Raw genomic sequence first — 70,540 nt, forward strand, 5'->3', positions numbered from 1 at the left:
GGTCATCTAGTCCAACCCCCCCGGCCCGAGCTGGAGACCCTACCTACACCATTTCTGAGAGATGGCAGCGGTCTGTTCAAAGGGTAGGTTTGACCTGCTGTCAAACTCAAGCAACTCTTCCCTCCCGGGAGAGTCATTATTCAGGTAGACTGCCCCTGAAGCTGGAGGTTTTACCCGACTATCCTTACCCCAAGATTAGATCTAAATAGAGGCGCTCCAATCTCAGTGTTTCTCCACCTTGAAGACGGGTGGACTTCAACTCCCAGAATTCCCCAGTCAGTTTTCATGGGCTATTTTTTTTAAAAAAGCATTGCTGAAGTTAAGGTATATTACATCTACTGCATCCCCGCTTTCTATTAAGCGATTTACCCTATCAAAAAAAAAAGCGATAAAGATGGCCAAGCCGCATATGTTTTTTATCCATTGTTAAACAGAGGCTTAATGTCGAAGGCAAACCAGGCCTTAGGTCTCTAACTGGTAAGGTAAGAGAGTCAGTTTGCCGTACGGCGCTGGGTGTCAAACTCGCCGCGTCATGTTGCCGTCACGCGACGATTCGCGACGTTCTCCCCTTCGCAGAGCTGGGGTGGGCGTGGATTGCGCACCACATATCCGGCCTGCTGGCCGTCAGTTTGACACCCCTGCCGTCAGGGGTAGTATTCACTTACTTTCCCTAGGTATAAGGTAAAGGTTCCCCTCACACATATGCGCTAGACGTTCCCGACTCTAGGGGGCAGTGCTCATCTCCGTTTCAAAGCCGAAGAGCCCGCGCTGTCCGAAGACGTCTCCGTGGTCACGTGGCCGGCATGACTCAACGCCGAAGGCGCGCGGAACGTTGTTAGCTTCCCACCAAAGGGGGTCCCTATTTTTCTCCTTGCATTTTTTACGGGGTTTCGAACAGCTAGGTTGGCAGAAACTGGGACAAGTAACGGGAGCTCACCCCGTTATGCGGCACTAAGGATTCGGACCGCCGAACTGCCGACCTTTCGATCGACAAGCTCAGTGTCTTAGCCACTGCGCCACCGCATCCCTTTACTTTCCCTATCGGTTCGCAAACATCCCCGTCCACGCATGCGGCCAGCCTTCCGCGCATATGTTTTGCTGGCGTGCGCGCCTTCCACACATGTACCCAGCCTCAAAAACATGCCTAAACAGGATGGCATAGAACCGGAGCAGGCCCACTCGCGATTTCTGTTACCGGTATGGGCAAACCGGCTGAATACACCTCTGCCTGCCGTACAGCAAAAGGCCATTAAACCTGTGGACTTCAATTCCCAGAATTCCTCAGTCAGCCACGCTGCCAAGGGAATTCTGGGAGATGAAGTCCACCCAGAGAAAATAAAATTTAAAATAAAATAAAAAACCAGGATATTTAGGGTTATGGAGAAGGAGATTTAAGCCAGCATGGAAAACAAAGCTGTGAAGCAGATGTTGGTTGAACCCCTGACCCGTATTTTTTTCATCCATTTGATATCTGGACGGCTTTGGCCAGGGTCCAAATTTTATCAGGAGTTCCCCCCCCCCCCGCAACCCCTGACCCTGTGAAAGTACAGCTTGTTCTTTCTTCTACTTTCCTATCTCGGCCTTTGGGTGGCCCTTTGGCCTCCTTTCCCTTCTCCGCATCTGTCCACATCTGTCCCGACAGCAGAATTGCTGGGTGGGCTTTGGAGAGGGAGGCCGAGAATCTCCCCTTGGCCCACTGACCCTCGCTCTCCTTTCCCGGAAGCCCCAGCCGACGCTGAGTCAGGGGACAAAGAAAGGGGAAGGGAGACAAAAAGCTTGCACAAGCCCTTTAGGGACTAGAAACTTGGCACGTCGGCGTTGGAGGGAAAGACGGGGTCGAGGCCTGGTCACAAGGCTGAGTGGGTGAAAGCAGAGTCTCAGAACTGTGGCAAAGGGTTTCCACATGTTACGATTTCTTGTATTCGGGGCTTAGAGGCCTACCCGTGCTCGGAAATTCAAATTAAAAAGCGCAGCGGGAAGCAAATTGTGTTTTCTTCACAATTTCTTCACAAAGTATCTGCAGGATGTGCGTGAACATCGGTGACCACCACGGGATGTTTCGAATCCGGATACGCCCGGAAGATTTGGCATCTCACGTTTAACAGTCTTTTCCCAGCCGGTGAGGCCTTTCAAGCCATGTTGGTCCCGATTGTGTCGTAAGTCGAGGACTAGGGTCCTAGTCTTTGACTTACGACACAATCGGGACCAACATTTCCCTTGCGAAGTAAGGCGGTGGTTTAAGTGAGTCATGTTCAATTTTATGACCATTTTTTGGCCACGGTTGCTAAGCAAATCGCTGAAGTTGTTAAGTGAATCAAATGGTTGTTAAGTGAAACCGGCTTCCCCTCTTGATTTGGCTTGTTGGAAGCCGGCGATCATGTGATCCCCCGTCGTAAATACATGCTGGCTGCCCAGCACTCCAATTTGGACTGGGTAACCGTGACGATAATCTAATGGTCGTAAGTGCGAGGACCAGTCGTAAAGTCACTTGTTTTTTTAAGTGCCCTTGTAACTTTCAATGGTCACTGAATGGTTATAAGTTGAGGAGCAGCCTGTACAGGTTGTCCTTGACTTGCGACCACAATTGAGCCCAAAATTTAGGTTGCTAAGTGAAGCATTTGTTAAGTGAGTTGTGCTCCATTTTACGACCTTTCCTGCCACTGTCGTTAAGTGAATCATTGAAGCTGTTAAGTCAGGAACACGGTCATTAAGTGAATCCATCTTCCCCATAGGATTTGCTTTGTAAAAGGTCGCAAAAGGGGATGGCATGACCCCGGGATACGGCGTCCGTCATAAATAGGAACCAATTTGCAAAGCATTCAAATTTTGATCCTACGACCAAGGGGAGGGTGCAATGGTCATAAGGGCGAAACAGGGTCCTAAGTCCCATTTTTTTCAGGGCCGTCGTAACTTGAAACGGTCACTAAATGAATTGTTGTAAGTCGAGGATTGCCTTTACCATGTTAGACCCAACATGGAAAAAAACGTGAGGAAAAAAGAGTCAAAATATTCCCAGAATGTCCCTTACTGCGACGGCTGTAAGTGCGAGGACCAGACGTAAGTCGCTTTGTTTCATCCTAACTTCAAATGGTCGCTAAATGAGCCGTTGTAAGTCAAGGACCACCTGTACCTTTAAGAAAAGTCTTATTTTTTTAAATAAAACTCACCTGGGGAACTTGCCGGAATACTAAACCTGAGGAGAGGAACCCTTTTGCAAGGAGCGTCCCAGCTGGTAAAACTAAAAATATTGCAGAAATAAAAACAAACCTTTATATCTGGGGTTTGGGATTGAACACGGTTTGCGAATTCAACCCATCGTGGTTTAAATGGTGTGAACCTCAATCAATCAAATGGTGGCTGAATGTGATGCAGCTAGCTAGCTTGTCCTTGAATGGTGATGGCTGATTGGCAGGGATACAAGTATTTGTAGAGTCTATCTAGGCTCTTGAAGCTGGCTTGTTTCATAAACCATGATTAAACAGAGGCTTAATGTCCAGGCAAAGTGGGCGTATGTCTCTAATTTAAAGTAAAGACAGTCGGTACGCCATACTACAGTAAGGATCGCTAAACTTGGCTCCTTTAAGGTCTTTGGACTTCAACTCCCAGAATTCCCCACCCAGCCATGTAGGGTAACTTTCTTAATAGATGGTGGGAATGCAGTAAGCGTAATATATCTTGACTTCAGCAAAATGGGGGGGGAAGAACTGTCTGGGGAATTCTGGGAGTTGAAGTCCACACGTCTTAAATCAGGGATCTCTAACCTTGGTCACTTTAAGGCCTGTAGACTTCAACTCCCAGAATTCCTCAGTCAGACATAGAGGATAATTTTCTTCATAGATGGTGGGTATGCAGTAAGCGTAATATATCTTGACTTCAGCAAAATGGGGGGGGAAAAAAGAACTGTCTGGAGAATTCTGGGAGTTGCAGTCCTCACGTCTTAAATCAGGGATCTCTAACCTTGGTCACTTTAAGGCCTGTGGACTTCAACTCCCAGAATTCCTCAGTCAGCCATAGAGGATAATTTTCTTCATAGATGGTGGGTATGCAGGAAGCATAATATATCTTGACTTCAGCAAAATGGGGGGGAAAAAAGAACTGTCTGGAGAATTCTGGGAGTTGCAGTCCTCACGTCTTAAATCAGGGATCTCTAACCTTGGTCACTTTAAGGCCTGTGGACTTCAACTCCCAGAATTCCTCAGTCAGCCATAGAGGATAATTTTCTTCATAGATGGTGGGTATGCAGGAAGCATAATATATCTTGACTTCAGCAAAATGGGGGAAAAAAAAGAACTGTCTGGAGAATTCTGGGAGTTGAAGCCCACACGTCTTAAATCAGGGGTCTCCAACCTTGAAGCCTGTGGACTTCAACTCCCAGAATTCCTCAGTCAGTCATAGAGGATAATTTTCTTCATAGATGGTGGGTATGCAGTAAGCGTAATATATCTTGACTTCAGCAAAATGGGGGGGAAAAAAAGAACTGTCTGGGGAATTCTGGGAGTTGAAGTCCTCACGTCTTAAATCAGGGGTCTCCAACCTTGAAGCCTGTGGACTTCAACTCCCAGAATTCCTCAGTCAGCCATGTAGGGTAACTTTCTTAATAGACGGTGGGTATGCAATAAGCATAATATATCTGGACTTCAGCAAAGTGAAACGAAAGAGCTGGCTGGGGAATTCTGGGAGTCGAAGTCCACAAAGTTGCCAAGGTTGGAGACCCTGGTCTAGTGGTTAAGGCATCAGGCTAGAAAACTAGAGTTGGTGAGTTCTAGTCCTGCCTTAGGTACGAAAGCCAGCTGGGTGCCTTCGGGGTGAGACAGACCGGCCCCACCTCACAGGGTTGTTGTTGTTGTGGGGAACATAGGAGAAAGGAGGAGCGTTGGATATGTTCGCTGCCTTGAGTTATGTGTTAAAGGAAAAAATAATGAATAATAATAATACTTTTTACTAGTATCCTTTTCATGTATTCAGATTATGTTTATACTTTTATCTGTTATTTTATATATGCTTGATAAATAAAATAAAATAATAAAATAAAATAAAATAAAATAAATTAAATTAAATTAAAATAAAATAAAATAAAATAAAATAAAATAAAATAAAATAAAATAAAATAAAATAAAATAAAATAAAATAATAAAGATAATGAAAGGCAGGATACAAATAATAAATAAATAAAATTAGGTAAATATTCTGCCCTGGTGATCATGTCAGCGGCTGCAGATCCTGTCCTTCCAAATTGAGTCCAGAAGTTCTGCTGTTAAGGGAGACGTTTCTTAAGTGAGTTATGCCCCATTTTACGACCTTTCTTGCCTCCGTTGTTAAGTGAATCACTGCGGTTGATAAGTGAGTCCCATGGTTCTTAAGTGAATCTGTCCTCCCTGCTGACTTTGCTTGTCAGAAGGTCGCAGAAGGGGATCAGGTGACCCCGGGAAACTGCACCCGTCATAAATACGAGTCGGTTGTTAAGTGAATCACTGCAGTTGATGCAGTCAGTCCCATGGTTCTTAAGTGAATTTGCTTGTCAGAAGGTCACAAAAGGGGATCAGGTGACCTTGGGACATAGCCACGGTCATCAGTATGAACCAGTTGCCAAATGTTTGAATTTTGATCCCATGAAGCTGCAAAGGTTGTAACTATGAAAAATGGTCATAAGTCACTTTTTTCAGTGCCGTCGTAACTTTGGACGTTCACTAAATGAACTGTTGTAAATCAAGGACTACCTGTATTAAGAAGGGCCTTAAAGAAGAGGGCCCAAGTAATCCTCACCTTATGACCGCATTTGAATCCAGAATATTTGTTGCTAAGCAAGGTGGTTGCTAAGTGAATCGTGCCTGACTTTATGACCTATTTTTGCCATGGCTGTTAAGTAAATCATGCAGCTGTTAGTTGAGTCCGTAAATCATTTGGTCATTAAGCGAATCCAGCTTCCCCCATTGACTTTGCTGGTCGGAAGCCAGCTGGGAAGGTCGCAAATGGCGATCAAGCCCCTCACCCCAATTCTGATCATGTAATTGTGGCGACGCGATAACTGTCGTAAGTGCGAGGACCATCGCAAAGTGATTTTACGACCAGTCTTCGCACTTAGGCCTGTTACAGCATTGCCTTGTGACTTTCAATGGTCACTGAATGAATGGTTGTAACTTTCAAGGGTCACTAAACGAATGGTTGTAAATCAAGGACTTCGTGTAATTAGTCCCAACATGGAAAAAAAGCGTGAGAAAAAACATCAAACTATTCCCGCGTTGATTCTGTTAGGTATAAGAAAATTTGGGTTGGTTTTCCGAAAGTTCTGCTTTATACCCTGAACCAATAAAGTAGCAATCTTGGAATCCTTGGGGCATCTGTTTCTCCACCGGCCTACCTCGCAGGGCTGGTAATCATCTACACCAAAGTTAAATAATAGAGGAACTAGTGTCCAATGGTGCTTGAGTCTCGGGATAGCGGGAGGGACGAGCATTTGACGTACATCAAGGCATTTCCAGGACAGACCCTACCTGGGCTGCCTCGAAGGGCTGTTGTGCCTCCGTCGCAGACCCTCAAAATCCAATCCTTTCGACCACAACCAGCGGATTTTGGTGTGTTAGCACAACAAGCTTTTGGGGGGGGGTCAACCTTGGCCACTGGAAAATGGATGGACTTCAGCTCCCAAAATTCCCCAGCCAGTTTTCATGGCCTATTTTTTTTTAACTTTGCTGACGTCAAGATATATTACATCTACCGCGTTCCCACTATCTATTAAGCAAGTTTACCCTATGGGGAAAAAAAATGCTATAATTTGGTCTAGACGCATTTGTTCTTCATCCATGCTGAATTCTGGTAAACCCTTGCTGGCTGGGGAATTCTGGGAGTTGAAATCTATTCATCTTTCAGTGATTTTAGCAGAGGTGGGCTTCGCATAATTTAACGACTGGTTCGCCCAGAATCGAAAATGTATACGCGACTTATGCACATACACACTGCGTCAAAAACACCACGATTGTATAGGACGGGATAGCTTCGCTCGTGCGCGCGCCTAACACACATGCATGTTGCGTCAAAACCATGGCTATTGTATAAGACGGGATAGCGCCGGGGCGAGGCGGTGGGCCCAGCCGCTCACTGTAACTACCCTTTTGTCCGAATTGGTACGAACCGGCTGAATCCCATCCCTGGATTTTAGAGGAATATTTAATTGTCTGGGAACGATGTAGACAAGCTGAGTTTTCCTGAAATACAATGGCATAGCCAGTAATTGTATCGTACACTCAGCTGCTTTTCACCTGGCACTGCCAGCCTGTCTTTGGGGGGCTCCGATGCCATTCCGGTATCTCTACCTCGTCTTTCTCATCGCCTCTCCATCTTCCTCTCGGGTGCAAACGGGAAACGATGAAACGGATAAAAAAAGTTGGCTCTGTTTTCTAAGCTCGGATTTGGAGACCGTGCGGCTCTAAACGCTGTTCTTCTTTCTCCTCCGCAGACGCCATGCCTGTATCAGATCCGCGGGGGGATGCAGGCCGGTGGGCCAACGTCAGCTACCGGGTACGCCAGCCGAATGCTGTCGAACCGGCACCCAGGAGGAAGAAACAAAGTTGGTTTCACAAATTTTGCCGGTGCTGCGCGGGCCACCGGGATGACAGCGACTGGACACCGGCACCCGGCGAAGTCCCGGGAGCCCGGCGGACGGATCCCGTCATCCGGGGTAAGTCATCCAGGGGGGTCTGAGAGACTATCTGAGAGAGATTTGGGGGGGGTGGAAGATGAGCTCAATCGGGTACAAAAATCCCACCCAATTTCAATCAGAATAGATCTGGAAAGGACTCTGCTTGATTAGTTTCCATCCATTGCTTCTTGGGTGGACTTCAACTCCCAGAATTCTAAACTGTGCTGGGGGATTCTGGGAGTTGAAGTCCAGCCGTCTTAAAAGTAGCCCAGGTTGAGAAATACAGGTAATCCTCGGCTTTACGAGCACAATTGAGCCTCAAATTCCTGTTGCTAAGCGAAACATTTCCTAAGTGAGTTTTGCCCCATTTTATGCCGCCACAGTTGTTAAGTGAATCCCCCCCAGTTATTAAGTCAGTGAAACGGTCGTTAAGTGAATCTGGCTCCCCCCGTTGACTTTGCTTGTCTGAAGTTCGCAAAATGGACTCCGGGACACTGTGACCATCATATCAGAAAGGTGGGCAATTCGGCGGTTCGAATCCCTAGTCCAGGTCTCCTGCGTGAGCAGGGGGTTGGGTTAGATGACCTCCAAGGTCCCTTCCAACCCTGTTACTGTTATAAATGTGAGTCAGTTGTCAAGCATCCAAATGGAAAATCATGAGACCCTAGGGATGCCGCAACGGTCGTAAGTGTGAAAAATGGACGCAAGTCCCTTTGTTCAGTGCCGTTGTCACTTCGAACGGTCACTAAACGAGATGCCGTAAGTCGAGGACTGCCTGTATGGATTGAAAGCTTCAATAGTTGCACCCATCTTCATCTTCTCCTCTCTGAATTGAATTCCAGTTTGGAGGCAGAAATTTTTACCTCAGGTTTTTGCATCTCGCGAACCCTTAAAAAAATAGGCTGAAAATTTAGATTTCGGCAACTTTTCTTTCGTGGTCTTCGGAACCTCAATCTGGGTTAAGATCAGAAGATCTTCATCTTCTTCTCTCTGAATTGAATTCCAGTTTGGAGGAAGAAATTTTTACCTCAGGTTTTTGCATCTCGCGAACCCTTAAAAAAATAGGCTGAAAATTTAGATTTCGGCAACTTTTCTTTCGTGGTCTTCGGAACCTCAATCTGGGTTAGGATCAGAAGTGGGTTTCACTTACTCTTGCTGCCGGTTCGCTTCTGCGCATGCGCAGAACATATTTGATGACGTCCAGGCGCCCAAACAGGGACGAACCTGTAGCAACCCACCCTGATTAGGGACGAACCTGTAGCAACCCACCCTGATTAGGATGCAAAAACGTTCGTGGCTGGAGTGAGTGACCCTCCTTTCCTTTTTCCTCCCGCAGAGGGCATGCTGGTCATCAAAAAGATTGATTTAATGAGCAGCCGCACGGGCACCAACCGATGCGCCCATCACACCGACGAGTACGAGTACAACAACCTGATCATCCGCCGCGGGCAGCCCTTCGAGATGAAGCTTCACTTCCAGCAGCCTTTCGATTACGAGGACCACCGGATCTGCCTCGAGTTCCTGGTCGGTAAGTGTTGGCCGACGAATGGTTCCTCCGGCGGGTTTCTAGTCCTCATGACATCCCCCCGGGATTAATCTTGGAAGGGCCGAAATCAGCAAAGGTCGGAGGTCGGCAATGTGGGAAGTATCTGGTAGTGTTTAGGCGACGTTAGGGATCCGGTGGGGATCTGTTTTGGAGATCATCTTTGAGTCTTGGGAGGGGGACACCTGGCTGATTGCAAACTTGGCAACCGCAATCTTTTATTGATTGACAACTATATTTGACACCTTGGGGGTGGAAAGGAGTGTAGTTTCCTTCTTTCCTTCCTCCCTCTCTTTGACTCCTTCCTTCCGTCCCTCCCTCCCTCTCCTCCTTCCCTTCCTTTCTTCTTTTTCTTTCCTCCCACCCTGTCCTTCCATCCATCCCGCCTTCTCTCCCTCACTCCTTCTTTCTTTCCCTTCTTCTCTTCTTTCTTCCCTCCCTCTCTCCGTCCTTCTTTCCTTCCTTACTTTCTCCTTCCTTCTCACCTTCTTTACTTCCTTCCCTCTCCCCCTCCCTCTCTTCCTGTCCTTCCTTCTCTCCCTCCCTCCTTCCCTCCCTTTCTCTTTTCTTCCCTCCCTCCTTCTTTCTTTCCCTTCTTCTCTCCTTTCTTCCTTCCCTCTCTCCCTCCCTCCCTCCTTCCTCCCTTCCTCCTTTCTTCCTTCCTTCCCTCCCTCCCTCAATCTTTCCCTTTTTCTCCCCTTTCTTCCTTTCCTCACTCCCTCGCTCCATCCTACTTTCTTTCCTCTTTTTCTCCTTCCTTCCCACCCTCCTTCCCTCCTTTACTTCCTCCTTCTCTCCTTTCTTTCCTCCGTCCCTCCCGCCTTCCTTCCTTCCTCTCTCCCTTTATTCCTTTCATCTTTCTTTCCATTCTTCTCCCGTTCCTTCCCTCCCTCTTCCCTCCTTTACTTCCTTCTTCTCTCCTTCCTTCCTCCCTCCCTCTCTTTCTTCTTTCTTCCTTTCCTCCCTCCTTCTTTCTCTTCTTGTCCCCTTTCTTCCTTTCCTCCCTCCCTCTCTCTCTCCTTCTTTCCTTCCTCCCTTTCTCCTTCCTTCCTTCCCTCCCTTCTTCCCTCCTTCCTTCCTTTCCTTCGTAAGGTTACCTAGGGAATTCTGCGAGTTGACATCCACATGCCAGAAACTCTGCTCTAGAATTTTGAGTTTTAAATGCGACCCGCCAATGTGACATTTTTCCATCGGACCCGTTGAAAAACCCGGAATCGTCCGTTCCCAAGCCGAATCCTTTGCAGGAACGGCTGTTCCAGAGTGAACCATCTTCCTAGAGATGGTCCGTTTTGGCTTCCGACAAGCTTACTGACATTTTTTTTCCTTTTTTTTCCTGCTCTACTTGCAACGCGGATTTGTGTGTGTCTTAGCGCTTAGTGTGTGTGTTTAATGCTTATTTTTTAAAAACAACCGTAGTCCTCGGACGATAATTCGGGGTTATTTCTCATCTCAAAAAAACGTGGTGGGAATTTGAGCTGAGTTGTAGGGGAGTCCTCGGAGTCCTCTAGCACAAAAAAAAAAAAAAAAAAACCACCTCTAAAATTACCCAGAAAGATCAACGTACTTCCTCAAATAGGACCCAACCACCACATCAAACAAGCCGCCCTGATAAATGCAAGGTTTTGTCATAACACGATCCCTTGTCATTAAGCGATTCATCATTTGGGGGAGGCTATTTTGAGCTTCAAATGACCGCCGCCCCCCCGGCTACGAAATTAACCAAATTGCCATCCCAATGACTTCTGCCTGCCTGCTTGCCCTGTTTCTTTTAAGCAAGACGGGGGGAGGGGGGGAGGGGAGGGGCCACCAAGGGTCAGATGGAAAACCAACCGGTGCAGCTTTCCCCGTTGTGATGCCAGAGGTGGCGCTCAGAGCTCTCTCTTTGGGCGCTCATGCCATCGCCAGGGGTGGGCCGTTGGGGGTTTGCAGGGGTTCGGGAGAACCTCTAGCTAAGATTCTGTGCAGTTTGGAGAACCCCCATTCCTGGCTGGCCCTGCCCCGCCAATCCCACCGCTCCTAGGAGTCCCCACGTGGCCCGTTTTGGGTGCCGGATGTGCACGGAGGTTCGGGGAGGGCGAAAAATGGGCCTACTGGAAATTTGGCCTGTTTCCAGCCTCCAGAGGACCTCCAGAGTCTGGGGAGGCTGTTTTCACCCTCCCAAAGATGCCTCCCTTCGCTGTGGTGCAAGAGGCCGACTAGGCCATGCCCACCATGGCCACGCCCACCCAGCAATCGGGCAGAGAACCCCTTGCTAAAATTTTGGAAGCCCACCCCAGCCTATCGTGTTTCTCCCACAGGGGAGAGAGAGAGAGGGAGGGAGGGAGGAAAAGAGAGAGGGAGAGAAAGAGAGGGGGAAAGAAAGATGGGGGAAGGGAGAAAGGAGGGGAAGAGAGAGGAGAGAGGGAAAGGGAGAAGGAGAGAAAGACAGGTGGAAAGAGAGGGAGGGGAAGAGAGAGAGGGAGAAGAAGAGAGAGGGGGGAGAAAGAGAAAGAAAGGGGGAAAGCGAGAGGGAGGGAAAGAGGGGGAAAGAGAGGGAGGGGAAGAGACAGAGAGTGGGAGGGGAAGAGGGGGGAGAAAAAGAGAGAGGTGAAAAGAAAGAGGGAGGGGAACAGAGACCAGGGGGAGGGAGAGAGCGAGAAAGAGAGGGGGAAAGAGAGAGAGGGAGGGAAAAAGAAATAATATTACAAAAGTTTTACTTTTTTATTGTTGCTAAATGTAATATTTCAAAAGCGGGGGGGGGGGAAGAAAAATGAAGGGGCACCAAAGTGCATTTATCACGAGGTTGTTGTTTTTTTTCTTTCTTAGAACAATTAGCTGAACGTCAGCCTCGCTTATCATTACCTTTGGTCACAAAACCTCATCCTTCAGCTTAAATTATCGTGTAGGCACTCGGCTCTAAATCAGCGGCTTTGGGGTTGCCGTTTGGGCCCTCCGGTTCGCCATCCCTGATCTGGTGGATGCAAAAAAAAAAAAAAAAAACACCCCCAAAAAGAATTAAACCCAGACGGGGAGGGCAATCGTTCCCTCCCTTTGCTTAAAAACCAGACAGAAGCATCCCCGCACGCTTGCAGGAGACTAAATGCTTCTGTTTTTACTGGTGGAACTGGTCCCCGGCTCACAATACCTTTCGTTTTATTATGATGATTATCCCCGACCTCGCGCCGCTGAACCGGCTGAGGAATTTTGGCCTCCCACAACCCCTGGAGGGTTGTGTGTGCCTTGCATTGCTACATTTCTCTAGGAGAAGTTTGCAAACAGGGCAGGGCGCACAAGACACAACACCGCCTGCCTGCCTGCCTGCCTGCCTGGCTTCCAGCCCGGCCCCAACCTTTTGCTCGTCTTTCCCGTCGGCATCTCTCTTTGCAATTTTTGCAGGGGTTTTATTTTTTTTTTGCCCCATCGCCACCAATTTTGGAGAATTGTGCTGGCAACCGTTGATTATCGCGCAAGGTTGTCATTTTGTAGATTTTGGGGTTTGGGAATCCCGGTTTGTCCTCCTTGATTTGATTTGATTTTTTGGGGCCAGGACTGCCTCCCCGTCCTTATCAACACACAAACACACATACACACCTCTGAGAAGGCCCGAGGCCAGAATTTGGAAAAACCAGACAAGAGCGAGAGTCAAAATTTAAAAAAAAAAAATTGCAAAGGAGGAGAGGGGTTTGCAGGTCTGGGTAGGGGAAGGGTTTAATCTCCGGCCTGCTATCTCCCTGCCCTGAGGGCCCAGACAGAAAAGAAACATATTTGAAGTGGGTAATTTGGTGTTTCCACTGATTTTTAACAGCTTGTTAATTGGATACAGGATTCGGTTGTTACTCAGACTTGGCAATTTGGAGACGGGTGGGCTTCAACCTGCAGAATTCCCCAGAATCCATCCATCCTTCCTTCCTTCTTTCTTTCCTTCCTTCCTCTTCTGTTCCTTTCTTTCTCCCCTCCCGCTCTCCTTCCTTCCTTTCCTTCTTCCTTCCTATTCTCTTCATTTCCATTTTCCCTCCTTCCCTCCCTCTCTCCTTCCTTCCTTTCCTTCTTCCTTCCTATTCTCTTTCTTTATTTCCATTTTCCCTCCCTCTCCTTCCTTCCTTCCTCTCTCCCTTCCTCTCTTCTTCCTTCCTTTCTTCCTTCCTCTCTCCCCCTTCCTCTCTTCCTTCCTTTCTTCCTATTCTGTTCATTTCCTTTCTCCCTTCCTCTCTTCTTCCTTCCTTTCTCTCTCCCCCTTCCTCTCTCCTTCAGTCCTTCCTCTCTGTTCCTTTATTTCCTTCTCTTCTCCCTCTCCTTCCTTCCTTGCTTTCCTTCTTCCTTCCTCTTCTGTTCCTTTCTTTCTCCCCTCCCACTCTCCTTCCTTCCTTTCCTTCTTCCTTCCTATTCTCTTCCTTTATTTCCTTTTCCCTCCCTCCCTCTCTCCTTCCTCCCTTCCTCTCCCCCTTCCTCTCTTCCTTCCTTCCTCTTCTGTTCCTTTATTTCTTTCTTCCCTCCCTCTCTCCTTCTTTTCTTTCCTTCTTCCTTCCTATTCTCTTCCTTTATTTCCATTTTCCCTCCCCTCTCCTTCCTTCCTTTCTCTCTCCCTTCCTTTCTTCTTCCTTCCTTCTGTTCCTTTATTTCTTTCTTCCCTCTCTCCTTCCTTCCTTCCTTTCCTTCTTCCTTCCTATTATGTTCCTTTCTTTCTTTCTTCCCACCCTTTCTCCTTCCTGCCTTCCTCTCCCCCTTCCTCTCTTCTTCCTTCCTTCCTTCCTCTCTCCCCCATCTCTTCCTTCCTTCCTTCCTTCTTTCCTTCCTATTCTGTTCATTTCCTTTTTCCCTTCCTCTTCTTCCTTCCTTCCTTCCTCTCTGTTCCTTTATTTCCTTCTGTTCTCCCTCTCCTTCCTTCCTTCCTTCCTTTCCTTCTTCCTTCCTATTCTGTTCCTTTATTTCCTTTTCCCCTCTCTCTCTCCTTCCTACCTTCCTCCCTCCCTCTCTCCCCCTTCTCTCCTTCCTTCCTTCCTCTCCCCTTCCTCTCTTGTTCCTTCCTTCCTTCCTTCCCTCACTCATTCATCCCCTCCCTCTATTTCCTCCCTCCCTGTCTTTCTCATCCTTTCTTCCTCCTCCTATCTTCTTTCTTGCAGACGTTGCACGACCCAACTAGGTAAGAGCATCAGGGCCCTGCAGTCTTTTCCCAGGCTGGAAAGAAAAAAATGCCCCAGGACAGGTGGCATTTCATGGCCTAAAATTGAGCCATGGACTGGCAGGGTTTGAAACACCAAAGGAGAACGCAGCGCCTGCCTTCACGGGTTCCTTCGGCTAAGACGAGTTCATCGGCCTCTCCGATTCCTCAAACTGACTTCATGTGGCAATATTTATATTTTTTTTTAGGCTCCCGGCCAAAGGAAAAAAAAAAAAAGACAATAATCCACGATCGTCTCAACTTCCTGGCCCTTTGATAAGCAAAACCGGGGCTGGGTGGGGGAAGCCGCGATCTGTTCATGTGCCTCCCGGCGTTTGTTAACCAGTTAGTCGTGCCTTGAATTCGATCCGTCGTCATCTTCTTCTTTTGATCCAAGGTTAAAAAAACAAAAACAAAATGGTCGCCACGATATTAAAAAGACGTTGAGATTCTAGAACCGCGATGGCGAACCTATGGCACACGTGCCACAGGTGGCCCGTGGAGCCATATCAGTGGCCACGCGACCGATGCCCTAGCTCAGTTCTGGCGCACACATCTGATTTTCAGGCCTTCTGGGCCCACCGGAAGTTGGCAAACTGGCCGTTTCTGGCCTCTGGAGGGCCTCTGCGGGGGGGGGGGAGGTCTGTTTTTGCCCTCCCCAGACTCCTAGAAAGGCTCTGGAGCCTGGGGAAGGCGAAAAAACGGGACTTTCGGTCCCACTGGACGTCAGCAAACGGGCCGTTTCTGGCCTCCAGAGCCTTTCTTGGAGCCTGGGGAGGGCGAAAAAACGGGCCCACGTGACAAAAGTGGGGGGAGCATGGGGGGCTGTCACTCGTGCATGCACAGGGGGGGCACATTGAATTATGGGTATGGGCACACACGCACACGACTCCCCCGTGGTCCCCCCCCCGCTTTTGGCACACGCCGGCAAAAAAGTTAGCCATCACTGTTCTAGAAAGAGTGCAGAGAAGAGCAACCAAAATGATGAGGGGAGGCTAAAACATATAAAGAACGGTTGCAGGAATTGGGTCTGTCTGGTTTAATGACGAGAAGGACTAGGGGGAGACAGGATAGCAATATTTCAATATTTTGGGGGGGGGGCTGCCCCAAAGAAGAGGGGATCCCCCTATTCTCCAAAGCCCCTGAAGGCAGAACAAGAAGCAACAAATGGAAACTCATCAAGGAGAGGAGCAACCTGAAATTAAGGGTTTCCTGACAATCGAGGACAATTAACCAGTGGAACAGCTTGCCACCAGAAGTTGGAAATTTTGAAGAAGAGATTGGACAGCCTTTTGTCTGAAACAGTATATAAGGTTTCTTGCCTGGGTTGGACTAGACAACCTCTAAGGCCCCTTCCAATTCTGTTATTTTGCTAAAAGGAAGATTATTATTTTATTTTTTTTGCATTCAACCCGGCCGTCGATCCTGTTGACTTGAAAGTGCAGGTAGTCCTCAACTTACAACCATTTTTGTTTAGTGACCAGGTTGTTGAGTGATTGACGAGCAGTCCTTGCACTTAACGACCGTTGCAGCATCCCCCAGCATCACGTCACCAAATTTGGGGTGCAGGTATTTCCGAAGGTTGCAGCATCTCAGGGTCATGTGACCGCCATTTGCGACCTTGCCGACAGACAATGGAAGGATGATTCGCTTAACGACCCTGTGATTCATTTAACGGCTGCACTGATCTGCTTAACAACCGTGGGGAAAACAGGCGGCCAAATCCAATGTGACTCACTTCAAAACCGTTTGGCTTAGCCGTTGAAATTCTGGACCCAACTGGGGTCGAAAGTCGAGGACTACAGATAGCCCTCGACTTACGACCGCAACGGATCTCAACATTTCTGTTGTTAAGGGAGTCACTTGTTCCGTGTGTTTTGCCCCGTCTTACAACCTTTCTTGCCTCCGTTGTAAAGTGAATCACTGCGGTTCTTCGTTTAGTAACCTGGTTGTTAAGTGAATCCGGCTTCCCTGCTTTCGGAGAAGGTCGCATGAGGAGATCGCGCGACCCCGGGGGCCCTGCCACCGTCATAAATATGAGTCAGTTGCCAAGCGAATTTTAATCACGTGATTTGGGGGCGAGTGCCAGGGATGGGATTCAGAAATTTCAGGTTCTCTGCCTGGTTTCTGGATGGGCGTGGCCATGGTGGGTGTGGCCTACTCGGCCTCCTGCACCACATGGGGGGAGGACGTTTTCGCCCTCCCCAGACTCCAGAGGCTTTCCTCGGGCCTCTGGGAGGGCGAAAACAGCCTCCCCAGGCTCCGGAGGCCCTCCGGAGGCCAGAAATAGGCCGGAAACAGGCCCATTTTTCGCCCACCCAGAGCCTCTGCGCAGGCCCTGCACTTACCTGGCATCCAAAATGGGCTGCGTGGAGACTCCTGGGAGGGACGAGGCAGGTTGGGCGGGCTCAGCCAGTCCTTACAACTACCGGTTCGGCGAACCAGATTAAAATTAACATCCGTTTCGCCTAAACCGGCTGAATCCCACTCCTGGCTACTGCAAAGGTCTTTAAAAGTGTGAAAAACGGTCCTTACGTCCCTTTTTCGAACGGTCGCTAAATTAATTGTTGTAAACCGAGGACTCTCTCTACCAGTAAGAAGCGTGAGTGCACGCTGTTTGTCTTCCCCTCTACCCCGCCAGGAAGTGCTTCTTCTACGGGGGGACCGTCTCCGAGGGGGAACTTGGCGCAGGAAGCCTCTCTCTTTGAGAATAAAACGGATGCCCTAAACTGGGCACACCCCACCGGAGGGAATGTGGCACAATAAAATGATTGCAATAAATTATTGCAGCATAAAAATATTGCTGCATCGGGCACAACGCCCAAATTTAGCAGGGAACAGAGGCATGGTAGATGCAATCGTATAAACGTAGCAACAAAACAAACAAGAGATATCAGATTGTGATGCAAAAAAACTCTGTACAGCAGCTGAGTTTGCGTTTTTTCAGCCGTGGCCCCTTTAAGATGGGTGGACTTCAACTCCCAGAATTCTGGGAGTTGAAATCCACCCATGTTAAGGTTGAGAAACCACAGGATTAGATGAAAAGTATCCGGTGCCTTTCCATCTATCGCTTCACCCGATTTGATTCTGCAAAAAAAATTAAGCTTATCACCGTCGCCTCATCTTGTGGCAGGGAGTTCCATCGGTTACTGAAGGCAGATTTTTTCGTTCATCTTCAATCTCTGCAACTCGGCTTCGTCAATCCTAAATCATCGTATGGTACGGTCACTAAACGTTGTAAGGTGAGGACTGTGGCAATTCCGTGGCAAAAAAAATCAGAGTATCTGAAAAGAGCCACAAGCTTTTTTCACGGACGTCTTCGTTGTATTTCAAATTTTTACGGCGTGCCGAGTTCCAAACTGAAAGCATAATGTGTTATTTTCCTTTTTTTTTCCCCGCCCTTGGGATAATTCTCCATTTTCAACTTTCCCAAACCGGTGGCAGGTTGATCTAAGTCTGACATCACCTCTCCGCTTTCTGCCGAATTAAAACTGCACCGGTTGCATTTCTGCCTGCAAGCAGGCTTGGCGACTTTTAAGACTTGTGGAGTTGAATTCCCCAGCCAGCAAATGATTTCCCAGCATTCAGCATGAATGGGATGAGAATAAATGCAGCTGGATTACTTTATCCCATGTTTGTAACTTTCTTAATAGATGGCGGGAATGCGGTAAACATAATATATCTTGACTTCAGCAAAGTTGAAAAAAAAAAAAAAAGAGCTGGCCTGGGGAATTCTGGGAGTTAAAGTCCCCAGGCCTTAAAATCACCACGTTTATAAACTCCTGGTCTACAAAATAATTTATTCACACCTGCCCTCCAGGTGTGCTGAATCCCAGACCCATGCTCCTGAGCCAGTACAGCCATGCTTATCCAATTATGGGAAACGTAGTCCCACATTGGTGGGACGCGGTGGCTCAGCGGCTAAGACGCTGAGCTTGTCGATCGAAAGGTCGGCAGTTCAGCGGTTCGAATCCCTAGCGCCGCGTAACGGGGCGAGCTCCTGTCACTTGTCCCAGCTTCTGCCAATCTAGCCGTTCGAAACCCCGTAAAAAATGCAAGTGGAAAAAATAGGGACCACCTTTGGTGGGAAGGGAACAGCGTTCTGTGCGCCTTCGGCGTCGAGTCATGCCGGTCGCATGACCACGGAGACGTCTTCGGACAGCGCTGGCTCTTCGGCTTTGAAACGGAGATGAGCACCGCCCCCTAGAGTCGGGAACGACTAGCACATAAATGCGAGGGGAACCTTTACCTTTAGTCCAACATTTCTCAAATTCGTGAGGACAATCTTTCCATCCACAGGTAGAAAACCCAGCCTCCAACCTTCACCCTGGCTGCCCCTGTTACCTGCGAAAAAAAATCACACCTGGAGAACAGGTTTTTTTCCCCTGCTTGCCTTAACCTGCAACTCCAAATAATAGAGAAGGAACAGAACATTAGAGGTTGAAAATAAAAATGTGTTTTTTCATTTTTGTTCTAAGCCTGGTAATCCCCTTCTCAGCAGTGTTGAGCAATTTTTAAGACGGGTAGATTTATGTCGGCTGGGGAATTCTGGGAGTTGAAGTCCACCTGTCTTAAAGAACCAGTATTGGAATTCTGGGAGTTGAAGTCCATCTATCTTAAAGAACCAGCACGAGAATTCTGGGAGTTGAAGTCCACCTGTCTTAAAGAACCAGCACTGGAATTCTGGGAGTTGAAGTCCACCTGTCTTAAAGAACCAGCACGAGAATTCTGGGAGTTGAAGTCCACCCATCTTAAGGAACCAGCACGAGAATTCTGGGAGTTGAAGTCCATCCGTCTTAAAGGATCAGCATGAGAATTCTGTGAGTTGAAGTCCACCTGTCTTAAAGAACCAGTATTGGAATTCTGGGAGTTGAAGTCCACCCATGTTAAAGGATCAGCACGAGAATTCTGGGAGTTGAAGTCCACCTGTCCTAAAGGATCAGCATGAGAATTCTGGGAGTTGAAGTCCACCCGTCTTAAAGAACCAGCATGAGAATTCTGGGAGTTGAAGTCCACCTGTCTTAAAGGACCAGCACGAGAATTCTGGGAGTTGAAGTCCACCCATCTTAAGGAACCAGCACAAGAATTCTGGGAGTTGAAGTCCATCCGTCTTAAAGGATCAGCATGAGAATTCTGTGAGTTGAAGTCCACCTGTCTTAAAGAACCAGTATTGGAATTCTGGGAGTTGAAGTCCATCCATCTTAAAGAACCAGCACGAGAATTCTGGGAGTTGAAGTCAGGCCATCTTAAAGGACCAGCACGAGAATTCTTGGAGTTGAAGTCCACCTGTCTTAGCACGAGAATTCTTGGAGTTGAAGTCCACCTGTCTTAAAGAATCAGCACTGGAATTCTGGGAATTGAAGTCCACCCATCTTAAAGAACCAGCATGAGAATTCTGGGAGTTGAAGTCCAACCATGTTAAAGAACCAGCACTGGAATTCTGGGAGTTGAAGTCCACCTGTCTTAAAGGACCAGCACGAGAATTCTGGGAGTTGAAGTCCACCTGTCTTAAAGGATCAGCACGAGAATTCTGGGAATTGAAGTCCAACCATGTTAAAGAACCAGCATGAGAATTCTGGGAGTTGAAGTCCATCCATCTTAAAGAACCAGCACGAGAATTCTGGGAGTTGAAGTCCACCTGTCTTAAAGGACCAGCACGAGAATTCTGGGAGTTGAAGTCCACCTGTCTTAAAGGATCAGCACGAGAATTCTGGGAATTGAAGTCCACCCGCCTTAAAGAACCAGTATTGGAATTCTGGGAGTTGAAGTCCACCCATCTTAAAGGATCAGCACGAGAATTCTGGGAGTTGAAGTCCAACCATGTTAAAGAACCAGTATTGGAATTCTGGGAGTTGAAGTCCACCTGTCTTAAAGAACCAGCACTGGAATTCTGGGAATTGAAGTCCACCCATCTTAAAAGAACCAGCACGAGAATTCTGGGAGTTGAAGTCCACCTGTCTTAAAGGATCAGCACGAAAATTCTGGGAATTGAAGTCCACCCGTCTTAAAGAACCAGTATTGGAATTCTGGGAGTTGAAGTCCACCTGTCTTAAAGAACCAGCACTGGAATTCTGGGAATTGAAGTCCACCCATCTTAAAGAACCAGCACGAGAATTCTGTGAGTCGAAGTCCACCTGTCTTAAAGTTGTCGAGGTTGGAAGACACTGTCCTAAAGTCAAGAAAATTCTTTGATTGGTTTATTTTTTTTTCCCCCATTGCAATCTTTACAAGTAATGCTCGACTTACACCCATTCGTTTAGTGACCGTTCAAAGTTACAACGGCACTGAAAGAAAAGTGACTTGGGACCATTTTTCACACTTACGACTAATTGAAATGCTTGGCAACTGGCATGTACTTACGACGGTTGCAGTGTGATCCCCTTTTAGGACCTTCTGATGAGCAAAATTGGGGGGGGAGCCAGATTCACTTAACAACCTGCGTGACTCATGTAACAACTGCACCGATTCACTTAATAACCACAACATAAAAATGGACCAAACTCCCTCAACAACCATCACAGCCTCACAAATGTTGAATTCCATTGTAGTTGTACGCAGTGGTGGGATCCTCCCGGTTTAACAGCCGGTTCGGTGATCGCATGATTTGCACGGGACGAACCGGTTCGCTCCCAGCTGATCGTCAGAGCTATCAGTTCGCCCGAACCGGTCTGAACCAGTAGAATCCCACCACTGGTTGTACGTCTGGCTGACGGCCCACTGTCAGCCAGAAAGCGAGGCCTCTGATAGGGACCGGTTACCTCCCCCGAAATAAGGAATGTAAGTTTTGCTCGCGGTTGCAAACCATAAATTGCTGCCTGAGCCACTACTAAACCATGGTTTATCCTGCCGATCGAGTTGCGGTTAAAGGCAGAGGAAGCGAGCTGAGTTGGGCTGGGCTGTTGTAAATTCCCTTGCATTGGTTTTAGATTTTATTCAAGGGAGAGGAAGCAAGTGGTGGAATCTGGAGAATTCACATTATCTCTTGAAACATGAATATTTTGGCAGGCCCCGTTCCCACCATCCGGGCACAGGGTGTTCTCAAGCTCCTTATCTAACCCTCCCTAGCAAACCGAGGCTTAACGCCAAGCCAAATCTCCATGCTCCGCTTGATAAAATGTCTGTTTTGGGGCCGTACAGTTGGGTGTGAGAGTTGGCTTCAGACAACCCGGCTGTTGTTTCACACAACACATGAAACCCAGGTTTATCCAAACAGGATGCTTGTATTTCCAACATGGCCGACGCCCGAACAGATCAGTCCTATTTTAAGGATCGATTAAATTTCATTTTATAGGTCGTTTAGTGACGGTTCAGAGTTACAACGGTACCGAAAAAAAGAGGCTGAGGGACTTTTTTTCACACTTAACGACCGTCGCAACATCCCCATGGTGACGCAATCCAAATTCAAACGCTTCACGACCTATAGTTCAACCACAAGTTCGCGGCAGGGTATGGTCAAAAGAATCAAGATGGCGGCCACCCCTCCACCCTAACTCCCAGCAAAACAAATGCCTCAACCCTTTCAATAGTCAAATAAATGTAATAAATTTGTGTAATTTGTAGATCTAAAAGTACGTACAGCTTTAAATAGACATGTAAGAGATTGTTAGGGTGGGTTGCAGAGTCAGCCAGATGTTCTAGAGACGAGATCTAGAAGTTTGGTCCACCTCTTCAGTCCTTCTCAAGGACCTGAAGATAAGGCAGATGTGGATGTTAAATGGTGTAAAAAAAAAAAAAGATTTTCGGGTAGGATTTAAGCCGTTCCAAATCGAGCTGCCTTTCGCAATTGACCGATGGGGAATTTGTCAATTCCGATGTTGTTCAAATGGCGCTCCGGTTGTTTGGCATCGGCACACCGGGCGTCTATGACTATCGGTACCTCCCTGTCATTAATTCTGTTAATCGCAAAATTACAATTATTAATTTTCCCTCCCGTGTTTTCTCCCTCCGGCAGGCCCCAACCCACAAGCCTCGAAGGGCACCCACATTCTGGTACCCGTCGGCGGTTCCATGCCCGGCATGGGCTGGTCGGCGGAAATGACCAGCTCGGATGATGACACCATGTCTATCCGAGTTTGCCCCTCGCCCAGAGCGGTGATCGGCAAGTACCAGTTCAGCGTGAAGACCCGAAGTAAGGCGGGCGAGTACGCCGCCCCCTTCGACCCCAACAACGAGGTGTACATCCTCTTCAACCCCTGGTGCCCAGGTAAGTTGTGGGGAGGAATAAGCGGGCGAGAGAAACAGAGGGGAGGAGGAGGAAGTCCAGAATTGGCAGTCTGGCTTTGCTCAAGGGGGCATTTTGCAGCTAAGTTGGGAACTCAGCTCCCAGAATTCCCTTGTTAGGATGACCGGGGACTTCTGGGAGGTGAATAGCGTGAGGTCTGGAAGGCTGATGGAGGCAACCTTTGATTGGGGTGTCGTATCTATTATCGATCTGCTTAGATTATCAATTAAAGAGGGGCCCTGTGATTTTATTTTAGAGAGGACAATCACTTGGGAGGGAGGGAGGGAGAAAGGAATGGATGGATGGATTAGAAGGGAGGGAGGGAGGGAGGGAGGGAGGGAGGAGAGAGAGAGATGGATGGATGGATGGATGGGAAGGAAGGAAGGAAGGAAGGAAGGAAGGAAGGAAGGAAGGAAGGAAGGAAGGAAGGAAAGCAGGCAGATGGAAAGAAGGAAGGAAGGAAGGAAAGAGATGGATGGATGGATGGAAGAAAGGAAGGAAGGAACGAAGGAAAGAAAGCAGGCAGATGGAAAGAAGGAAGGAAGGAAAGAGATGGAAGGAAGGAAGGAAGGAAGGAAGGAAGGAAGGAAGGAAGGAAGGAAGGAAGGAAGGAAGGAAGGAAGGAAAGCAGGCAGATGGAAAGAAGGAAGGAAGGAAAGAGAGATGGATGGATTGATGGATGGAAGGAAGGAAGGAAGGAAGGAAGGAAGGAAGGAAGGAAGGAAGGAAGGAAGGAAGGAAAGCAGGCAGATGGAAAGAAGGAAGGAAGGAAAAACAGATGGATGGAAGGAAGGAAGGAAGGAAGGAAGGAAGGAAGGAAGGAAGGAAGGAAGGAGAGATGGATGGATGAAAGGAAGGAAGGGAAGAAAGGAGAGATGGATGGATGAAAGGAAGGAAGGGAAGGAAGGAGAGGGAGGGAAGGAAGGGAGGGAGAGATGAATGGATGAAAGGAAGGAAGGAAGGAGAGATGGATGGATGAAAGGAAGGAAGGGAAGGAAGGAAGATGGATGGATGAAAGGAAGGAAGGGAAGGAAGGAGAGAGAGAGATGGATGGAAGGGAGGGAGGGAGGGAAGGAAGGAAGGAGAGAGAGAGATGGAGGGAAGGAAGGGAAGGAAGGAAGATGGATGGATGGAAGGGAGGAAGGAAGGAAAGGAAGGAAGGAGAGAGAGATGGATGGAAGGGAGGGAGAGAAGGAAGAAAGAAAGGAGATATGGATGGAAGGAAGGAAGGAAGGATGGATGGATGGATGGATGGATGGATGGATGGATGGATGGATGGATGGAAGAAAGAAAGGAGTCATTCATTCACATCTTTGATCTTTTTCTGAATAATAATTTATAGCAGTGCTTCCCAAAGCCGGGTGAATTACCTCAAATTGGTCAAATGTGCTCTTTCTATGAGTAACAACACACAAAGCCAATCACAACAGTCACATTTAAGTTGCCTTAAACGTTTTACATAAATATATTGTATCACAGTCCTTGACGTGCAGCCCTTCGTTTCGTGACCAAAGTTTTCACAGTCCTCACCCTTACAACCGTTGCAAGATCCCCTCAGTTAAAGACATCAAACTCCAGACACTTGGCACCCCTCCTCTATTTACAACGGGTTGCCGCATCGCGCAATCCCCATGTGCGACCTTCCCAGCCGGCTTCCGGCAAGGAAAGGAAGTCAACGGGGCAACCAGCTTCACTTAACAACCGCACTTGGTTTACCCGTCGTAGCAGAAAAAGTTGTCCCATTGGGCATCGCGCAACCCTTGCCTCGCTTAACGACACACACCCTGTCCTCAGTTGTGGTCGTAAGGGCGAGGACCAACTGCCGTTTCCCACGTCGATGGCTGGGTTTTTAACGTCTAAAAATCCGTGAGAAAATGGCCGCCGACCTTTGTCCAATCTCTTGGACATTGGGCCATTGGACATTGGACAATCTCATTGGGCATCGCGCAATCCCTGCCTCGCTTAACGACACACACCCTGTCCTCAGTTGTGGTCGTAAGGGCGAGGACCAACTGCCGTTTCCCACGTCGATGGCTGGGTTTTTAACGTCTAAAAATCCGTGAGAAAATGGCCGCCGACCTTTGTCCAATCTCTTGGACATTGGGCCATTGGGCCATTGGACATTGGACAATCTCATTGGGCATCGCGCAATCCCTGCCTCGCTTAACAACACACACCCTGTCCTCAGTTGTGGTCATAAGGGCGAGGACCAACTGCCGTTTCCCACGTCGATGGCTGGGTTTTTAACGTCTAAAAATCTGTGAGAAAATGGCCGCCGACCTTTGTCCAATCTCTTAGAAGTTGCCACCCTTGGGTTTTTTTTCCCACGATTGTCATGAAAGATGCACAACACACAATCTAAATCTCTAAATCTCCACGCCACAACACACCCTCCTCCTGACCTCGGTGCGAAAGGCGCTGGCTTAATTTTCTGCCCGAGTCAGCAGGGCGTGGGAATGATGGAGCCTTGATTTGCGTAGCCGAGACACTTTGAGAAAGAAGAAGAAGAGAAGAAAGGAAGAACCAAAACGACAAAATAATAAATTCATTATTTGTCCTTTCTGCCCGGTTTCCTCCCCCCCCCCCACTTCCTTTTCGCCACACCCTAAACCGGTTTTTTTATCAAAACTAGAATTTTTTTTGGCTTCCGACAAACCAGCTGTGTTCTCACAACATATTAAACCCGGGTTATCGAAAACGGAGCGATTTTTTTATTTTCGAAATGGATGACGCCCAAACAGATCGGTCCTATTTTTAAGGATTGATTTAAGTTTCGCTTTATAAATCGTCCTTGACTTACGACCGTTCATTTAGTGGCCGTTCGAAGTTACAACGTCACTGAAAAAAGGGACCTAGGACCGTTTTTCACCCTTACGGCCGTTGCAATATTCTCCGCAGTCACGTGATCAGAATTCAGACGCTCGGCAACGGTTTCATATTTATGACGGTCGCAGTGGCTCCAGGTCATGCGATCCCCTCTGGCGACCTTCTGGCAAGCCAAATCAGTGGGGAAGCTGGATTCACTTAATGACCTTTTGACTCGCTTCCCAAAGGCAGTGATTCACTTCACAGCTGCGGCAAGCAAGGTCGTAAAACGGGCAAAACTCCCTTCGCCAATGTCTCGCTTAGGAACAGAAATTTGGGGCTCAAATTGTCATCATAAGTCAACCCCAAATAGATCAGTGCTATTTTAAAGATTGATTTACGTTTCGTTTTATACATCGTCCTTGACTTACGACCGTTCGTTTAGTGACCATTCGAAGTTACAACGGCACCGAAAAAAAGGGGACTTAGGACCGGTTTTTCACCCTTACGACCATCGCAGTATTCCCCGCGATCACGTGTTCAGAATTCAGACGCTCGGCAACGGATTCGTATTTATGACGGTCACAGCGGCTCCAGGTCACGCAATCCCCTCTGGCGACTTTCTGGCAAGCAAAATCAGTGGGGGAGCTGGTTTCGCTTAACGACCGTGTGGCTCGCTTCCCAACAGCACTCTGCAGCTGTGGCAAACAAGGTCGTAAAACGAGCAAAAGCCCCTCCGTCAATGGCTCGCTTAGGAACAGAAATTTGGGGCTCAATTGTCGTAAGTCGAGGACGACTCGTAAATGGGTTTATTTTTGCATTTGAAGATATTTCTTAAGAGATCGGAGTTCAGTTTGACGTGGCTCCTTTCTTAAGAGGAGAGGGGGGGGAGAAAATGGGAATTTCCCCGATTCCCGTCTTTGTCAATATGTCTGACTTTGGAACCTTCTGGAAGGAAACGGGCAGGTGTGGCGTGGTAGTTGTTCTATATGCAAAAATTTAGGAATTGTATCACACCTCCCACACCCCTGTTCCTCTTTCCTTCCTGAACTGCAGGGAAGGCTGAGGAGAGACGGCGAAAAAAAAACATTTCTCCCTGCTATTCGTCGAAGGACAAAGACCAAAGGAAATAAATCTTTAGCTTGGCACACAGAAGGGAACATTTAAAAAAAAAGGAAAAACGAGGACTCACACAAACACAAACACACAAACACACACCCTAAATAGGTTTTGTTTTCTCGGAGCCGTCAGGAAGGAAAAGAAAGATAAAACCTTTTGATCTGTTTTTTATTTTGATCAAACCTCAGGAAATGACCTCCAGGACATTATTTGCTCGTCTATCTCTGAAAAGTTTTTTTTTTTCCTCAAGGAAATACCGAAAGTCCTCAACGTACGACCATAACTGAGCCCAAAATGTGTGTCATTCAGTGAGTTTTGCCCTGCTCGTCTATCTCGGAAAAGTTTTTTTTTTTTCAAGGAAATACCGAAAGTCCTCAATGTACGACCATAACTGAGCCCAAAATGTGTGTCATTCAGTGAGTTTCGTCCCGTTTTACGACTTTTCTTGACACCGTTGTTCAGAGAATCAGCGACCTTCTTAAATTAGTCAGACGGTCGTTAAGCGAATCCTACTTCCCCCATCGACGTTGCTTGTCGGAAGGTCGCAAAAGGGCAGCGTCCGAACCGGCTGAATCCCACCTCTGCAAAAGGGGATCATGTGACCTCTGCAAAAGGGGATCACGTGACACTGCGACCGTCATAAATTCATTGCCCAAGCGTCTGGATTTTGATCATGTGACCCATTTAGTGAGTTTTGCCCCGCTCGTCTATCTCGGAAAAGGTTTTTTTTTTTTTTTTCAAGGAAATACAGAAAGTCCTCAACGTACGACCATAACTGAGCCCAAAATGTGTGTCATTCAGTGAGTTTTGCCCCGTTTTATGACTTTTCTTGACACCGTTGTTCAGAGAATCAGCGACCTTCTTAAATTAGTCAGACGGTCGTTAAGCGAATCCTACTTCCCCCATCGACGTTGCTTGTCGGAAGGTCGCAAAAGGGCAACGTCCGAACTGGCTGAATCCCACCTCTGCAAAAGGGGATCACGTGACACTGCGACCATCATAAATATGAGTCCATTACCCAAGCGTCTGGATTTTGATCATGTGACCCATTTAGTGAGTTTTGCCCTGCTCGTCTATCTCGGAAAAGGTTTTTTTTTTCAAGGAAATACAGAAAGTCCTCAACGTACGACCATAACTGAGCCCAAAATGTGTGTCATTCAGTGAGTTTTGCCCCGTTTTACGACTTTTCTTGACACCGTTGTTCAGAGAATCAGCGACCTTCTTAAATTAGTCAGACGGTCGTTAAGCGAATCCTACTTCCCCCCTACGACCAAGCGTCTGGATTTTGATCATGTGACCCTAGAGATTACGATCGAAAGTGTGAAAAATAAGTCATGAGTCCCTTTTTTTCAGTGCCGTCGTAACTTTGAACGGTCACCGTTGTAAATCGAGAACGATTCGTATTTTTTTAAAAAAATAGTATTTTATTGTAACCATTTTTAGGAAGCTAATTTTTTTTTCAGAGGGATCCCAAAGCGGCCCACGCGAGGGGCAAAAATACACAATAAATAACATTTTTATTTGCAAGAACAGATCAGCAAGAAGCAAAAAATTTTATTTTAATTTCCCCAACTAAAAGACGTTTTCAAAGGGTAGATGAGTTCGCCAAGGTGTGTTTTTTGTGGCTGAGACGGTTCCTTCCTCCCTTTAAAATATATATTTTTAAAAGGAAAATAGAAGCGGCTGGATTTGTTTTCCACATTTACTTTAATTTTCCTCGTTTTCCCCTCCTTTAGAGGATTCGGTCCACATGCAACAGAGCGACTGGCTAAAGGAATACGTGCTGAACGAAACGGGAAGAATTTATTACGGGACGGAAAGTCAGATCGGCGAGCGAACATGGAACTACGCGCAGGTAAGGTGACCTTTTTCGTCTATTTCGTCGAAATATTTGGGGAGCAAATGGCCCTTGAAAGGACTCTGGCGGAGTTATAGGTATGTATCTCTACAAACCGCGGATTAGTTTTGGGCCACGTTTTGCTGTGAGGAGCTGCTGTGCGAGAAATTGGCGGCTATTTTGTGAAGGTTGAAAAAGTGAGACGGCTAAGGAACCAGCAAGGAAATAGAAGATGTTCGAGGTGATTTTTAAAGAGAGAGAGAGAGAGAAAGAGAAGGAAGGAAGGGAGGGAGGGGGGGAGGGAGGGAGGGAGGGAGGGAGAAAGAAGAAAGAAAGAAAGAAAGAAAGAAAGAAAGAAAGAAAGAAAGAAAGAAAGAAAGAAAGAAAGAAAGAAAGAAAGAAAGAAAGAGAATGGATGGAAGGAAGGATGGAAGGATGGAAGGAAAGGAGGAAGGAAGGAAGGAAGGAAGGAAGGAAGGAAGGAAGGAAGGAAGGAAAAAAAGAAAGAAAGAAAGAAAGAAAGAAAGAAAGAAAGAAAGAAAGAAAGAAAGAAAGAAAGAAAGAAAGAAAGAAAGAAAGTTTTATTAGTGAAGAAGGGAAGGGAAGGGGAAAGAGGAAAGGAAAAGAGGAGAGGAGAGAAGGAAAGGAAAGGAAAGGAAAGGAAAGGAAAGGAAAGGAAAGGAGAAAAGAAGGAAAGGAAAGGAAGATAGAAAAAGGAGGAAAGAAGGAAAGGAAAGGAAAGGAAAGGAAAGGAAAGGAAAGGAAAGGAAAGGAAAGGAAAGGAAAGGAAAGGACAGGACAGAACGGACAAAAGGGAGGCAAGGCAAGGAAAGGAAGATAGAAAAAGGAGGAAAGAAGGAAAGGAAAGGAAGATAGAAAAAGGAGGAAAGAAGGAAAGGAAAGAACAGAACAGAACAGAACAGAAAGGACAAAAGGGAGGGAAGGGAAGGGAAGGGAAGGGAAGGGAAGGGAAGGGAAGGGAAGGGAAGGGAAGGGAAGGGAAGGGAAGGGAGGAAGGAAATGGGAATAAGAAGGGAGGGAGGGAGGAAGACAGACTGAAAACAATGCAAACATGGCTACATTTCTCATTAGGGCAGGGGAATCCCTGGAATCTGGTCAAAAAAGTCAAAATGGCCACCGCAATGGTGCAGTCATCGCCCAGAGAGGCCCTGGGAAGCCACGGTTCCCTGCTCCCATGACCTTCCTCCTTGTCTCCCCTCAGTTTGACCACGGGATCCTGGATGCTTGTTTGTTCATGCTGGATAAGCGGGGGATGCCTCACGCAAGCCGATCCGATCCGATCATGGTTTCTCGCGTCGTCTCGGCCATGGTGAGTGGTGAATGGCTTCCTCTCCCTTCCCAGGCTCTGACGAGGGATCCAGAACCTTCTTAAAGAAGGGAAAATGCCAATTATTATTTCATTTATCTTTTCTTATGCTTTGCCTTGTTTTGGTTCGCAGCTTCGATCAATTCTCCTCATCGTTTCCTTTCTTCAATATCCCATTTTATTTTCTGTATTCTACATTTTCCTTTCTTTTCTCTCTCTCTCTCTCTTTCTTTTTCTTTCTCTCTCTCTCTTTTTCTTTCTTTCTTTCTTCTTTTTTGTCTTTGTCGTTCTCTCTCTTTCTCTTCCTTTCTCTTTCCCACTCTCTTTCTTTCTCTTTTTCTTTTTTCTTTCTCTTTTTCTCTCTCTTTCTCTCTCTCTTTTTCTTTCTCTCTCTCTTTCTTTTTCTTTCTCCTTCTCTCTCTTCTTTTGCTTGCTTGCTTTCTCTTTTTCTTTCTTTCTCTTTCCCACTCTCTCTCTTTCTTTCTTTCTTTCTTTCTTTCTCTTTCTATTTTTTTCTCTTTTTCTCTCTCTCTTTTTCTTTCTTTTTCTTTCTCTTTCTCTTCTTCTTTTGTCTTTGTCTTTCTTTTTTCTTTCTCTCTTTCTTTCTCTTTTTCACTCTTTTTCTCTCTTTCTTTCTCTTTCCCACTCCCTCTCTTTCTTTCTCTTTCTCTCTCTTTCTTTCCCTTTCTCTCTTTCTTTCTCTTTCCCACTCTCTCTCCTTCTCTCTCTCTCTTTCTCTTTCTCTCTCTTTTCTTTCTCTTTCTCTGCCTCTTTCTATCTCTCTCTCTCTTTCTTTCTCTTTCTTCTCCTTGGGCATTAAACTAACTAAATAAATCCAAGCACAGCAATCACTTACCAACTGAGTGCAGGCAGTCCTCAGCTTATGACCACGATGGCGGTCATGCAAAAGCCGGTTTCGCTTAACAACGGTGTGACTAATTCCTGCATTGATTCACTTAACAACCATCTCCCTTAGCAATATAACTTTTGGGCTCAATTGGGGTCGTAAATCGAGGATTACCTGTCCTCAAACAAGAAAATAACACCCTTCCTCAACTCTGCTTCTGTTTTTACCCACCTGTTCTGTTTGCAGAGATTATATATAAATATATATATATATTCCAAGATAAAAAAAATATATCACAGGTGCCACATTTTTCTTGATTTGCACATTTAATTTGCGGGAACGTGGAGCAGCCTTTGAACCTGATGAATTAATTAATCTATGAATTAATTGACGTGGATCTGGAATGGCTGGTTGGATCAGCCGACTTCTGTTCTAGGAAGGCCAAGCCAAGGCCTGCTTCTGTTTTCAGCCTGCCGTGCCGTGCCACCCCTTAATTGGGGTGCATCTCTTGCAATATTTGGGGAACAGGATAATTGCTTCCTTTCTCAAACGATTCATCAGAGCTGTTCGGTTCTCGTAAGGCCAGATTGTTGCCACACAATGCCTGAACCACACAAAACTATTCTTCAAAGGGCCATAATGCACGCGAGCTCAGCTCCGGCTGATTTTCGGGCCTTCTGGGCCCACTGGAAGTCAGCAAACAAGCCATTTCTGGCCTCCAGAGGGCTCCGGGGGGTGGGGGTGGGGAAGGCCGTTTTTGTCCTCCCCAGGCTCCTAGAAAGGCTCTGGAGCCTGGAGAGGGCGAAAAACGGGCCTACTGGGCCCACTGTGCCATCGCGGGCCAAAAGCGGGGGAAGCGCGGAGGGGTCGCACACACACCCACACGGGGGTGAGGCGCATAGAATTATGGGTGTGGGCACGCGTGTGTGCGACACCCCCCCATACACACACACACTCCCCCCGCTTTTGGCACGCGATGGCAAAAAGGTTAGCCATCACTGCCCTACACCATTTCAAACAAATGGCTGTCCACTCTTCTTAAAAACCCCCAGAGATGGAACAACCACCACTTCTGGTGGCGAGCTGTTCCACTGATTAATTGTTAAGAGGTTTCTCCGTCATTCCACGTTGCTTCTCTCCTCGATTAGTGGTTTCTTGAAGCCCTGCCTTCAGGAGCTTTGGAAAATAAGTAGTAATAGACTCCTTCCTCTTTGGGGCAGCCCCTCAAATATTGGAATCCTGATATCATGTCCCCTCAGTCCTTCTTTTTCTACCCAAATCCTGCAACCGTTCTTCGTGTGCTTCGTGTGCCTTTCATCATCTTAGTTGCTTCTTCTCTGCCCTTTTTCCCAAGTCTCAACAACATCTCTTTTGTAACGTGGTGACCGAAACTGGTTGCAGCATTCCAGGAGTGGCCTTACTAAGGCTGTATCAAGCGGGTAGTAATACGTCCGGTGATTTTGATTCTACGCCTCTGTTTACACAACCGAGGATCGTATTCGGTTTGTTATCTCACGGCTGCGGCCTCTCATACATATTCTTGCATTTAATTTCCTCTGACCTCTTCTGCTTTTCCTGTTCCGTTGCTCGCTCAGCAAATGGGTCGGCTCCCTCACCCCCGAGATAAATTCTTCTCACCGCAATCCGCCAAAAATGTATACCGTAATAAACTTGAAAGAGTCACAAATCTTGAGAAATCACACCAAGAGCCACAGAATTGACGGTGGAGAAACCACGCAGTAAGAGTTACAGGCAGGAGTGGGATTCAAAAAATTTTAGCAACCGGTTCTCCGCCCGGTTGCTGGGGTGGGCGTGGCCATGGTGGGCATGGCCTACTTGCCCTCCTGCACCATGGCGGGGGGGTGTTCGCCCTCCCCAGGCTCTGGAGGCTTTCCTTGAGCCTCAGGCGAAAACAGCCTCCCCCAGGCTCCGGAGGCCCTCTGGAGGTCGGAAACAGGCCCATTTCTGGACTTCCGGTACTTCCAGGAGGCCCGTTTTTCGCCCTTCGAGAGCCTCCACGTAGGTGCTGCACTTACTTGGCATCCAAAACAAACCGTGTGGAGACTCCTGGGAAGGGAGGGGTGGGCGGGGCCAGCCAGTCCTTGCAACTACCGGTTCGGCAAACCAGATGTAAAATTAGGATCCGATTTGCTCGAACCGGGCCGAACCGGTTGAATCCCATCCCTGCTTACAGGCGTTAAAAAACAGAAATTCAGCCCCGGAAACGGGGAAAACCTTGAAAAATAATCTCAGATGTTTTACGCAAAGCAATGGGGTTTTTTTTAACGGACAGGTAGTCCTCGATTTATGACCAGAACGGAGAGCAGAAATTTGGTCGTTCAGTGAGCCACGCTTGATTTCACACCCCTTTTCCCAGGGTTGTTAAGCGAATCACTGCCGTGGTTAAAATAAATGAATCAGGCAGTCGTTAAGCAAATCCGGCTGTTCCCCATTGACCTTGCTTGTCAGAAATTGCTTGGGAAGGTCACAACTGGGGAATCACATGATCCCATCATGCCACAACCATCGTAAATACGTACCAATTGTGCAAATTTTGCTCATGTGACTATAGGGACCTTGCAAGTTATAAGTGCGAGGACCGGTCATAAGTTACTATTTTCAGTGCCGTCGTAAGTCAAGGAGTCCCTGAAATGTTTTAATGCATGACCTATAAGTGATACACAACATTTCAACCTTTACTAACCTTCCTTCCTTCTCCTTTTTCCTCTTTTTGTTCCGCTTTAGTTTAGTTTAATTTAGTTTTTAAAAAATTGGTTCCTTCCTGCCTCTTTTTGTTTTCCATTGTTTGTCCAGCTTTTGCAATTTCTGTTTAAACATTTTTCTAGCTTTCTTATCGAATAAAATAAGTTGAACTGAAAAAAATAATAATAGGGAGGGAAGGGGAATATAGCATCAGGCTTTTAAAGTGGACGTCACCCCTTCGAGGTAGGCTTGATGGGGTATCCGACTCCATAAATATGGCTTTATAGAGATGGGTTAAAATACCATTTTTCAACCTGGCCAACTTGAAGTCGTGCGGACTTCAACTCCCAGAAGTCTTTGTTTTGCTGGCTGTGGAATTCTGGGAGTTGAAGTCCACATGTCTTTAAGTCTCTGAGGTTGAAAAACACTATATACAGGTCGTCCTCGATTTACGACCACAATTCAGCCCAATTTTTCTGTTGCTAAGTGAGACATTTGTTAAGTCAAGTTTGCCCCATGTTACGACTTTTCTTGCCACCTTTGTTAAGCAAATCCCTGCAGTTCTTGAATTAGTCACCTGGTCGTTAAGCGAATCCGGCTTCCCCGTGGACTTTGCTCGTCAGAAGGTCGCATAAGGGGATCCCGTGAGCCCGGGGACACTGCAAACCGTCATAAATGCGAGTCAGTTGCCAAGCGTCTGCATGTACGGTAAATCACATGAGCATGGGGATGCCGCAAGGGTCGTAAGTCTGAAAAGTGGTCCGAAGTCACATTTTTCAGGGCCGTTGTAACTTCGAACAGTCCCTAAGCGAATGTCATAAGTCGAGGACTACCTGTACAGCTGTATATAAGTAAGAATCATGGTCCCCAACACAGTAAATGCATTTACCACCGGCCAGGTTAGCAAAGATGTTTAAAAACATGTCTGCCAGATGTTGGAAATGTAACCAGACACCGGGTACATATTATCACATGTGGTGGACATGCACAAAAGGAAAGCAATATTGGACAAAAATACATACACGGTTAGAAAAAAAACGTTAAAGCGGCACATAGATTGTAAGCCAGAAACATATTTTTGTTAGTTATTATACCTGAAAAGTATAATAAAAAAGGGAATTGATATTTAATATGACATGTTTTGACAGCGGCAAGAATTGTATTTGCATAATACTGGAAAAATGAAGCACTTTCAGAAGAAGATGTAATTTTTTAAAAAAATTAGACTGGGCTGAAATGGAGAGATTGACACTAAAAATAAGAGAAAAAGAAGATACAGAATATTTTCAAACATGGGACTTGTTTGACAAATGGTTGGATAATAGAACAGCGGTGGGTTTCAGATATTGTTCCCACCGGTTCGTCGCGCGGGCGCACGCTAGCTTTGCATGCGCACGCACCTTCTCCACATGCGCCCAGCCTCAAATATGTGCCTAAATAGGACAGCATAACTGTTGTGGCCTGTACGCGGCCTGTGCAGCTAGCAGCTAATTCAGACAGCGAGGAGGCTGGTGTGGTGCTGCGCCAGTAGCCTGTGCAGCTGGCCCTCGAGTCGGACAGTGAGGAGGCTTGAGAGGATGTGGTGCCAGAGGCAGGGATTCATGCAGGGCCTTCAGAACCTCCAGAAGCTCCCATAAGTGAAGAAGAAGAAGAGGAGGAGCCTCTTCTCGATGCACGGGTGCGCAGAGCTGCCAAAAGGCAGGAGTGGCTCCTCAGGAGGAGGTCTCCTCGAGAGTAAGGCTTGGGGCTAATTGGTCACTCCCCTAGCCTATTTAAGGAGGAATGCCGACTGAGGCAATTTGCAGGGAACAACTTCATTCACATACCTTCGTGTCTGGTCTTGCTTATCTTATCAGCTTCCTGCAAATTGCTTCTGGGCATTCTGCCAACCACAGTAAGCTTTCAATATTATTCTTTGAATTCTTGGCGGCTGTTAATGCAGTTAATTAACAGCCGTTGTTGTAAAAAACTGGTTTATTTAGTAAACTGAGGTTTGAACGGAGTTTGTGTGTGCTGCGTTCTTTGGGGTCCGTAGCTGGGGCAGAACAATAGCGCCGGGGCAGGTGGGTGAGCCCACCCGCAATCTCCGCTAACTGTTAAAAAAACAACAACCCAACACCGTAGATTGTTGTGGCCGTGTTTCGATTCATGACAATGTTTGTGTTTCCGTGCAGGTGAACTCTCTAGACGACAACGGTGTTCTCGTCGGAAACTGGACGGGGGATTACTCCCGCGGCACGAACCCTTCGGCCTGGGTGGGCAGCCGAGACATCCTGCTGAAGTACCTCCGTACCGGTTACCCCGTCCTCTACGGGCAGTGCTGGGTGTTTGCGGGCGTCGTGACCTCAGGTAACTGGTGTTCGCTGTTGACGTGGGGAGGGTTGCGGAAAAGAAAAGAAGCAAGAACATCAGGGATAGGGGGCCGTAGATTGTGACGTTATGGGTGTCTTCATCCCGAGAGGTTTTGAAGAAGAGATTGGACAACCAAGTTTCTCTGAAACGATGTAGGGTCTCCTGCTTGAACAGGGGGCTGGACTGGAAGACCTCGAAGGTCCCTTCCATCTCTTTTATTCTGTTATTCCTCCCCCTCCTCCTTCTCCTTCTCCTCCTCCTCCTGCTACTATTTTTTAAGAAGAAATTGGACATTTGTCTGGAATTGTATAGGGCCGTGATGGCGAACCTATGGCACGCGTGCCACAGGTGGCACATGGAGCCATATTTGTGGGCACGCGTGAGAGCGTTGCCCTAGCTCAGCTCTAGCATGCATGCGTGCACTGGCCAGCTGATTTTTGGGCCTTCTGCCCCCCCCCCCCCCGGAAATTTGGAAATGGGCCATTTCCGGCCTCCGGAGGCCCTCCAGGATATGGAGAAGGCTGTTTTTGCCCTCCCCAGGCGCCAAGAAAGCTTCTGGAGCCTGGGGAGGGTGAAAAATGAGCCTACCAGGCCCACTCGCATGCCAAAAGTGGGGGGAGCGCGGGGAGGATTACGTGCACATGCACAGGAGGTGGGGCGCATTGAATTATAGGTGTGGGCACATGTGCTCCCACCGCTTTTGGCACACAACGGCAAAATGGATAGCCATCACTGGTATAGGGTCTTCTGTTTAAGCACGGGGTTGGACTGGAATGCTATAACATGGTCCTGATTTTTCCTTTTAAAAGATCCTGAGGGGAAAAAAAGAGTAATTATTAATTATTTCTTGATGGCGACAAGCAGGCCAGTCCGTTCCCAGCCAGCGGAGGTAGTCCTCGCCTTACGACCACAATTGAGCCCAAAATTCCCCTTGCTCAGCAAGACACTTGTTACGTGAGTTTTGCCTCGTTCTACGACCTTTCTGGCCACCGTCGTTAAGCGAATCACCGCATTTGATAAGTTAGCAACGCCATTGTTAAGTGGATCTGACTTCCCCATTGGCTTTGCTGGTCAGAAGGTCGCAAAAGGGGGATCAACTGACCCCGGGCCGCAGCCACCGTCGTAAATATGAGTCGGTGGCCAAGCATCTAAATTTTGATCAAGGGTGAAAAAAACCGGTCCTAACTCCTAAGTCATTTTTTTTCCAGTGCCGCCGTAACTTCAAGCGGTCACTAAACGAACGGTCGTAAATTGAGGATTACCTATACTTGCTGATGATCAGCAGAAAATAGGCAGGCTCAGTTCACATGACCTGTGTGAAGGTGATGATTTCACGACATGACAACTGAGGAATTTTAAAAGAGGAGTTTATGCAGTGATGTCATTAAGGGGGCGGGGCTTACATGGCATACATTAATTACCCTGGGCGGTTCTGATCATTTATGCATCTGATTATGTATTCCCGGAAATTTTTCTTCGCTCATCAAATGATGCCAGAATAAATCAACTACAGGTAGCACGCCCCTTAACCAGCCCAAAATGTCTACTGCGGAGTCAAACATTTGCGTTCTGTCCCATTTTATGACTTTTCTTGCCACGGTTGTTAAGTGAACTGCTGCCGTTCTTCATGGTTATTAAGCAAATCCGCTTTCCCCATTCACCTTGCTCGTCATAAATACGAATCGCGTGATCGCCGGGATGCCCGCAACGGTCGTAAATGTGAAAAACGGCCCTGAAGTCACTTTTTTTCGGTGACGTCGTCACTTCGAACGATCACTAAATGAACTGTAGTTGTAAGTCGAGGGCTTCCTGGATGTGATGTTCACATGTTGTGCTGAATCACACGATTCCTGATTCCATTTGAGCACAGGCTGCATGTGGTGCGACCTCAAGCCACGATACAGGTGTGGTAGTCCTCGACGTACTACCGCAATCGGCCCCCGGAATTTCTATCTGATCTGAAGCCAAGCGGCTGTGAAACGCGTCCCTTCCGATTTTACGACTTCCCCCCCCCCCCACGGTTGCGAAGCCAATCACTGAGGTTGGTTAAGCGAATCACATGTGGTTAAGTGAATCCGGCTTTGACTTTCCTTGTCGGAAGATTATTGGGACAGTCACAAAGGGAGATCACATAACCCCATTATAAATACATGCCAGTTGCCAAATGCCCAAGTTTAAAATCGTGCGAGCCTGTGGACGCCGCCCCCATTGTAAGTGCGAGGACTTGTTGTAAGTCACTTTCTTCAATGCTGTCGTAACTTTGAGCGTTTGCGAAATGAACGGTTGTAAGTCGAGGGCTAACCTGCATTACTGGCCAAACACGTGGGTTCACATGAGTCTCGCTGCTCGATCCTGAATCTTTGCAAATATTCAGGAGAGCAAATAACACCTTCAAAAAATCCCGCCAACTTTTTGGATACCTGTCGAGAAGAACCACTAGGCCTCTCTGCTGATACCCTACCTCTCTGTCCCTCTTCCTCCTCAGTTCTGCGGTGCCTGGGCATTGCCACCCGGACTGTCACCAATTACAACTCGGCGCACGACACGGACGTCAGCCTCACCATGGACATCTATTTTGATGAGAATATGAAGCCCCTGGAGCACCTCAACGCTGACTCTGTGTGGTGAGGACACGAGACCTCCTCCTCCTCCTCCTCTTCCCCCTCCTTCCCCTCCTCCATGGGTGTTCAGGTGGTGAGGAGAAGGACAAATCTGCAGAGAAGAGCAACTAAGATGATGAAGGGCCTGGAGGCTAAAACATATAAAGAATGTCTATGACTGACTATGACTCCTCCTCCTCCCTCTCCTCTTCCTCCTCCTCCTCTTCCTCCTCCATGGGTGTTTGGGTGGTGAGGAGAAGGACAAGTCTGCAGAGAAGAGCAACTAAGATGATGAAAGGCCTGGAGGCAAAAGCATACAAAGAATATCTATGACTTTCACTATGACTCCTCCTTCTCCCTCTCCTCCTCTTCCCCCTCCTCCATGGGTGTTCGGGTGTTGAGGAGAAGGACAAGTCTGCAGAGAAGAGCAACTAAGATGATGAAGGGCCTGGAGGCTAAAACATACAAAGAATGTCTATGACTTTCACTATGACTCCTCCCTCTCCTCCTCCTCCTCCCTCTCGTTCTCCTCCTCCCTCTCCTCCTCCTCGTCCCCCTCCTCCATGGGTGTTCGGGTGTTGAGGAGAAGGACAAGTCTGCAGAGAAGAGCAACTAAGATGATGAAGGGCCTGGAGGCTAAAACATATAAAGAATGTCTATGACTTTCACTATGACTCCTCCTCCTCCCTCTCCTCCTCCTTCTCCTCCTCCTCCATGGGTGTTCGGGTGGTGAGGAGAAGGACAAGTCTGCAGAGAAGAGCAACTAAGATGGTGAAGGACCTGGTGGCTAAAACATACAAAGAATGTCTATGACTTTCACTATGACTCCTCCTCCTCCCTCTCCTCCTCCTCCTCTTCCCCCTCCCCCATGGGTGTTCGGGTGGTGAGGAGAAGGACAAGTCTGCAGAGAAGAGCAATTAAGATGATGAAGGGCCTGGAGGCTAAAACATACAAAGAATGTCTATGACTTTCACTATGACTCCTCCCTCTCCTCCTCCTCCTCCCTCTCGTTCTCCTCCTCCCTCTCCTTCTCCTCGTCCCCCTCCTCCATGGGTGTTCGGGTGTTGAGGAGAAGGACAAGTCTGCAGAGAAGAGCAACTAAGATGATGAAGGGCCTGGAGGCTAAAACATACAAAGAATGTCTATGACTTTCACTATGACTCCTCCTCCTCCCTCTCCTCCTCCTTCTCCTCCTCCTCCATGGGTGTTCGGGTGGTGAGGAGAAGGACAAGTCTGCAGAGAAGAGCAACTAAGATGGTGAAGGACCTGGTGGCTAAAACATACAAAGAATGTCTATGACTTTCACTATGACTCCTCCTCCTCCCTCTCCTCCTCCTCCTCTTCCCCCTCCCCCATGGGTGTTCGGGTGGTGAGGAGAAGGACAAGTCTGCAGAGAAGAGCAATTAAGATGATGAAGGGCCTGGAGGCTAAAACATACAAAGAATGTCTATGACTTTCACTATGACTCCTCCCTCTCCTCCTCCTCCTCCGCCACAAAACCCTTCCTGTCCCTGACTATTTCTTGAGCGGCCATAAAAACTAGCATATGTACTTGAATTAAACGTTCTATTTTCTTCCGAAACTTCTCTTTTCTTGGATTTATCCACGGTTGGCCTACCGGGGGTTGAAAAGCTCAATAAATCGCGTGCTGGCAGATATCGCACATTGGTGGTTGTGACACATACTTTGAGTAACAGGGAGCCGCAACAGAGGGGTGAAAGAGCCACGTGCGGCTCCAGAGCCGCAGGTTGCTGACCCCTGGCATAGGGTCTCCTGCTTGAGCAGGGGGTTGGACTAGAAGACCTCCGAGGTCCCTTCCAACTACGCACTGAACCCTTGAATTTCCTCCCTTGGATGCAGGAATTTCCATGTCTGGAACGACTGCTGGATGACGAGACCGGATCTGCCTTCGGGGTTCGACGGGTGGCAAGTGGTGGACGCAACCCCTCAGGAGTCCAGCAGTGGTAAGTTTGGGGTGGTGAGAAAGATCTCTTGTGAAATGGGTTCTCCAACCTTGAAAACCCTTGAGAAGGTTCTAGATCAGGGGTATCAAACTCAAGGCCCGGGCCGCGGGCCGAATTCGGCCCGCGGGGTGCTTAGAACTGGCCCGCGAGGCCGCCCTGGGAATGGCAAAGGACCAGCCTGTGATGCCTCTGCCAGCAAAAACAGAGTCTGGATGGTTCGCGCCCTCCTGGCCACACCCCCTGCATGCGGCCCTCCCGAGCTCCATTTTCGCTGGCAGAGGTACCACGGGCCAGTCCTTCGGTGTTTCCAGGGCGGCCCCGCAGGCCAGATCTAAGCACCCCACAGGCCGGATCCAACTTGCGGGCCGGGGGAGGGCATGGCCAAGGGGGCACAGCAGTGGTGGGATTCAGCAGGTTCTATCAATTCAGGCGAACCGGTAGTATCGACTGCGATAGGCCCCGCCCACGCGCCCGGACGTAATGCCGTCCTATTTAGCCACATTTTGGAGGCCGTGCGCACACATGGAAGGTGTGCGTGTGAACAAAGCACATGCGTGGAAGGAGCGTGTGCACGCTCACATCTGCGAACCGGTAGGGGAAAGTCAGTGAATCCCACCTGTATGTGGGATTTCCCACGGTAGGGGAAAGTAAGTGAATCCCTCTGTCAGCGTTTTCGCTGACAGAGGACTGCAGGAGGCCGTTGCAGCTGAAAACTGAGCTCTGGCCACGCCCCCTGGCCACGCCACGCCCCCCCCCCGAGGTCATACACAACCCTGATGTGGCCCTCAATGAAATCGAGTTTGACACCCCTGTTCTAGATTGAAAGTGCCTCCTGAAGTTGTAAATGCTCCAACACACTATTTTTAAGAAGATTTGTCTGAAGTGGTGTAGGGTTTCCTGCCTGAGCAGGGCATTGGACTAGAAGACCTCCGGGGTCCCTTCCAACTCTGTTATTCTACTCTTCTCCGTTTCCTTTCTCGCGTTCACCTCCCGTCTTTTCCCACAGGGATCTTCTGCTGCGGGCCCTGCTCCGTGGAGGCCATCAAGAACGGTCTGGTCTACATGAAGTACGACGCTTCCTTCTGCTTTGCCGAGGTGGGTCTTCCTTTTAGCGCCGAGCAGATCTGAGGAGGCTCGGTGTCGAGATCGGTCCTTCAGGCCCGGCGGGGAGAAAAATCGTCAGGAAGGGCGGATTGGTGACCCTTTGTCTCCTCAGGTGAACAGCGACAAGGTGTATTGGCAACGCCAAGGGGACGGCAGCTTCAAGATCGTCTACGTAGAAGAAAAAGCCATCGGCCATCTCATCAGCACCAAAGCCGTGGGATCCCATCAGCGGCAAGACATTACCAGCCTTTACAAGCACCCCGAAGGTAAGGGAACGTTGAGCGGAGAAGAATTGGCACAGTAGTGACAAAAGGACAGGCAGTCCTCGACTTACAGTGGCTCGTTTAGGGACCATTCGAAATTACAATGGAAAAAGTAACTGATCGCTGTTTTTCACACTTGTGACTGTTGCGGCATCCCCGTGGTGATGAGTTCAAAATTCAGATGCTGGCAACCGACTCGTATTTTATGACGGTTGTAGCAATCCCGGGGTTACGTGATGCCTTTTTGTGACCTTCTGATCAGCAAAGTCAGAGGGGAGGCGTGATTCCCTGAACGACCATGTCATTAACTTCACGACTGCAGTGATTCACTCACTCGTAAAATAAGGCAAAACTCACTAAACAAATGTCTCACCAGAACAACAGAAATTGTGAGTTGAAAGTTTGGGTGAGGACTTTAATCGTGGTCGTAAGTCGAGGACTACCCCAGGTAGCATCTATTTGCTGATTATCCTAAAAACGGCGTATTTCCTCAAGGTCTTCTTCAGATCTCTCTCTTTGAGGATTGAGGAGAGGGGCCCCTTTTTGAATCATCCATCCTTTCTCCCCGCAGGATCGGAAGCCGAGCGCAAAGCGGTAGAAACAGCCGCCAAGCACGGCACCAAGGCCCACATCTACACCAACAAAGAGTGGGGAGAAGACATCTCGGTGACGGTTGACACCCAGGAGGCCTACACCGGACAGGACATTTCCTTGAGGGTCATCCTGAAGAACCGGAGTTCCATGCCTCGCAACGTCTCTCTCAACCTCTTTGTGGCGGTCATGTATTACACGGGAGTCACCAGCAGCAATTTTAAACAGGAGCAGCGGCAGGTCCAGGTTCCTGCAGGAGGAGGTAACCATCTCCGGCTGCCTGAGGCATGGCATCTGGTGCCAAAACTGGGAGGGCCCCCAAGGCGGTTGAGGGTGTTGGAATTCATTGTTGGAATGTATCTTTTTGCGAGAGCTATGGTAGTATTCAGCCAATAGATGGCAATGTTTGCAAGTTTGGATCTACGGTATATATATCTCCTGTTACAGTTAAAATAGCTGAGCAGTAAAGCACATTGTGACTGTGCTCCTTGTTTGAGCTGTGCTATTTCTAACAAAGGGCCACCTTCTTTATACATTGTCAGGAAGGAATGGGTTCGCGATGCAGAATGGGCTGGGCAAAACACGGAAACCTTGGTATTTGTTTATCCTGAGGGTCTCCACTTACCTGACCCCACATTTGTCTCCTTTCCTTCTCACAGCTCAACAGGTTCCGATGGTCATCTCCTATCCCGAGTACAAGCCCCATCTGGTGGACCAAGGAGCCATGAAGCTTAGCATCTCCGGGAAAGTAACCGAAACCGGACAGGTCATCGCAAAGGAGCACACTTTCCGTCTTCGCACCCCAGACCTCACCATGACGGTACGACACAGACTCTTGGCTGTCCTCACCAGCCACGTCCGACAAACTAGGTTGGACAAGGCTGGTGAGATCTTCTGAGCCCAGGAGATTAGGATTCTCAGGAGATGTTGCTTAGGGAAATATTCCTGCAACCGTTCTTCATTTGTTCCCTTTTTGTCACTGTCACGAATGAAAAAAAAAAACTCCACAGCCGCTCTTCGTATTTACGGCCTTTGCCAATCTGTCAAGCCCAGGAACGCTAAAGGAAGGTCATAAACACTATCACAGTTTCACTTAGTGACTTCTCCTCGTAATGACTGGGGCCAATTGTGGTTGCTAAAAGGCGGCGGTTTAGTCAGCCGCAGCTGATTTTATGATGTATTTGGCCGCAGCTGTTCCACGAAGCAGTGCCGTTATTAAGCGAATCGTGCGGTTGTTAAGTGAATCTGGCTTCTCCCGTTCACTTGTTAAGTGAATCATGTGGTTATTAAGTGAATCTGGCTTCTCCCGTTCGCTTTTGCTTCGCGAGTTGGGAAGGTCAAAAATGGCGATCGCGTAACCCCGGCAACCATTGCGAATGCATGGTGGTTGCCAAGCGCCTGAATTTTGATTGCGCGACCGTGGGAATTCTGGCACGGTTATAAATGCGAGGACCGGTCATAAGGCACAAATCACATTTTTCAGTGCTTCGAACGGTCACTGAATGAATACAGGGCTACCTGTATTCTCTTTTACGGCCTCCGGAGGATCCGTTCACAACCCACTTGGTTCCGTTATCCTTCATCGTCTCTCATCCTCTTCCTCTCTTCTCCGCAGCTGCTGGGCCCGGCCATCGTTGGACAAGAGACTCAAGTCCAGATCGTCTTCAAGAACCCCCTTCCTGTGGTTTTGACCAACGTCACTTTCCACATGGAAGGATCCGGACTCTCGACTCCTAACACAACGACCGTCGGGTGAGTAGACCTGTAAAAAAGCTGCCTATTGTGGTGTTTTTGCTCTTCCTGTGATCCAGTGCCCACACGCAAAGTTCAATGCTCCCCTGGCCCGCCCCTCCACGCATGTGTGTGTGACACCTCCCCCCCCTGTGCTCCCCTTGCTTTTGTCACGCGACAGCAAAAAGGTTACTGCTGGCCCTGGTAGGCCCGTTTTTCATCTTCACCAGAGGCTTTCTTGGAGCCTGGGGAGGGCAAAAACGGCCTCCCACACCCACCCCAAGATCCTCTGGAGGCCAGAAATGGCCCGTTTCCCAACTTCCGGTGGGCCTAGGAGGCCCAAAAAACAGCTGGTCGGCGCGCAGATGCGCACTGGAGCTGATCTAGGGCAACGCTCACGTGCCCAAACACCTGTGGCATGCGTGCCATAGGTTCATCATCACAGCTCTATACCATTCCAGAGAAGTGGTTGTCCAATCTCTTCTTTTTTTTTTTTTATTTATTTTTTTATTGGTTTTACCACAACACAACACAACACAACACAACATACAAAACTCAAACACCTGCTACGTGTTTCTTTTTACATATCCGTTTCGTTCCTCTTACTTTCTACTGTATACATTCCTCATTTTTCCATCCTTTATTATCTTTATCTTTATCTTTATCGTCCCTTTATTTTTAATTTTCTCCAGTTACAATATTTTGCATATTTGTCACCTTCTTCTCTTATGAGAGAACACATTCTCTCATAAATGTGTTTATTCACATTTACTTTCCCTAATCTTGAGCCATTCATACATTTAGTCCATACTTGATAATATTCTGTATCTTCCTTTTCTTTTATTTCTTTCGTCAATTTATCCATCTCCGCACAGTCCAGGATTTTCTTAATTATTTCTTCCTCTGTTGGGATATTTTCACTTTTCCAGGACTGTGCGTAGACTATCCTTGCCGCTGTCATTATATGCAGAATCAAATATCTAATTTCTTTACTAGAAGTTCTGTTCAATATCCTCAGTAAAAAGATTTCTGGTTTCCAATCCACATTAGAGCCAATTATCTCTTCTATCCAACTTCTAATTTTAATCCAATATTTTTTCGCATTGGGACATGTCCACCAGAGATGATGATATGTTCCAGGGACTTTTTTACATTTCCAACAATTTGGAGAATTGATCGGAGACATTTTAGCAAGTCGTACGTACTAGTGTGAAGTGCCATCTGTAGAACATTTTTAACTGGTTTTCCTTGAAGGCCGTTGAAAGAGTCAGTTTAATATTTATTTCCCATAATTTTTCCCATTTCTCCAATTCTATATTGTAGCCAAAATTTTTGGCCCATCTAATCATGGGTCCAATCTCTTCTTAAAAACCTCCAGTGTTGGAGCGCCGACAGCTTCTGGTGGCAAGCTGTTCCACAGGTTAATTGTTCTTTCAGGAAATTTCTCCTTAATTCCAGGTTGCTTCTCTCCTTGATTAGTTCCCATCTGTTGTTTCTTGTCTTGCCTTCTGGTGCTTTGGAAAATAAATTGACCCCTTCCTCTTTGTGGCCGCCCCTCAAATAGACACTTCAGAGGAAGATGTTTCTCTTACCTTTCAGCCAAAATTCAGGACCACCAATGTTTTTATTTTATTTTATTTTATTTTATTATTTTATTTTATTTTATTTTATTTTATTATTTTATTTTATTTTATTTTACTTATTTTATTATTTTATTTTATTTTATTATTTTATTTTATTATTTTATTTTATTTTATTATTTTATTTTATTTTATTTTATTCTTTTTTATTTTATTATTTTATTTTATTTTATTATTTTATTTTATTTTATTTATTTTATCAGTGTTCATCTGCCACATGGTGCTTTTCAAAGGACAGGTCTTTGCAATCCTAAATTGAACATAGAAGTCGGAATTATTCTGCCTTCTAAAGCAGGGGTCTCCAACCTTGGCAATGTTAAGGCTTGTGGACTTCAACTCCCAGAATTCCTCAGCCAGGAAGCTTGGTGGCTGAGGAATTCTGGGAGTTGAAGTCCACAAGCCTTAACGTTGCCAACATTGGAGACCCCTGCTCAGTGGTGGATTGCTCCCGGTTCGCACCGGTTCGCAAGAACCGGTAGTAAAAATTTGTAGTAGTTCCGAGAACCGGTAATAACATTGGCTGGCCACGCCCCCGAACCGGTCCCCAGCCTGGTCACCGCTCGCTTACCCCGCCCACCTCATCAGAGGCTTTTTATTTTTTATTTTTAAAAGCATTTTTTCTACAACCTCTTCGGCCAAAAAAATGCTTTTAAAAGTAAAAAAAAAAAAAAAAAAAAGCCTCTGATGATCCCGCGGCTCAGCTGGGAACGTCAGAGGCTTTTCAAAGCATTTTTTCTACAACCTCTTCAGCCGAAGAGGTGGTAAAAAAAAAATGCTTTGAAAAGCCTCTGACGATCCCAGCTGAGTCACCTGATCGGCAGAGGCTTTTCAAAGCATTGTTTTCTGCAACCTCTTAAGGTTGTGGAAAAAATGCTTTTAAAAGTAAAAAAAAAAAAAAAAAGTTGGCCACGCCCACCCAGTCACATTACCCCACCATCAAGCCATGCCCACAAAATAAGCCACGCCCACAGAACCGGTCGTAAAAAAAATTAGAACCCACCTCTGCCGACAGATGGGTGCTTTAAAGAGGAAAAGGAATGCATGATTTTGACAGAGAAAGAAAATAACCGTTTCTTAAAATGGGTACATTTTAAGAGGTCACCTGGACCAAATCCCTCCTGGGTGAAGTACCCACAAGAGACGACCATCTTGGACAATTTTCCAAACAGAGAAATCAGGGGAAAGTGACAAAAACAACCAATTGTGCCCTCTGCACATGTGCAGATTTTTTTTTTCCTAAATATCTCCTCTCGGTCCCCACTTCCATATTCCTAGGTTCATTAACATTCCCTTGGTACATTAATTTCAAGTACAGGTAGTCCTCAGCTTACGACCACAATTGACCCCCCCACCAAATGTCCACTGCGACCCGAGACATTTCTTAAGTCAGTTTTGGCCCTTTACGACTTTTCTTGCCGCAGTGACTCACTGCCGTTGTTAAATTAAGTGAGCCGGTTGTTAAGTGAATCTGCCTTCCCCGTTGACTTGGCCGGTCGGAAGGTCGCAAAAATGGGATCGCGTGACTCCGGGACGCTGCAAACCGTCATAAATGTGAGTCGGTTGCCAAGCGTCTGAATATAAATCACGGGGAGACTGCAACGGTCATGCGTTTAAAATGGTCGTAAGTCACTTTTTTCGGGGCCGTTGTCACCTCAAAAGGTCACTAAACAGTTATAAGTTGAGGACTCCCTGTACTATTTCTCCCTGTGCATAATTTTTCCTGAGCGGGATTTGCAAACATGACCCAAAAATGTCTGTTTTCACGTTTCAGGGATATTGGTCCAAATCAAACCATTCGACTCTGCCAGAACTTCACCCCGCTGCGTGCCGGACGTCGCCAGTTGGCTGCCAGCTTGGACAGCCCACAGCTCTCCCAAGTCCATGGCGTGTTGACCATCGACGTGGCCCAGAATCCTCCACCGGGCCCGTCGGCCTCTCCTGCACCTGCCCGAGGTTCTCCCGCCCGGGGTCGTAGCTCCCCCGGCCGTACCCGAGGCTCTCCTGCGGCCACTCGGGCCTCACCCAGAAGGCAACCTGCCAACCACAGCGCCCCAACCAATGCCAACACAAACGCCAACACAAATGCACGGGGTACCCCAAGCCGCCAGCCCAATCCCGGGGCGGCTGCCGCCTCCAGGCCAGGGGCCACGGGACGGCCTGTTTGAGCCAGCTCTTAGCCGCGGTGCCGAGTGTGATGTCACAGCACAGCAGAACCGGGTGGCGAAGAGAAGAGGGGGGCCCTTGCCCGAGCCACGGAACCACAGTGGGGTGTGCCGAGCCCACGAGGCTGGTGAAAAAATGTATCTCCTAGGGGTGAACTTCCAGAAACTTCTCCACCTTTTCATCCACCGATTTCTCTTTTCTTCGTTTTCGCTCCACCGTTTTTCCTGCAAATATTTTTTTTTTCCCACATATCCGGTCGAATTGCAATTTCTAGAGTTGAGACCACCGTCGGGTGCAATCAAAGCATCTTCCTTCTTTCACACAGTTCACTCGAGATGTGGGTTGAAGACTCGGCTGCCCCCTCCAGCTCTGGGACCCCATCACTCCCTCCCCACTGCCCCAGGGGTGCCACCCACTCACCCTTTGCAAAGAACCCCTCGTACGTTTATTACTTGACACAGTAATTTTTCACCGTGAAATTTATTCCCTTCTTTAAACGCACGCCGATCTTCACTTGCGCACGCTTGCTTCCATTAATGGTGCAAAAAGCTCCGGAGAAGTTCTGGAGAACTTCCCGACGGAAAAGCGATAAATTGATTTTTTTTTTTTTCAAATTATTATTCCCTAAAATGCGTGGTGGGGCTTCTCACTTGAGCCAAAGGAATTTTCTAGGAATTTTTCCCCATTTCTTTCTTTGTTTGGAGAGATTCAAAGGGTGGGGGGAGGTTGGGTGGGTGGGATTTTAGTAGCTTTCCTTATTTTTCAGGAAGTTTTATTTAAGGGCGAAGTCGAAATCCGATTGCGGGCTTCTGCCATTCACGCAGTTAAAATGTAGGCAAATTAAAAGTGTCAAAAGAGCTGATCATGTAATCCTAAAGCAGTTTTTAATTACTACCGAGATCTTTACTCTTCGTTATGTTTCTATCGTACTGCATTTAACCTATATGGACAACGAATGAAGCAACAACAAAAAAAAAGAAAGAAAAAAGAAAAACTGTATTTTTTTGTGTGTGTTCGTACTAATATAGGTATTTATTTGAAAATAAATGATTTTTAACTCCTAGCGTGCTTTTTTAAAAAAATAACGTCGTTTTATGTTTTTCGGAAGTCGTTTCAGGTGGTCACTCGGTCATAAAGTTTGTGGGTTGTGAGTAGAGTTGGTATTCGAATGGAGAATACCGGAGAACCGGTAGCAGAAATCGCTTTAATAGGTCGTCCTCGACTTACAGCAATTCATTTAGTGACCTTGAAGTTACAACGGCACTGAAAAAGTGACTTAGGACCAGTTTTTTCACACTTACGACCGTTACAGCCTCCCCTTGGGTCAGGCGATCCAAATTCAGACGCTTGGCCCATGACCCGTATTTACGACGGTCGCAGTGTCCCCGGGGTCACGTGCTCCCCTTATGTGACTTTCTGACAAGCAAAGACAGCGGGGAAGCCAGATTCACTTACTGTATTTTTCGGACTATAAGACGCACCTAAATTTAGAAGAGGAAAACAACAAAAAAAATGTTTTTGGCCTCCCTTTTTTGGCGGCCTTTTTTTCGGCCCGTTTTGGGGGCTTTTTAAAGCCCATTTTCAAGGCTTTTTTCTGCCTATTTTTGGGGCTTTTTCTGGCCTGTTTTCGAGGCTTTGTTTGGCCCGTTTTTTAGGCTTTTTTTGGCCTGTTTTGGGGGCTTTTTTCAGCCCATTTGGGGGTTTTTTTCAGCCCATTTTGGGGGGCTTTTTTCAGCCCAGTTTGGGGGGCTTTTTTTCTGCCTAATTTTGGGGCTTTTTTGGCCTGTTTTTTAGACTTTGTTTGGCCCGTTTTTTAGGCTTTTTTGGCCCGTTTTGGGGGCATTTTTTCGGTCCGTTTTTGAGGCTTTTTTCGGTCTGTTTTTGAGGCTTTTTTGGCCCGTTTTCGAGGCTTTTTTTGGCCCATTTTTGAGACTTAGTTTGGCCCGTTTTAGAGGCTTTTTCAGCCCATTTTTGAGCCTTTTTGAGCCTGTTTTTGAGGCTTTTTTCAGCTTGTCTTCAAGGCTTTTTTCCGGCCCGTCTTCAAGGTTGTTTGGCCCGTTTTTGATGCTTTTTTCAGCCCATTTTTGAGGCTTTTTGGGCCTATTTTCGCGGCTTTTTTTGGCCCGTATTCAAGGCTTTTTACGGCCCAGTTTTTAGACTTTTTTCAGCCCGTGTTCGAGGCTTTTCACCCCCTTCTGGGAGACAAAAAACTGCATCATAGTCCAAAAAATACGGTAACAACCATTTTGCTAACTTAACAACTGCAGTAATTCACATAACAACCCTGGCAAGAAAAGTCATAGAATGGGCCGAAACTCACGTAACAACTCTCTAGCTTAGCAAAGGAAATTTTGGGTTCGATTGCCATCCTAAGCCAGTCCTTGTCTTTGGCATGTCTTAGCCAGTTTTTATAAGATTCTACATTTCTTTGGAGAACTTTCTTTGCTGCTTCAAAGAATTAGAACACATTAATAAAAGAAACTCGTAGTTACTGGAAACATTACTCACAGAGGCTCCCCCTCTCTTGGTGCCATCAGAACTGAGGTCCACTTTCAGTTCTCACTTATCATTCTGGTCACTTTTAATTCTTTGCTGCAACTATAAAATTCAGAATGGCGAGCCAAAATACTGGCTGCACTTTTATCGGAAATGGCACCGTAGTTGCTGGGCTACCGAACCACAAATTTGTGCAACTCTTTGTAAAGCTGTTCCATCTTCCACAAAACATTGAGTCTACCTTCTAGTTCCCTATTTTTACGATCACTGAACTAACCCTTTCTGCAGGGGTGAAATCTACTTACCTTCCCTACCGTTTCAGAAGTGTGCGCTCTGCGTGTGCGCGTTGTGTGCGATTTTGGACCCTCTGTGCATGCACAGAGTGTCAAAAACAGGTTAAAACCAGGAAGTAATGACGTCTGGGCGGGTGGGTGGAGCCTCGCTCTGCCGCCACTACCAGTTCGCCGAACCACGCACCGCCACTGCTATCGGTTTACCCGAACCGATACGAACCTGTCAGATGTAAATGCCTTATTCTCTAATGTGTAAATAATGTATATATGGAACATCAGGGGTTAACTTATTCTTTGGACTTTAATGTATTCATAATTTACCACTCCCATTCCTGGCTCCACCCCTTGTATATATAAGGAGCCATCCTCCCCATTTTCCTTGCTTCTATCTTGAATATTCAGCGAATATAGAATGCCTATTATGATTAAAGAGAAATATATTTAAATCTCTAACTTCTATTATCTTTATTGAGTCTGATCCTGAAAATATTGCAACAAGCTGGTAGCAGAGGATGGTTAATTGACTCAATAAGTAATTAAAAATGTCCAAGAAAGATAGGCCCAACACCAGGGCCTACAGCAAAGAAATAGAAACTGATCAAGAGATGATCAACGAATCCACTAATGCGATTTCGAGAGAATCCGAAGAATACACCACTGAAGAAGAAGAACTGATGAGTGAAAACAACGACCAGGAAGAAATTGAGATAGAAAATAACGAACTCAGGTCAGAGATATTAAAGATACTAAAAAGCCAAAAGAATGATGAAAGCCTCATCGCGGACCTCCAGGAGATGCTGAGGAACAGCGGAGCAGCGAAAGAGAAAAACGTCATTAAAGAAAAACCCAAAGATCAAAAAACTGTGAGTGAAATGACTACTGAGAAAATAGTTGTAAAAAAGAAAAGATGTGACCTCGCGCGAAATTTTGAATGGCAGCCATCTTGGTTTCAACGAACTTCAAAAGAGAGTGAAGCAGAGCCAATCAAAACGCTCAGTTCAAAATTTCTGGCGCGAAAAACGCTATCAGACGAAGAAAGTGAAAAAGAAGTCTCAAACTCTTCAGATGAACCAAAATCAGAAAGTGAAGACGATTTAACAAAGTCTCAAGTAAAGTCAGCAATGAAAACGCTTTTTGCTGCTTTTGGGCCAAGATTGAAAATCTCCAAGACATCAACGAAGAAGCAAGAAATCAAACCGACAACTCAAGACCTGCACGCTCCCATCCTGACTTCGAAAACGACGACACCCGAGCCCAGAGAGCCATGCCGATTCCGTCCTACACCGCAGACAGAATCGAGTGCCAGCGCACACAAGAGAAAGAGAAGAACCGTCGCCATCACCAAAGCCCCAAAAACCGAGCCAGAGACCGACTCATCTGAAGAGGAGCGGATCGAGAGAGCTGAAATGGAGAGAACCTTCCACAACGGCGCCAAAGAAGAAATGAGCAACGCGCATGTGCAAAACTACGTAGACGGCCCCGAAAGACTTGAACTGGCCAGAGAACCGCGCAGACTCGTTACAAGCATCCCAATGCCGTTCTGTAATTTCCTGCACTTGAGAGACCACGGACTGCCTCAGGTTGTAAGTAATGGACAAAATAATGTGGGGAACTTACCCAGTGACTTCCCAAAACTTAGAGTTGATGGCATTAATTTACAAGAGTGGTACCAACAGCTTCAGGTTATTTTCATGAAAGAAAATTTACTATTCTTTATAACTAGTCCTCCAAGAAGACCTTGGACTTTAAAAATAGATTGTTTACATCATAGAGCATTTTTCATAATAATTTCTAGCGTGTCTTCTGCAATGTATCATAGCATCAAACCAAACCTAACTGTATCAGAAATAATTCAATGCATGTTTAATCTATTTCACAGCGATAGCGTAGCCACAACCACAAGAATGTCTAAGGATTTCTTTTCTTCTAGAGTGAAACCAGGGGTTTCTATAAGTGAGCATTTGATAAATCTAAACAAAATAAGAGCTGAGCTGCAATTGAGGGGGGAAGTGATTTCAGATCAAACAATGAAAAGTGTTATTATCAATTCACTTGATCCATCATGGGATAGCTTTATGTCACACTTAGATACCATTAATTTGGGATATTTATCAATAGAAAGTCTATCTAACAAATTGATAGCAGAAGACAATTCAAGAAAAAATCGTTCCAGTAACCAAACAGAACACAAATCTTTTAGGAAAGTAGTCTTTCAAGATAAATATAATGAGGCCTTTAGATGCCACAATTGTGGATCCAGGGAACACAGTAGAAGAGACTGTCCCAAAGTCCCAAGGGAGAGACATAGGCCAGAATATAGGAGCAAATACAATTACAGACAATCTTCCACAGATAGACACAAATATAGAAGTCCACCAAATTACAGAGAAAGTAGAGGGGGTAGAGAAAATTCAAAAGAGAGAAAATCTGGGTCACTAAATGGGCTAAATAAACAAGACAGCACCAGAACACAACAAGATGAGAACAATAATTGGCTTATTGATTCTGGTGCAACAAATCACACCACTAACAACAAAAGTATATTAACTTCATTTACAGAAGATAAGTTTGTGATAAAGGTAGCTAATCAAGAAAAGGTTCAAGTATTAGGCAGAGGAAATGTGACCTTGCCTGGTTTAGGGAAAATAGAGGGGGTATTATTAATCCCAGAAATACCTCACAACATACTGAGTGCTATAAAACTAAGCAGAGAATCTGACATCAATATAGTTTTCTCAAAGGGGAAAGCAACTATAGAAAAGAACAAAACAAATGTAGGTACTGTGATGATAAAAGGGGGTCTACCCTATCTGATAACCAAAGAAAGATGGTTACATAACATTGATTCAAATATGGAAGATTGTATTGAAGCAGATGATGAAAATGTCAGTAACAGTGACAATGATGAATGTAAAATAACTCATGATAACAAAAATACACACAATGAGAAGAAACCAAAAATAGGTAAACCAATTCATGATGAGTGTGCTCACATCTTACATAGGAAGTTAGGACATGCAAGCTTTCCCGTAGTACAAAAAATGACTGAACACACAGAAGGTGTCAAAATAAAAAATTGTGAAAATTATTTGGAATGCTCAGTATGTAAATCCACCAAACTAAAAACCAGTCCCAGACCAAAAAAATCTAACAGATCAACTAACAATATTTTTGATTTGGTACATATGGACTTAGTTGGTCCATTAACTCCATCAATTACCTATAGAAAACGTTACTTCCTAACAATAGTGGATGATTACAGTCGCTATGGTTTTGTTTACACATTAAAGCACAAGGATGAAACCTTTCAGAAATTTAAGGAATTCTACAAACGCATAGAAACACAGCATAATATCAGAATAAAACAAATTATGACAGATAGGGGATGTGAATTCATGTCTAAAGAATTCTCCCAATGGTTAAAGGATAGAGGGATGCTACATTTCACGTCCAATCCATTTTCTGCATTTCAAAATGGGATTGCAGAGAGAAAGAATTCCACACTACAAACCATGATTAGATGCACATTAGAGGATGCTGGTTTAGGCAAACAATTTTGGTCAGAAGCCTTACATTATTCAAATTACACTCAAAATAGAACATGGTCCAGTATTGTGAATAAGACACCATATGAGGTGATGTACAATAGAAAACCCAAATTAGCACACATGCACATATTTGGAGTTACTGCAGACGTACACATACCTAAACAATTGAGAAGAAAGGGAGAAAACGTATCCAGGAGATTAAGATTCATGGGATACGAAACTGGAACCAAAGGGTACAGATTCATTGATAATAATAACAAATTTATAGTATCCAGAACAGCTGTGTTCCATGAGCAGGCCAATTGGTCTAAATTGCACCTTAATGAAATATTTCCTAATAAAAGCAAAGATAATATATCTTGCGAGGAAGGAACAACAGAAAATCAAAATATTAACAAAAGTAAGAACAAAACCAAAACTTGGACAAATAGTCAGCATAAAATAAAGACAGACACATTAACAAAAAAGGAAGCCAGATATTTGCATGACAACCATAGCAAACCTGAAAGAAATATTAGAAACAATAGAAACCAAATACCAAATAAATACAAAGATTACATAATGCATATGGATGGAGAACAAATAACACCTAATACATATGAGGAAGTATTGAAACTTCCCCGTGAAGAAAGAGAAAAATGGGAACTAGCTATGGAAAAAGAGATGGAAAGTTTACAAGAATTAAATGTATTCACACCTGCGATCGCACCTAAGGATAAAACAATTATAGGTACCAGGTGGATTTATAAAATTAAGAATTTGGAAGGAGGTAATACCTTATACAAGGCCAGACTAGTTGCACAAGGTTATGCACAAAAATATCCAGAAGACTATACTGACACTTATTCACCAACAGTGAGAACAGAGAGTGTCAAAACAGCTCTTGTAGTAGCATCTGCACTCAATCTGGACGTGTTTCAATATGACATACAGACTGCATACTTACACGCAAAATTAGATAAGGAAATATATGTAAGAGCACCACACAGTCAATACACTAATAAGAACGAAATTTGGTTATTAAATAAGAGTCTGTACGGATTGAAGCAATCTGGCAAAAGATGGTACGATTGTTTGGTAAAAGTACTTAAGACCATGGATTTCAACGCCACCACTGCTGATAACTGTTTCTTTGTAAAAAAGAGTAATGATCATATTGAATTTGTATTAATTTATGTGGATGATATTTTATATATTGGAAAGCATAAAGAGAGCAGGGAAATCTTTGTAAATAAGTTAAACGAACATTTCTCATTGAAATCACTAGGTAGAGTGAATAAATACCTTGGTGTACAAATTAACAAAACTAAAAGGGGATTCAAACTTACTCAGAAAGATAAAATTATTGAACTCCTAAACAAATGTAACTTAAATAATGCCAAAACATGTGACACACCTATGCAAACTGATTTTCTTAGAAACACTGATGAATCTTCCCCTGAGTTTAAAGACAACACATTTTACAGATCAGTTATAGGTTCACTCCTTTATATATCTAATTGGACTAGGCCAGATATTGCATTACCTCTCAATTTATTGTCAAGATATGTTAGCAAACCAACCTTGTATCATTGGGAAGCTGTCAAAAGAATTTTAAGATATCTGAAAAGTACATTAGATTTTTGTTTAATATTGGAACCAAATAATGACAAAGAACCAAAAATTACTTGTTATGCTGATGCAGATTGGGCTGGTGATACATCATGCAGAAAGAGTACCTCTGGTTATGTTTTTCTATTGAACGATTGTCCAGTTTACTGGTATACTGGTAAACAAGAACTGGTAGCCACTTCTACCACAGAAGCGGAATATGTTTGCTTGTCTAAAGCTGCAAATAACCTTGTATGGTTCAATGATTTGATCACAGATGTTTGGAAGAAACCTACTTTACCATTTATTATGCATGAAGACAATAAAGCGGCCATTGAAATATCTAGATCCGATGCAATTGGACAAAGGTCCAGGCATATTGATATAAAATTTAAGCACGTGAGACAACTATCTCAAGACGGATTCATCAAAGCAATACATTGTGATACTTCTGAACAATTAGCTGATATATTAACAAAACCCTTACCTTCTAAACAACACAAATATTTAACTTCTAAATTATATGTATTATATTGTCCTGAATCTGAATGTAACTGGTGTTGTGTAACGAACCGGCATTTAGAGGGGGATTTGTCAGATGTAAATGCCTTATTCTCTAATGTGTAAATAATGTATATATGGAACATCAGGGGTTAACTTATTCTTTGGACTTTAATGTATTCATAATTTACCACTCCCATTCCTGGCTCCACCCCTTGTATATATAAGGAGCCATCCTCCCCATTTTCCTTGCTTCTATCTTGAATATTCAGCGAATATAGAATGCCTATTATGATTAAAGAGAAATATATTTAAATCTCTAACTTCTATTATCTTTATTGAGTCTGATCCTGAAAATATTGCAACAGAACCGGTAGCATTTCAGCCCTACCTTTCTGAAAAACCTTGCCAAGAAAACTGTAGGGACTTGCCCAGGCCGCCTTCAAGAACTGAACGCAATTGAACAGAAGAAATATATACTCTTGGAAGAAATATCCTCCTTCCAAGTGTGGAGAAAGACACTGGAAACATGATGGCTGATTGGAAAGATGGTTTTTAATGGTGGACGGGACCACATGGGTTTGAGATCCTGGGCAAAAAGCACATGGTTGAGAGACAGAGAGATTGATACCCTCTATTGGGCTTTGAATTTGAGCTTGTATTCTGATTGGTTGTCAGACTCCCATGGGGCCATGCAGGGGTAACTTTGTAGATTGTCTGTGTCCCAAGCTTGGTTAAGCCATGCTGGGTGATGATGTAATGAAAGGGCTTTGGGCAATTCCTACTATGGCTCTGCCTGAGGGAGGTAGATCTTTGTTAGGTAGAATAGACTGGCCCAGGCCTTAATGGCCCATTGGCAAAGGTGGGGTGGGGAGCTGACTTTCTGCCTCCCTTTTAGGGGAAATATTCTGCCCTTTTAATATTTCCTAAAATATCTCATTTTCCTAGGAGACGGGTGGGTACTAACTTCCTACAATACAATACTCCTATATAAACGCATCCACGGATAAGCTGATCCTCAATTTTTTTAGCCCAAATAATAGGAAAAACAGATCAATCGTGGATTACCTAGATCAGGGATCAGCAACCTGCGGCTCTGGAGCCGCATGTGGCTCTTTCACCCCTCTGCTGCAGCTCCCTGTCACTCAAAATATGCGTCACAACCGCCAATGTGCGACACCCGCCGGCACGCGATTTATTGAGCTTTTCAACCCCCGGTAGGCCAACCATGGATAAATCCAAGAAAAGAAAAGTTTCAGAAGAAAACAGAACGTTTAATTCAACTACAGAGGCTAGTTTTGTGGCCGCTCAAGAAATCGTCAGGCACGGGAAGGGTTTTGTGGCTCCCGGTGTTTTCTTTTCTGTGGGAAACGGGTCCAAATGGCTCTTTTGAGTGTTTAAGGTTGCAGACCCCTAACCTTGGTCCTAAGGTTAAGCCAACTCTAAAAATGTAAAACAATATAAAAATTCAAGGGTAATCTTTATGTGCGGGTGGTATATTTTTCAAAGTATTTTGATAGCTTTATTCAAGGGGTTGCGTGGATTTATACCCAAGTACTTTATATGTAAGAATTATTAGACGTCTTATCGGAGAGCAATCTGGCAAACTGAATTTATGTTTGATGCAAATGAATTTTCTCTTGCAACATACCTCAGATGGGATATATTTTATCTTTCCACTTACAATCCAAGGGCTCAGAAACAGCTGCCCCCTCTCAAAATTACTCGGCGTTCAATGTGGTTGAAAAAGGGGAATTAAGACAAAAGGCAAGATTTCTTTCCCACGGTACAAAGTGCCCGTTACGTCTCCAAGATCTGGAGGGAACTGCCAACTTGGCTGACTTTAAAAAGGGTTTCTGGTCACGATAATTGACTTAATTTATTGCTTCAATTTTTATAGCTCCCATTCCTGACCCTGGAGAACACACACACACACACAAACAGTAGCAAAACATATAAAACCACCTACAAATGGTACAAGCCACTAAAAAGAATTGAAAGCCATAGATTTGAGGTGACAGGTTCGAGATTTCTCCTGCGAATAAAGGCGGACTAAGGTCCCTGGCGGTGGGAAAAAGAGAGATCCAGGTGGAAGGCATCTCCAAGTAGCTGATTAAATCATGGTTTTTGCTGGTCTGATTTTTTTCCAGAAGTGGGTTGCCATTGCCTCTTTCTTAGGGCTGGGAGAAGGTGACAGGCACAGGATCACTCAGCTGGTGAAGCCTGACTCAGCTCCTTGCAAAAGGTTTTCTCGTCATTACCTACGCAAAGTGAAAATTAAGCCTTTGAGCTGCTGATTCTCAACCTTGGCAACTTTAAGTTAGGTGGACTTCAACTCCCAGAATTGTCCAGCCAGCATTGGGTGGATTTCAACTCCCAGAATTGTCCAGCCAGCATTGGGTAGACTTCAACTCCCAGAATTCTCCAGCCAGCATTGAATGGACTTAAACTCCCAGAATTCATTAGCCAGCATTGGATGGACTTCAACTCCCAGAATTCTCCAGTCAGCATTGAATGGACTTCAACTCCCAGAATTCTCCAGTCAGCATTGGATGGACTTCAACTCCCAGAATTCTCCAGTCAGCATTGAATGGACTTCAACTCCCAGAATTCATTGGCCAGCATTGAGTGGACTTCAACTCCCAGAATTCATTAGCCAGCATTGAGTGGACTTCAACCCAGCTTTAGTGCGACAAACCAGCTTTGCAAGGCCACTATGCCTGGGAAGGAGAGATCCTGGATTTGTTTTGGAAGGCTCAAGGCGCAGGTTCTCCTTGTCGTTCTCCCCAACAACAACCCTGTGAGGAAGGCCTCCTTGAAAGTGGGTGGGGCCCCAACATCCCTCCCTCTTTCAGGGAAGCCTCCCTCACAGGGTTGTTGTTGGGGAGAACAACAAGGAGAGCCTGAGCCTTGAGTTTTGTAATGAAAGGCGGGTCTGAAACCAAATAAAATAAAAAAAGGAGCAATGTCTGGGATGAATTTAGTCCCCAAGCCCCATGAGCCTCTAAACACACGGGACTACAACTCCCATCAGCTGGTAGGAGACCCGCAAGAGGGTGGATGGCCTGCTGGTGCTATCCCACAAACAGCCACCAGAGGTCGCTGCCTCTCAAGCGAAGGAAGGAAGATTCCGTCCCCAAACCGGAAGTGACGATTTCAGCGGGGCGACGAGCGTCGGGTCTCCATGGAAACAGAGCGGAAGTTCAGGTGCAGGGTGAACAGAGGTCCGGAATGAGTCCCTAAGCGGAAGGCCGGGTCGAAAGCCGTTTTACCCTTCGGGGCGGAGGACCTGAGGGGAGCTGCAGGGCGAAGGTCCTTTTCCCGGGCGTCAAGCTGTCAAAAGGGGGCGTGGAACGGTGGAAGGCCGTTTGGGGGCGGAGCTTCCGTTGGCGCAGGTGGAGCGCAAAGAAGGCGGGGTCGGGAAGGAGAGGCGGCTGCTTATAGGGGCGGGGCCTCCGCTGAGTGGTGGAGAGCAAAGAAGGCGGGATCGGGAAGGGCGGGGTGCAATAATGGGGCGGAGCCTCCGATGGGGAGGTAGACCGCGAGAAGGGGATGAGAAGGGCGGAGCGGCAAGAAGGCGGGGCTAAGGGGGCGGGGCTCTTGCTGGGGCTGAAGCGCGAGTAAGGATTGGGGCCGGCAGCCTAGGGGGCGTGGCCACCGCGGGGGAGGTGTTGCGAGGAGGGCGTGGCTTTCCTTGGAGTGCAAAGAGGGCGGGACTGAGAGGGATTAGTGAGCGGAGGGGAGGAGGAGGAGGGCGTGGTTTCGGGATGCAGGGCTGGAGCGCGAGTCAGGATTGGGAGCGGCGGCCTAGGGGGCGTGGCCTCCGTGAGGGGGGAGGTATTACGAGGAGGGCGTGGCCTTCCTTGGAGCGGAAAGAAGGCGAGACTGAGAGGGATTAGTGGGCGGGGGGAGGAGGAGGAGGAGGGGCGTTGGAGCGCGAGTCAGGATTGGGCACCGGCTGTCCACGGGGCGTGGCCTACCTCGGGGGGGCGTGGCCAGAGCCGCTCTGACTCGGGCGGCTGCGGCGGCGTCTCCTCTTCCATGGGCGACGACCTGCCGGGCGAGGCGGCCTCCGAGGGTCCCAGCGCCTCCGTGGCCCTGCGGGTGGTGGCGGCGGCCGCCTGGCACGTGGTCCGGGGCCGCCGCTTCCCGGACTTCCCGCGGGCCCTGAGCTTCGTGGAGAGCGTGGCGGAGGCGGCGCCGGAGCTGGTGCCCTTCCAGCACCTGGCCAAGCTGCGCCTGGGACTGCAGGCCAAGGTGGGGAGGCCCGGGAAGCGCCGACTGAGATGAAGAGGGCCCTTCTCCCTCTCTGCCGCTTTTAAGGACGGCTGGACTTCGACTCCCGGCATTCCCCCGCCGGCTTGGCTGCCTGGGGCATGCTGGGAGTTGAAGTCCACCCGTCTTAAAAGCGGCTGAACTTGGGAAACCCTAACTCTAACCCTGACCAATCTGTTTGGAGAGGAGAGGAGAAGAGAAGGGAGAAAAGAGAGAAGAGAAAAGAAAAGAGGAGAAGAGAGAAAATAGAGAGGAGAAAAGAAAAGAGGAGAAGAGAGAAAAGAGAGAGGAGAAAAGAAAAGAGGAGAAGAGAGAAAAGAGAGAAGTGAAAAGAGAAGAGGAGAAGAGAAGGGAGAAAAGAGAGAAGAGAGAAGAAAAGAAAGGAGAAGAGAGAAAAGAAAAGAGGAGAAGAGAGAAAAGAGAGAAGTGAAAAGAGAAGAGGAGAAGAGAAGGGAGAAAAGAGAAGAGAAAAGAAAAGAAAGGAGAAGAGAGAAAAGAGAGAAGAGAAAAGAAGTGAAAAGAGAAGAGAAGAATAGGAGAGAGGAGAAAAGAGAGGAGAGAATGGAATAGAGGAGAAGAGAAAAGAGAGGAGAGAATGGAGTAGAGAAGAGGAGAAGGGAGAAGAGAGAAAAGAAGTGACAGGAGAAGAGGAGAAGAGAAGGGAATAGGAGAGAGGAGAAAAGAGGAGAGAATGGAATAGAGGAAAAGAGAGGAGAGAATGGAGTAGAGAAGAGGAGAAGGGAGAAGAGAGAAGAGAAGAGAAAAGAGGAGAAAAGAGAGGAGAGAATGGGAGAGAATAGAGGAGAGGAGAAGGGAGAAGAGAGGAGAAGAAGAGAGAAAATAGAGAGGAGAGAAGAGGAGAAGAGAAAAGACGAGAGAATGGAATAGAGATTAGGAGAGAAGAGGGGAGAAGAGAGAAGAGGAGAAAAGAGAGAATGGAATAGAGAATAGGAGAGAGAAGAGAAGAGAGGAGAAGAAGAGAGAAAATAGAGAGGAGAGGAGAGGAGGAGAGAAAAGAGGAGAAGAGGAGAGAATGGAATAGAGGCTAGGAGAGGAGAGAATAGAAGAGAGGAGAAGAGAGGAGAAGAGGAAAAGAGAGGAGAGGAGAGGAGAGGAGAGAATAGAGAATAGGAAAGGAGAGAATAAGAGGAGGAGGGAAGAGAAGAGAGGAGAGAGAAGAGGAGTGAGAATAGAAAATAGGAGAATAGGAGAGAGGAGAGAAGAGAGGAGAGAGAAGAGAAGAGGAGGAGAAGAGAATAGAGAATAGGAGAGGAGAGAATAGAGAGGAGAAGAGAAGAGAAGAGAAAGGAGAGAGAAGAGATGAAAGAAGAGAAGAGAAAATATGAGAAAAGGAGAGGAGAAGAGAATAGAGAATAGGAGAGGAGAGAATAGAAGAGAGGAAAGAAGAGAAGAGAAAATATGAGAAAAGAGAAAAGGAGAGGAGAAAAGAGAGAATAGGAGAGGAGAATAGAAGAGAGGAGAAGAGGAGAAAAGAGAGAGAAGAGAAGAGACGAAAGAAGAGGAGAAAATATGAGAAAAGGAGAGGAGAAGAGAAGAGAAGAGAGAATAGGAGAGGAGAGAATAGAAGAGAGGAAAGAAGAGAAGAGAAAAGGAGAGGAGAAGAGAAGAGAAGAGAGAATAGAGGAGGAGAGAATAGAAGAGAGGAGAGAAGAGTTGAATAGATAGAATAGAATAGAATAGAATTCTTTATTGGCCAAATGTGATTGGGCACACAAGGAATTTGTCTTCGGTGCATAAGCTGTGTACATAAAACCTATAAGCGATCAATCACGACCATGGTCATCCTAAAAACACGTTCATCCTAAATCGTGAGATACAACACTTAGTGATAGTCATAGGATACTAAATAAGCCATCAGCCTAAATCATATACTAGGAAACTAAATAAAACAATATAAATTATAAAGATCCAAGCAACAAAGTTGCAGTCCTAAGTAGAAAAGGAGATAGGTAATAGGAAAGATGACAAGGCGAATAGTAATACAGCCTTATTAAATAGCTGGACAGTGTTGTGGGAATGAGTTGTTTAGCAGAGTGATGGCATGGGGGGGAAAAAACTCTCCTCAATTTACCATAGTTCGCTTAGGGACCGTCCGAAGTTACAACGGCACTGAAAAAAAAAAACCCCTGTGCTGGCTGGGGAATTCTGGGAGTTGAAGTCCACCCGTCTTAAAAGTTGCACAGACGGCGAAACGGAGCTAAGAGGAACCACATTTGCAATCTGGCCGCTCCCAAGTCATTCGTATTGAGTTAGTGGGAGCCAGTTTGAACCTTTTTTTAAAAAAAAAAAAATACTCCAGTTTTTTTCCCCGGGAGAATTGTACCTTCTCTTGCTTTCTCTTTTTACCCAGATTGTCATGAACATGTTGCAGGAAGATCAGCCCCAAGGGAAAATCTACGATGTTATCGATACCTACTTTCCAGAGAACGAGGCTCCGCCCCACCACTCCAAAGCAGTGAGTCTCTGCGTTCGTAGAATTTAATTTAATTTAATTTAATTTAATTTAATTTAATTTAATTTAATTTAATTTAATTTAATTTAATTTAATTTAATTTAATTAATTCAATTTATATGCCGCCCCTCTCCGAAGACTCAGGAATCATCCTAGCCTAGCGTCCTCCATACCGTCCTTGTGGATATCTCCCTTCCCCTCTGCCTTAAGGAGATTCTCCGTCTCTCCCTTTCCCTCTCTCTCTCTCTGTCTCTCTCTCTTTCTCTCTGAATTATGCCGTTCCATCTCTTTTTTCCTATCCATAGACGGCTCAGGACCTGGAGATGGTACAAACCGCCCAAGAAAACTTCAGAATTCTGGTGCTGAGATTGCTGAGTGACTGCATGCAGAAGGAAATATATGTGCAGGTAAGGTTGGGAGGACAAGGGGCTCTATAGAAAGCTTGAATCCCTTTGTCTGTTTTTATCTTATCTATTTATCTATTTCTGTCTATCTTCATCATCATCATCACCCATCTCCTCCCACTTATGACTGTAACCTTGTTGCTGGTATCCTTACGATTTATATTGACTGTTTCCTAGTCTGATTTGACTGCTTATTTGTACCCTATGACTATCATTAAGTGTTGTACCTTATGATTCTTGACGAACGTATCTTGTCTTTTTATGTACACAGAGCTTATGCACCAGAAACAAATTCCTTGTGTGCCCAATCACACTTGGCCAATAAAGAATATTCTATTCTATTCTATTCTATTCTATTCTATTCTATTCTATTCTATTCTATTCTATTCTATTCTATTCTATTCTATTCTATTCTATTCTAATTCTAATTCTATTCTATTCTATTCTGGAGGGGGTTGGATTCCAAGCTCACTTCCAACTATGTTATTCTATTCTATTCTATTCTATTCTATTCTATTCTATTCTATTCTATTCTATTCTATTCTATTCTATTCTATTCCATTCCATTCCATTCCATTCCATTCCATTCCATTCCATTATCATCTTCCATCTCCCACCCTCTCTCTCTTCATCACCATCATTTCTTTTGGTATGGTATCTCTCATTTCTCTGTTTCTGTCTGTCTGTCTGTCTATGTCTATTTCAATCTTCATCACCATCATTTCTATAACTACCTATCATCCATCTATCTGTTTCTGTCTATCATGTGTCTGTCTATCTGTCTACCTACAGCATCTCTGTCTATTATCTATCTACAGTATCTATATATGGTATCTCTCATTTCTCTCTCTCTTTCTTTCTGTCTATATTTCAGTCTTCATCACCATCATTTCTACTGTATTTCCTTTCTAACCAATCATAAAATTTATCCCATGTCTTGAAATACATCGACTCCTCTTTATCTTTTATCCTCGATGTTCATCTATTCACCTCTGCACAATTCTAAAATTTTCTTTTATCATTTCTCCTTCCAGCGGGATTTGAACTGCTTTCCAGTTTTGTGCAAATACAATTCTAGCCGCTGTTATTATATGAATAATCAAATATGTATCTTCTTTACTATAATTCTCTGGTAAAATTCCCAATAAGAAAGGGAACCCTTGAACCAGACAAGGGAAAACAAGTGAGAGTGAAGGAACCGGTTGAGCTAAGAACCTCGTCTTCAAAGGGCTATTTTGTAAAGATGACAGAGGCTGCTCCGAGGCCGGACAGGTGTTTGGCTTTAAATTACAAAGCCCGGTGTCTAGTCTCCATCATCCAGGTCCCAAAGGTGCTTTTTTTCAAGAGGCAATTGGACTTTCTGGTTTTTCTTTTGAAGACCTTTCCCTTCTCGTCCAAGAAGCTTCTTCGGCTCTGATGGGAGAGGTGGGGGAACGGAAGGATTTCTCCTCCTTGCAGACAGCTAGAAATTTTACATTTTTTTTCCCCCTTAGTCGTGAAGTCGTGTCCAACCCATTGCGACCCCCATGGACAATGTTCCTCCGGGCCTTCCTGTCCTTTACCGTCTGGTGAAGGAAATGGCAACCCACTCCAGTATTTTTGCCATGAAAACCCCGTGCATTCTTTTAGCAGGTTGTTAAGGCCGCTTGGAGATTTGTCTGTGTCCTCAGGGTCACCTGAGTGATGCAATTGGGTGTGGAGCCTTCTTGGAACTGTGGAAAGGAAACTGTGTTGTAGATTGGAGATAGATGATGTCGTATCCCTTCCCCACTGTTGAGAGAGGGACGAATAGAAGAGAAGAGAAGAGAAGAGAAGAGAAGAGAAGAGAAGAGAAGAGAAGAGAAAAAAGAGAAAAAAAGAGAAAAAAAGAGAAAAAAAGAGAAAAAAAGAGAAAAAAAGAATAAGAATAGTAAGAATAGAATAAAATAGTAGAATAGAAGAGTAGAATAGAATAGAATAGAATAGAGAATAAGAGAGAAAAGAGAGAAAAGAGAATAATAGAGAATAGACAAAAGAGAAAAAAGAATAAGAATAGAATAGTAGAATAGAATAGAATAGAATAGAATAGAACAGAACAATAGAATAGAATAGAATAGAATAGAATAGAATAGAATAGAATAGAATAATAGAATAGAATAGAATAGAAAAAAGAGAAAAGAAAAAAGAAATAATCAGAATAGAATTGAAGTAGAGTAGAAGAATAGAACAGAATAATTTGAATAGAATAAAGAAAAGAGAGAAAAGAGAATAATAGAGAATAATAGAGAAAGAAAAAAGAATAGAATAGTAGAATAGAATAGAGTAGAATAGAATAGTAGAATAGAATAGAATAGAATAGAATAGAGAATAATAGAGAAAAGAGAATAATAGAGAAGAGAAAAAAGAATAAGAATTGAAGAGTAGAAGAGAAGAAGAGAAGAGAACAGAATAATTAGAAGAGGAGAGAAAAGAATAATAGAGAATAATAGAGAAAAGAGAAAAAAGAATAGAATAGAATAGAATAGAATAGAATAGAATAGAATAGAATAGAATAAAGAAAAGAGAAAAGAGAATAATAGAGAAAAGAGAAGAGAAAAAAAGAATAAGAATAGAATAGAAGAATGGAATGGAATGGAATGGAATAAATAGAAAATAGAATAGAATAGAATAGAATAGAATAGAATAGAATAGAATAGAATAGAATAGAATAGAATAGAATAGAATAGAATAGAATAGAATAATAGAAAATATGGAACGGAACAGAACAGAACAGAACAGAACAGGATATATGGAATGGAATGGAATGGAATGGAATAGAAGAGAAGAGAAGAGAAGAGAGTAGCAGAATTGGAAGGGACCTTGGAGGTCTTCTAGTCCAACCCTCTGCTTAGGCAGGAAACCCTACACCACTTCAGACAAATGGTTATCCAACATCATCTTAAAAATTTCCAGTGTTCGAGCACTGGATTTTCAATTTTGACCTACATGGCCTCTTTAACCCCTCTTTCAACCCAACAATCCCTTCTGTCCAAAATATGGACTTCGTTGTCTTCAAAATAGCAATAGCACTTAGATTTATGTACCGCTTTGCAGTGCTTCACAGCCCTCTCTAAGCAGTTTACAGAGTCAGCATATTTCCCCCAACAATCCTGGTCCTCATTTTACCCACCACCGGAAGGACGGAATTCTGAGTCAACCTTGAGCCTGGCGAGATTCGAACTGCCAGATTGCAGGCAGCCAGCAGAAGTAGAAGCCTGCGGTGCTGCACTCTTAACCACTGCGCCACCGCAGCTCAAAAGAGCTGGCCTGTGTCTTTTTTTAAATGCAGATGGATTGCTGAATCTAGTCCCGATGTGTTTGTTCTGCTATGTTGCGCCATGGGTTTGTGAAGTGGCTGTTTTGTTTCCCCCAATGTACAGATCGGCACGTGGCTCACTCTGTTGGATTGGATAGACCACGTTGCTCAAGTTTCTGATCTGGGTGTTTTATCCTTGGGGTGGACAAGCTTTTCTGCCTTAGTGTGTTCTTGGGTTTGAAGTGTGCCACGTATGTTAACCGGAAAACCAGCAAGTCCAGTTGCCTCTTGAAAAAGCCCCGTGCGCTGGGCATCCCTCTGGGCCTGAAATAATAAAGGCTGTCCTGTTTTTTTTTTGTGTGTGTGTGTGTGTCTTTTAGAAATATCTGGAAACGGATTACGGGGAAGCTTTTGTGAAAGTGGTGGAGAAACTCTTCTGCGATTATCTCTGCCAGTTGGAACACGTCCTCCCGGAGCCCCAATTCCAGATGGTACGAAAAGGGGGGTGCGAGGAAACCAGGAGTCGGAACAAGAGCCGATGGGGGTAAAAAGGAATGGCGGTTGGGGCAGTGGCATTGCAGCTTTGTGGTAGAGCTCATGGGGCTTGTAAGCCCTCCCATCCCACCTCTAAAGCCACCATCTTGGGCTGGATGAATTCCAGGTAGTCCTCAACGATCAACGTTCATGTTGCTAAGTGAAACGTGCCTTCAGTGAGTTTTGCCCTATTTTACGACCTTTCGTTGGCCGCCACCGTTAAGTGAATCACTGCAGTTGTTAAATTAGTAACATGGTTGTCGCTGGGAGACTGGGAGTTCCAGTGCCGCCTTAGACACGAAAGCCAGCTGGGTGACTTTGGGCCAATCACCAGGCGACTGGGAGTTCTAGTTCTATCTTAGGCACGAAAGCCAGCTGGGTGACTTTGAGCCAATCACCAGGCGATTGGGAGTTCTAGTCCTCTCTTGGGCAGAGAAGCCAGCTGGGTGACTTTGGGCCAGTCACCAGGCGACTGGGAGTTCTAGTCCTATCTTGGGTAGAGAAGCCAGCTGGGTGACTTTGGGCCAGTCTCCAGGCGACTGGGAGTTCTAGTCCTATCTTGGGCAAAGAAGCCAGCTGAGTGACTTTGGGCCAATCACCAGGCGACTGGGAGTTCTAGTCCTGTCTTGGGCACGAAAGCCAGCTGGGTGACTTTGGGCCAATCACTAGAAAATGGGGAGTTCTAGTTTTATGTTAGGCACGAAAGCCAGCTGGGTGACTGGCCCAATCACTAGGAGACTGGGAGTTCTAGTTCTATCTTAGGCACAAAAGCCAGCTGGGTGATTTTGGGCCAGTCTCCAGGCGACTGGGAGTTCTAGTCCTATCTTGGGCAAAGAAGCCAGCTGGGTGACTTTGGGCCAATCACCAGGCGACTGGGAGTTCTAGTCCTGTCTTGGGCACGAAAGCCAGCTGGGTGACTTTGGGCCAATCACCAGGCGACTGGGAGTTCTAGTTTTATCTTAGGCACGAAAGCCAACTGGGTGACTTTGGGCCAATCACTAGAAAATGGGGAGTTCTAGTTTTATCTTAGGCACGAAAGCCAGCTGGGTGACTTTGGGCCAATCACCAGGCGACTGGGAGTTCTAGTCCTATCTTGGGCAAAGAAGCCAGCTGGGTGACTTTGGGCCAATCACTAGAAAATGGGGAGTTCTAGTTTTATGTTAGGCACGAAAGCCAGCTGGGTGACTGGCCCAATCACAGACTGGGAGTTCTAGTTCTGTCTTAGGCCCAAAAGCCAGCTGGGTGATTTTGGGCCAATCACCAGGCGACTGGGAGTTCTAGTCCTATCTTGGGCAAAGAAGCCAGCTGGGTGACTCTGGGCCAGTCACGAGGCGACTGGGAGTTCTAGTCCTATCTTGGGCACGAAAGTCAGCTAGGTGACCAGCCCCGCAGATTGTATACACTTCTGGCCTCCCCCCACAAGACCCAGCCTTGTTTTAACCCCCTTTTCAGAAGGCCAAGAGAGCGGGGGAGAGGGGGCTGCCCCACTTTCGGGGGGGGGGGGGAGACTATTCCACAGGGCAGGGACAACGTCAAGAGAAGCCCCCGCCCCCATCAGAGTTCTTTAACCAACGGGACGACCAGCATCCTTTCCCTCCCTGGCGGGGTGGGTTTGGCCTTGTGCCCCTCCAGTGGGGAAGAAAATCCCCTTCCTCTTTATCTTTCCTTCCTAGCTGATGGAGGCTGCCAGCTTCGAGACCCCCAGCCAGCTTCCCCAACCCAGTGCCGCCATTCTAAACCAGTACTTGAGCGCTGTGGGATACCAGCGGGCTGGTAAGTCTTTCCAGAAGCCGCAGGAGCTGATGGGGAGGGCAGAGGTATTCAGCCGGTTCGGACCGGTTCGCCTGAACCGCTTGCGGAAATCGTGGGTGGACCCGACCTGGCGCCCCGGCGCCCCAGCTTTATGCCATCCTATTTAAGCATGTTTTTGAGGACGGCTGCATGCACGAAAGGCGTGTGCACCAGCAAAGCACATGCACGGAAGGCCGGACGCATGCGTGGACTCTGCGTGTGCGAGCTAAGCAAGCGTGTGCGATCGCTCACATTTACGAAGCACGGGAAGTAAGTGAATATCACCCCTGGTTGGGGGGGGGGTCTTCTGTGGTCCCTTAACCTTCTCCCTGTCCTCCAGGCTGTGCGGAACCTCCCACCTCCCCTCCCCATCCCTCAAACGCCCCACGCCAAAGCGGGGACGAAGACCCCCAGACGCCGCCTCGCTCCCCACAGCCAGGCAGGAGCCGAAACATGGACTCTCCTTCCTGCATCTCAGAAGGGTAAGCTATATCGGCCCGTACAGGGAGTCCTCGACTTACGACCGCGGTCGAGGCTAGCATTTCCGTCGCTAAGCGAGACGGTGAAGCAAGTGTTGCTCCATTGCGAGAGTGTCGTTTAAGGGAATCCCTGCCGCTATTAATACAGCGAGTCCTTGATTTATGGCCACACTTGAGCCCATTTCCGTTGCTAAGCGAGAGATTTGTTAAGGGAGTCTTGCCCCGTTTTGCGACCTTTCTCGCCACGCGGTTGTTAAGTGAGTCATCGGTTGACAAGTTAGTCACCCGGTTGTTAAGTGAATCTGGCTTCCCTCGTGGTTTTTGCTTGTCAGAAGGTCGCAAAAGGGGATCACGCGATCGCTTCCCCCCCCCCCCCCGGACTTTGTGATCGTCACAAATATGAGTCATTTGCCAAGCGTCTGAACTTTGCTGCCATGGTCGTAACTCTGAAAAACGGTCATAAGTCACTTTTTGCAGTTCTAAATAAATAAAAAAAAATCGAATAAAATAAATAACTTCGGACGGTCGCTAAACGAACGGTTTTAAGTCAAGGATTACCTGTAACTGGGTCGTTAAGCGAATCTGGCTTCCCCGTTGACTTTTGCTCGTCAAGACGGTCGCAAAAAGAGATCAGACGACCCCGGGGACCGTCATAAATACGAGTCAGTTGTCGAGCGTGCGAATTTTGATCACGCGAATCTCAGGGACGCTGCAATGGATGTGCGAAAAATGGCTCCCTTTTTTTTATTCAAGGCCGAACGGTCGCTAAACAAACGGTCGTAAGTCGAGGAGTTGCTCTTTCCCCTTCCTTGCTGCTCCTTTTGCTCACCTTGCTGCTTTTAAATGGCTCACGGTATCCCCTTTTATTTTAATCTGCAGGGATTCGCGCAGGCAGTCCTCGGAAACACGTAAGTTGCGTGACGATCCGGGGCACGGCACAGAGGCAACACGGGCAGCTGGCAGTTCAAACCGCCCCTTTATTGCTCCCAATTTCCCCCCAAAAGCGCCAACGTTTCTGGCAAGTCCCAGAGCAAAGTGATGACACACACACATACCTCCAGCAGCCTCTGGCTGCAAATAGTCCAGCCCAACGCTGTGACCGCCATGGCTGCAAAGCAAAAAATCCAGCAGGGCGAGTCGAGGAATCCAGGGAGCAAAGTAGCAAGGCAATTAATCCAAAAATCCAGCAAGAATGCCAGGAATCCAGGAAAGGTCAAACGTCAGAAATCGACACTCCAGGAATTCAGCGTTTGTTCCTGACAAATGCCCCTCCCCATAGCGTCAGTCCCCAGGTGTGCC

The 70,540-nt window shown here is 46.3% G+C and overlaps 2 protein-coding genes across 2 annotated transcripts in view; both read left to right on the top strand.

The window, feature by feature from the left end:
- Nucleotides 1-7,458: 7,458 nt before the first annotated feature.
- TGM1 (transglutaminase 1) lies at nucleotides 7,459-48,258 on the top strand. Its single transcript, XM_070953975.1, has 14 exons — nucleotides 7,459-7,675; nucleotides 8,973-9,164; nucleotides 22,268-22,519; nucleotides 28,198-28,316; nucleotides 29,521-29,628; nucleotides 35,350-35,524; nucleotides 38,013-38,151; nucleotides 39,988-40,091; nucleotides 41,098-41,186; nucleotides 41,308-41,461; nucleotides 42,030-42,311; nucleotides 42,709-42,869; nucleotides 43,665-43,801; nucleotides 47,192-48,258. Exons 1-14 carry the CDS (start codon nucleotides 7,459-7,461, stop codon nucleotides 47,583-47,585), a joined length of 2,523 nt encoding a protein of 840 aa, XP_070810076.1. The 3' UTR covers nucleotides 47,586-48,258.
- An 11,769-nt stretch (nucleotides 48,259-60,027) lies between these two features.
- Nucleotides 60,028-70,540, top strand: part of TINF2 (TERF1 interacting nuclear factor 2) — a 15,043-nt gene continuing 4,530 nt past the window's right edge. The window contains exons 1-7 of the mRNA XM_070953981.1: nucleotides 60,028-60,268; nucleotides 62,658-62,762; nucleotides 63,065-63,166; nucleotides 66,818-66,928; nucleotides 68,645-68,744; nucleotides 69,103-69,244; nucleotides 70,121-70,149. Coding sequence (XP_070810082.1) covers nucleotides 60,053-60,268; nucleotides 62,658-62,762; nucleotides 63,065-63,166; nucleotides 66,818-66,928; nucleotides 68,645-68,744; nucleotides 69,103-69,244; nucleotides 70,121-70,149 — 805 coding nt within the window. The 5' untranslated portion in view covers nucleotides 60,028-60,052. The remainder of the gene's footprint in view (nucleotides 60,269-62,657; nucleotides 62,763-63,064; nucleotides 63,167-66,817; nucleotides 66,929-68,644; nucleotides 68,745-69,102; nucleotides 69,245-70,120; nucleotides 70,150-70,540) is intronic.

Source organism: Pituophis catenifer, unplaced genomic scaffold, assembly GCF_029215685.1.
Source record: "Pituophis catenifer annectens isolate HBS135680 unplaced genomic scaffold, rPitCat1.0.hap2 SCAF_15, whole genome shotgun sequence".
Taxonomy (NCBI): Eukaryota; Metazoa; Chordata; class Lepidosauria; order Squamata; family Colubridae; genus Pituophis; species Pituophis catenifer.

Excerpts from the sequence above, each read along its gene's own strand:
- TGM1 (XM_070953975.1), top strand. The coding sequence starts at position 7,459 with ATGCCTGTATCAGATCCGCGGGGGGATGCAGGCCGGTGGGCCAACGTC. Across the intron at positions 7,676-8,972 it reads GACGGATCCCGTCATCCGGG|AGGGCATGCTGGTCATCAAA; the intron begins GTAAGTCATCCA and ends TTCCTCCCGCAG. Across the intron at positions 38,152-39,987 it reads CTCAACGCTGACTCTGTGTG|GAATTTCCATGTCTGGAACG; the intron begins GTGAGGACACGA and ends CCTTGGATGCAG.